This window comes from Rhinolophus ferrumequinum, chromosome 21 (genome assembly GCF_004115265.2).
Source record: "Rhinolophus ferrumequinum isolate MPI-CBG mRhiFer1 chromosome 21, mRhiFer1_v1.p, whole genome shotgun sequence".
NCBI lineage: Eukaryota > Metazoa > Chordata > Mammalia > Chiroptera > Rhinolophidae > Rhinolophus > Rhinolophus ferrumequinum.
Genome location: NC_046304.1, coordinates 4319101 through 4379151, shown reverse-complemented (window position 1 = coordinate 4379151; position 60051 = coordinate 4319101). Strand labels below are relative to the sequence as shown.

At 36.9% G+C, this 60051-nt stretch overlaps 1 protein-coding gene and 1 pseudogene across 1 annotated transcript; one reads left to right on the top strand and one right to left on the bottom strand.

Moving 5' to 3' along the window:
• The first annotated feature begins 15748 nt into the window (after nt 1–15748).
• Nucleotides 15749–42302, top strand: ZNF624 (zinc finger protein 624). Its single transcript, XM_033089080.1, has 6 exons — nt 15749–15819; nt 22734–22825; nt 24902–24967; nt 28088–28214; nt 28957–29052; nt 37046–42302. Exons 2-6 carry the CDS (start codon nt 22772–22774, stop codon nt 39262–39264), a joined length of 2562 nt encoding a protein of 853 aa, XP_032944971.1. The 5' UTR covers nt 15749–15819; nt 22734–22771; the 3' UTR covers nt 39265–42302.
• Nucleotides 20994–21629, bottom strand: LOC117012700 (synaptosomal-associated protein 23-like; annotated as a pseudogene).
• Nucleotides 42303–60051: the final 17749 nt, after the last annotated feature.

Here is a 60051-nt window from a genome sequence, read left to right as displayed (position 1 = left end):
CCAAACTGGAAATAAACCAAGAGTCCTTCAACAGCAGAATTTGTAAATGTGGTTTATTCATACAAAGAATACTGCAGATCAGTGGAAATGAATGGGTTACTCCATGAAACCACATGGATCAATGTCAAAAATACAATGCTAAGGAAAAGAAGCCAGATAACAGAATAATTCTTACTGTATGGTTCTAAATACACAAATTTATAAAAACAGGGAATACTAATCTGTGGTGTTAAAAACTAGATGATTGTTAGCTTTGGCAAGATGGAATTAGGTAGTGGTTGGAGACTATCAGGAGATGAGCTTCTGCATTGATAGTTTTGTTTTATTTTCTTAAATTGTGTTTCAGTTACTAAATGAGTACACTAAGGGTGTACTCACTTTGTGATAAGTCATTGAGTAGTAGAGTTGTGATTTCTGTGCTTTTGGGTGCGTATGTTGTACTTCAATAAATGCATTTGAATACATTTTTGCTGCTAGGACAAATAATGTAAATTATAATAAGACTTTGCAATCTTAATATTATTTCCATTTCATGAAAAGTGGTTACCTAAAGGACTCCAAACTTAAGCATTTCAACTATGGAGCTTATATTTACAAACATATATACTTTTGTAGATCCACACTATTTGATTTAACACATTTATGCTTATAGTCAGCTGAATCTGTAATCTTTTAGGTGAAAGTTGAGCTAGTTATCCACACATATCAATGAAACTGCTTTCACAGAAGAGTCTAATCCATGACAATTGATGGAGACTTCAGAAAAGTAATTTATTCTTCATTATCTATGTAAAACATTAGATTTCTTAGAAGCACAGGCGATCAAATTCTCACTTCAGGGTTTTCTTTCTTGTTTTCTTTGATCTTATTATCAGAAAGTAATTTTTATGTTCCAGTATTGCATAGAGAGAATAACTATGACTATCATGGTCACCATTGTGGCCATCAAGACAAGGCACATGATTCCCAGGATCGCAGCAATGACCCTTCCTGGATGTAATGGGAAATCTGTGTCAGCCAGAAAGTCATGGATCCTCTCCTGGGCGGCCTGGTTACTGTCTGAAAAGAGACCTGCTCTGGGAATTGTGGGGGCTGAGTAACACCTCTGCAAAGCTGTCTCTATGTCCGATGCTTGAAGTCCACAGTCAGTAAACAGGGAGGATCACAAATAGGCTGGGATCCCAGGAGCACAAGCTAGGACCTCATACAGATGGACTGAAACCCTAAGTCCATTCTTGATGCCTCTGACCTTGGTGACTGAGATGTCCTGCTGAAGCCAGGATCCTTTGTCATGGAGTTAAACATGCTATAACCCAGGAATCAGAGCAACTAAAGGAAAAACCCAGGGGAAGGCAAAGCAACTGTAGGTCCAGCTTCTGCTTCATGTCAGTAAGATGAGTCAACAGATCAACAATGTGTGTTTGTGTGTGTTGTGTGCTCGAGGTAAAAAATACAATTAATTCAATTTATTATCAGTTCTAGGTCTTAAAGTTAACTGAAGTCCTTTGGAAATTAGGTAGAAGCTAACTACAAAGCAACACAATTGTTGATAACAAAAAGTTTGTCACAAGTATAATTCAATGCAATTAAACACACAATGTTAAATTTTCATAATCCTAAACATATGGAAGTAATATAATTTAGCTGATAAATAAAACCAGGAGTTTAGATTAACTAAGCCCCCACCTAAGGCTGGGGGCTGGTTGCCTGGAGAACTGACCATGTGTTCAGAGGGCTGGAATATTCAGTCCAGCTCTTCTGTCTTCAGGGAGGGGAGAGGGGCTGGAGGGTGAATCAATACCAATGACCAATCATTTAATCTATCGTGCTATGTAATGAAGATTCCATAAAAAAAACACACACACAAAAGGATGGGGTTTACGGAGCTTCCAGGTTGGTGAACACGTGGAAATTTGGAGAAAGTGGTGTACTTGGAGTGGGCATGGAAGCTCCACACCCTTTCCTCACAGCATGCTCTACACATTTCTTCCATCTAGCTATTCCTGAGTTACATACATCGCTTTAAAATAAAAGGGTGACCTAGTAAATAAAATGTTTCTCTAAGTTATGTGAGCCTCTATAGCAAATTAATCAAACCGGAGGTGGCTAGGGGGTGTTGGAACCTCTGATCTATAGCCAGTGGGTCAGAAGCACAGCTGACAACCTGGACTTGCAATTGTCATTTGAAATGGTGGGGGTGGGGACAGTCTTGTAGTACTGAGCCCTTAACCTGTGGGATCTGATGCTATCTCTGGGTAAATAGTATCAGAATTGAATTAAATTGTAGGACACCCAGCTGGTGGTTCACAATTGCTTGGATGTATGGGGGTGACAGGGGCACATTGGAATTGGTGATCAGAAACATACCAAGTCTTACAAAAAATAGAATGCATGCTTGTAGTATATTCCATACTGATAAAACTCAGGAAGAAACGTGTGGCTTTTTTTAAACCAAAATTATCAAGCCAGGCTAATTTGTTCACTGATCCATATTGATTACAGACACTTGTATCCTTATATAACAAACCCCTCTTAACTAGTGTTTCTATGGCTAGTTTTAGTTTTCTTTCCTTAAAAGGCTACATTCAGAGTATTAGAAGTTGAGTTTCTTCTCTGGGAATCCTAGAGTTTCCTTATATTAGATGTATTAAAATCCTTATTATTCTTTATAAATTAATCAGAATTCCTTTACCTTAAGAGTCCTTATAACCTAATTTATTAATCCCTTCCAACTTTAGAAAAATATTTGAAACACATTCAATGAGGTAAATGTAAATGTGTCTCATTTACAGACACAGTTAGTTCGCAGCTTCATTTCACCAAGCTTAACCACAGGTCAAAAGTAAACATACAAAATCTCACATGTGCAGGTTTATAGGACTCTTTTCCTTTTTGTTGGATATGAGACATTTCTTGGAGTTGTATGAAGTCACATACAAACAAACCAGTTTCTGACTTCTGTCACACATCAGAGAATAGGTTGATCGCCCATCATCTCCCCAACAGAGATCTGATCTGAGCAAATTTCTAAAGCAGAAAAAAACTTAGGGGACAAGAATACCAAAACTTATAAATAATGCTATGAGTATCCCATTTTCTGGAAAAATCCTAGAAACATGAACTTCTTAAGCAGACAGCAAGACAACAAGAGGAGTCATCTGATATAGAGTCCAATTTCTTACAAGATACCTCAAAGTAGGGGGTTTCAGTCAAGATGGCAGGATACGTAAATGCTGTGCTTGCCTCCTCCCTGACCACATTAAAATTACAACTAAATTATAGAACAATCAACCTGGGAAACCAACTGAAGTCTAGCTGAACAGAAGTCCTATAACTAAGGATATAAAGAAGAAGCCATATCAAGACTGGTAGGAGAGGCAAAGACACAAAACAGGTTTGCCCCACACCGACATGTGGCAGGTGATAATCAAAAGGCATATCTCATCCACAGAGGTCCCCCCTGAAAAGTGAAGGGTAACAGGCCTATACCGGGCTCCCCAGCCTGCAGCACTGGTACTGGGAAGAGGAGCCCCCACAATATCTGGCTGTGGAAATCAGCGGGGATTCTGTCCATCTGGGTGAGACAGAAGGCTACAGGAAACCCAAGCGTCCTCTTAAATGGCTGGTGCACAGACTCACTCGCTCCCAGGTACCACCCTGGGCTTTGACAGAGGGACAACAGCTTCGGAGGCACCAGAGACATACAGGAAGAGAATGAGTTGTGTGACTTCAGGGTGAGCGCTGGAGGAACAGCCACCATTGTCCATGTGTTGGGCCCTTCTCCCATGCAGCCAGTGGGTGGGTGCCAACTTTCTTGTGTTGAAGAAGCATAAGCACACACAGCATAATCTGAATCTGCATTAGCCTGGTGCACACCACTTGCCCTACCCTGCTGACTCCCTGAGACCCTGCCTCACCCAATTCACATACCACCGGATGTTCTTTCAGCAGTTAATCCTTATAGGCAGTGGCAGGCCTCAGGGTGCCCTAGGCTTGTTGCTTAAATGCCCTAGAACCAGTAGTGGTGGCAGCCAGCCTTGGTTCACAGTGTGACCTCTCCCAGTGCGACCTCTCCCGGTTCCTCCAGGTTAAGCACAGGCAACCACCAACCATGGATAGCCTTAGAGCTCCTTAACAGGTAGCCCCAAGCAGGTCACAGGCAGCAGCTGACTTTACCCTGCACAGGAACCCCTCCCCAGAGGCCCCAGAACCAGTACACATAGAGACTGACTTCAGAGCACCACTTGATTAGCCCCACAAGTGGCATATCCAAAAGGCTGTCTCAGCAGACACCAAAGCCCACTGGCGCAAATCCCACTCCATGGGGTCAGCCTCCACACAGCAGCTTATATGCTGTGGTCATGGCCAATCCTCACACCCAGAGAGCATGAGAGTCAATCACACACATTGATGTGTCAGCATCAATCAAGGCTCAACTACACAAGCAGGGCACACACAACCCACACGAGGAACACTTCTGGAGCACCTGGATAAGGTGATCAGGGAGACTTAGACACTGGGCCCCACATGAAACTTACTACATAAAGCCACCCTGCCAAGACTGGGAGACATAGCAGATCTACCTAACACATTTAAGCAAACACAGAGAGGCAGCCAAAGTGAGGAGACAAAAGAACAGGAGAAAATTCCAGAAAAAGAACTAAATGAAAGGGAGTCAAGCAATTTATCAGAGACAGAGTTCAAAAATGGGTTATAAGGATGCTCAAGGAATTTATTGAGAACTTCAGCAAAGAGATAGTGAGCATTAAAAAGCACCTAGCAACCATAATAAAGAACCAGTTAGAAATACAGAATACAATAACCGAAATAAAGACTACGCTAGAATGAATCAGCAGCAGATTAGATGAAGAAGAGGATCAAATCAGTGGTATGGAAGACAAGGTAGCATAAAACATTCAGTCAGAACAGAAAAAAGAATTTAAAAAATGAGGATAGTTTAAGGGACCTTTGGGACAAAGTCAAGCATACCAGCAATCACATCATAGGGGTACCAGAAGGAGAAAATGAGCAAGGAACTGAGAACCTAGCCAAAGAAATAATGATGGAAAACTTCCCTAAACTGGCTAAGAAAATAGGCATACAAGTGCAGAGAGTGCTGAGTCCCACATGGATGAACTCAAAGAGGCCCACACCAAGACATATCATAATGAAAATGCCAAAAGTTAAAGACAAAAACAGAATCTTAAAAACAGCAAGAGAAAAGCAGTTGGTTGCCTATAAGGCATCTCCAATAAGACTGTCAGCTGATTTCTCAACAGAAACTTTGCAGGCCAGAAGATTTGGCACAAAATATTCAATGTGATGAAAAGCAAGGATCTACGATCAAGACTACTCTACCCAGCAATGTTATCATTTAGAATCGAAGGAGAGATAAAGAGCTGTGCAGAGCTTTCCGGTCAAGATTGCGGAGGAGGTAAATGTGGGTCTTACCTCCTCTCAGGACCACATCAATTGCAATTAAACCACAGAACAACCATTATTGAGAATCACCTGAAGTCTAGCTGAACTAAAGCTCTACAACTACGGACATGTAGAGAAAGCTACCTGGAGACTGGTAGGAGAGGCAGAGGCAAGCAATGGGATGATCCCATACCCACATGTGACCATTAAAAATCAGGAGGGATATCTCAGCTGCAGAGGAACGAGGGGGTCCCAATCCCAGACCAGGCTCCCCAGCCCAGGATTCTAGTGCCAGGGAAAGAAGTCCCCATGACTTCTGGCTGTAAAAACCAGTGGAAAGTGTGGCTGAGTGAGATAATAACAGCTGCAGTCTTAAGTGCTCCTCTTAAGGGGCCTGCACACGGACTTATTCCTGACTGGACTCACTCGCTCTGAGCTCAAGCACTGGGCCAGCAACTGGAAAGGCACCAGGAACTTACAGGGAGGAACTGAATTGTCTAGCTTCAGGGTGGGGGCTGGAGGGGCAGCTTTCTCCCAGATGAAGGAGCTGAAGGAAACCATTGTTTCTTTGTTGAGTCCTCCCCGTCCCTGCATGCAGAAGCAGGCAGACACTGTATCTGCGTCTCCATCAAACTGGCTATCACTTTTCATCTGCCCCACCCTACTTATTCCCTGAGACCCTACTCCACCTAATTTTGGGGCACCCCCATGCTGCCTCCAGTGGCTTTTCTGTATATGCAGCCTGCCTTGCCTCATGCTGTGGACTTTCCTAAAATCTCTGAAAGGTTCACAAAACCCAAATAAGCAGCATCTGCCTTTGGCATGTCATGTACCGCTGGCTGAGCAGCCCTACGCCTGACACTGGTGACAACCAGTCTTGATTCACGGCTTGGCCTCTCAAGGCACCTCAAAGCACAGCGTGGGTGGTGGCCATCTCTGGATTGCTTTGTGGCTCATGCCAGTTTGCCCTGGGCAGGGCACAGACTGCAGCTCAACTTGGCCTGCAGCAGGTCCCCTCCCAGGAGGCCCCAGGGCTGGCAAGCCGAGTGGCCAGCTTCAGACTGAGTGGGAGCATCAACCAGCCATGTCCAAGGATGACACAGCCAAAGGGAAGATTGGGAAGGCACCAGAGCCCTACTAATGCAAACCCTGCTCTGTAGGTCAGCCTTTGCACCACAGCTCCTCCACTGTAGTCACAGCCAGTCCTCCTAACCAATCAGCCCGAGGGTCAATCTCTCCCATTGATGTGCAAACAGCAGCCAAGGCTCAACTACAAAAGGAGGGCACACACAACCCACACAAGGGACACACATATGCAATAACTAGGTATAGTGACAGGGGATCACTTCTTAAATTATAGAAATGTCTAACTACTATGCTGTACACTTGAAATTAATATGAAATATTAGTGAATCTCAACTGTAATTGAAAAATTAAAAAGGGGGTAAGGTGAAGAGGAACAAGGTTCAAATTTCCAGGTATAAAACAAATAAGTCATGGGCCTGTAATACACAGCATATGGAATAGTCAATAATATTGTGATAGTGTTGTATGGTGTCAGATGGTTACTGGACTTATCATGGTGATCACTTCTTTAGGTGTATAAATGTTGAATAACTATTGTGTACACTTGAAACTAACAATATTGTATGTTAGTTATATTTTAATAAAAATCTTCTAAAAAATAAAGAGCTTTGTAGACAAGGAAGGGTTAAACAAGTTCATCACCACCAAACCAGCATTACAAGAAATTAATGTCAGAGAGATTTCTTTAGGAAGAAAAAAAAATAAAAAATATTAATAACAAAATGGCAATAACTATATACATATCACTAATTACTTTAAATGTAAATGGATTAAATACTCCAATCAAAAGACATAGGGTGGCTGAATGGATAAGAAAACAAGAGCCATACAGATGCTACCTACAAGAGATCCACTTCAATATAACATTCATTTATGATAAAAACTCTTAGCAAAGTGGGAATAGAGGGATCATATCTCAACATAATCAAGGCCATATACAATAAACCCACAGCTAACATCATACTCAATAGGGAAAAGCTAAAACCATTCCTCTTAAGATCAGGAACAAGACAAGGATGCCCACATTCACCACTTTTATTTAACATAGTACTGGAAGTTCTAGCCACAGCAATCAGGCAAGAAAAAGAAATAAAAGGCATCCAAATTGGAAAGGAGGAAGTAAAATTGTCATATGCAGATGACTGATGCTATATATAGTGAGAATCCCAAAGATCCCACCAAAAAACTATTAGAACTGATAAGTGAATTTAGTAAAGTAGCAGGATACAAAATTAATATTCAGAAATTAGTTGTATTTATATACATCAATAACAAACTATCAGAAGGAAAAATTTTTTAAAAAATCCCATTTACAATTTCAATAAAACACTTAGGAATAAATTTAACCAAGGAAGTAAAAGACCTATACTCAGAAAATCATAAGACATTGAAGAGAGAAATTAAAGAAGATACAAATAAATGGATACATATACCATGCTCATGGATAGGAAGAATTATTATAGTTAAAATGTCCATATTACCTAAGGCAATATATAAATTCAATGCAATCCCTATCAAATTGCCAATGACATTTTTCACAGAACTAGAACAAATAATCCTAAAATTTATATGGAACTATAAAAGACCCCAAATAGCCACGGCAATCTTGAGAAATAAAAGCAAAGTGGGAGGTATCATGCGACCTGACATCAAATCATACTACAAGGCTATCTATAGTAATCAAAACAGCATGGTATTGGTATAAAAACAGACACATAAATCAATGGAACAGAATAGAGAGCCCAGAAATAAATCCATACCTATATAATCATTTAATCTATGACCATGGAAGCAAGAATTTACATTAGTGTAAAGACAGTCTATTTAATAAATGGTAAATAGACTGAGACAACTGGACAGATACATGCAAAAAAAAAAAAAATGAAACCAGACCACCTTCTTATGCCATATACAAGAATAAATTCAAAATGGATTAAAGACTTAAATTAAGACTCAAAACCATAAAACTCCTAGAAGAAAATATAGGAAGTAAATTCACAGACATTACCCTTAGTAATATTTTTACTGATATATGACATCAGGCAAGGGAAGCAAAAGAAAAAATAAACATGTGGGACTACATCAAACTAAAAAGTTTTTTCACAGCAAAGGAAACCATCAATAAAACAGAAAGGCATCCTACCAAGTGGGAGAAGATATTTGCCAATAATACATCTGTCAAGTGGTTAATATCCAAAATTTATTTAAAAAAAAAAAAACTCATACAACTCAATACCCAAAAAACAAACAACCCTATTACAAAATGGGCAGAGGACATGAAGAGACATTTCTCTAAAGAGGACATACAGATGGCCAACAGACATATGAAAAAATGCTCGATGTCACTAATCATTAGAGAAATGCAAATAAAAACCACAATGTGATACCACCTCACTTCTGTCAGAATGGCAATCATCAATAAATCAACAAACAAGTGTTGGCGAGAATGTGGAGAAGAGGGAACCCTCATGCACTGTTAGTGGGATTGCAGGTTGGTGCATTCACTATGGAAAACAGTATGGAAGTACCTCAAAAAATTGAAAATGGAACGACCTTATGATCCAGCAATTCCACTCCTGGATATCTGTCCAAAGAAATCCAAAACACTAGTTTGAAAAAATATATGCACCCCTATGTTTATTGCAGTGCTATTCACAATAGCCAAGATTTGGAAACAACCAAAATGCCCATCGATAGACAATTGGATAAAGAAACTGTGGTACATTTATACAATGGATTATTACTTAGCCATAAAAAAGAATGAAATCTAACCATTTGCAACATGGATGAACCTTGAAAATATTATGCTAAGTGAAATACTCAGACTGAGAAGACAAATACCATGTGGAATCTAAAGAACAGAATAAATGAGCAAACAAAACAGAAACAGAGTCAGAGATATAGAAAAAAAAGCTGTTGGTTGCTAGATGGGACGGGGAAGGGGATGGAAGAAGGTGAAGGGATTAGAAAGCGCAAATTAGTAGACACAATATAGTCATGAGGATATGAAATATACTATGGGGAATATAATCAATAATGTTGTAAAGATTATGTAAGGTGCCAGACGGGCACTAGACTTATCAAGGGGATCACTTCATAGACTGTGTAGATGCCTGACCACTGTGCTGTACAACTGAAGCTAAAGTAGAATAATATTGTATGTCAGAAGGGTAGTCGGGAAGGGAGGTTATACTTTGTGAGTAGTGTAAATATCTAACTTATATGTTGAGAGAGAGGTCCACTTCAGATTGAAAGACACACAGAGACTGTAAGAAAAGGGACGATAAAAGATATTTCATGAAAATGGAAACAAACATACAAACAAAAAGCTGGAGTAGCAATATTTATACCAGACAAAATAGACTTTAAAACAAAGACTATAACAAGAGACAAAGGGGGACATAGTAATCCCACTTCTGGGTATTTATTTGAACAAACCCAAAATGCTACTTTGTAAGGACATGTGCATCCATATGTTCATTGTAGTATTATTTACATAATCCAAGTTATGAAGGCAACCTGGGTGTGCATGAATGGATGAATGGATAAAGAAGAGGTGGTAACATGTATACGATGGAATATTACTCAGCCGTAAAAAAGAATGAAATCTTGCCTTCTGCAACAACATGGTTGGACTTAGAGGGTATTGTGATGAGTGTAGTAAGTCAGACAGTGAAAGACAAATTTCATGGGATTTCACTTAAAAGTGGAATCTAAAGAACAAAATAAACACATGAAACAGAAACAAACTCATGGATACAGAAAATGTATTGATGGTTGCCAGATGGGAGGAGCAGTTGGGCATAAGGATTAAGATGTACAAATTGGGTGTTACACAGAGGGGATGTATTATATAGCATAAGGAATATAATTAATAATAATGTAATAACAGATGGGCACTAGATCTATCAGAGTATTAAATGGGAGGGGGGTTGGGGGCAGGGTGAAAAATGTGAGGGGATTGAGGAATACAAATTGGTAGTTACAAAATAGTCATGGGGATGTAAAGTATAGGGAATATAATCAATAATATGGTAATAACTATATATAGTGCCAGATGGGTACTAGTCAGGGGGATCACTTTCTGATCATTTATATAATTTATATATAAATGTCTAATCACTATGCTGTACATCTGAAATTAATATAAAATAATATTGAATGCAACTCTAATTGAAAAATTTTAAAGGAGGGAAAAGATAAAGAAGAATAAGAGGTTCAAATTTCCAGATATAAAACAAGTCTGGGGATGTAATATATAGCATAGAACTATAGTCAATAATATTGTGATTGTGTGGTACAGTTGGGGGACTGGGTGAAAAAGGGGAAAGGGATTAAGATGTGCAAATTGCCGGTTATAAAAACAATCATGGGGAAGTAATGTACAGCATAGGGAATATAGTCAATAATATTATAATAACTATTCATGGTGTCAGATGGATACTAGACTTATTAGGGTGATCACTTTGTAAGTTATATAAATGTCTAATCACTACTTGTGTTGTACACCTGAAGCTAATATAATATTGTATATCAACTGTAATTGAAAATTTTAAAATTACTTAATAAATATTATTTCTGAGTTAATTCTTTAAATTTGTTTATTATCCTGTTGAATATTTTGCTTCATTCTAGTTTTTCAGTAATGGATAGCATGGATTCATTAAATATTAATAGATAGCTTTGTGCTTATACATCTTACTATGTTTTGGTCATTTTCATCCATTGTTTACTTAAAGTAGGGACTCACAAATAAAAATAACTGTTAAACATGTGATTTTTATGACATAGTTAAACCTGTCTTTCAAAATAGTTGCACCACCTTACACTGCCACTATAAAAATATGAAGATACTATTTCCACTAAACTCTCAACCTACCAGAATGTCAGCTCCTCTCTCTTTAGTGTAACATAGAAAGTTCTATTGAAGGTCACCGAGAGTAGGTTTGAAGGACACTAGGTGACTGCATTGATGTCCCAGGTTTTTGTTTTTGTTGTCAGTTGTTGAACTCCCACCTTCTTAAATGGCTTATATAAGTAGATAATGTTAAAGAGGAAATATTGAATGAGGACAGCAGAGCCTTCTTTCCTGATGAAATTTCGGGCGGGAAGTTATTTTATTTGGGAGGAAGAAAAAGTAAAAGCAGCTTCCTGAGAGGGACAACTTCTGGAGAAACTATACTAAAGCCAGTTTTTCAGATGTTTCAGTATTTGATGTAACCCCTTTCCCAAGAGTACTTAAATAAACATATAAAATGATCATCCATGTTTTGGAGATATATTTAGTTGTTTGTGTTAACCTAAAAATAAAAAGCCAAAATGATAGGCAACAAGTGTTCATTTGGGATCAAAAAGGAATTGCAATCTGGTGGGCATAGATTCAGGCAGAAACCCAAATTATGTTCCAGCTATGGGGTGAAAGCAAGGGGTTTATGAGAAAAGGGAAATAATTAAATGAATGAAAGGAAATTTATATTGATGCTAACAAGGCAGTTTACTCCTTAACTATACACGATTGGTTACTGATTCTAAAGAATGTCCATAATCATCAGCCTTGTGGTGAGGATTTCTGTTGCCATTGTAATCAGAAAGCACTTGACTATACACTGACATATACACTTGACATACTAAGGATTCATATATATATGAATATTTAATATATATAGGATTAATTATATATAGGATTAATAATTATATACATAGGATTAATAATAATAAATATAGGATTAATAATTATATATATAGGATTCATATATATATGAATATTTAATATATATATATTTTTTTTTTTGGCTAGATCATATATTTTAATGCATACTGCTTCTTGTTTTTTCACTTTTGGCTTCTCTTACAGTTTTCCTGCTTTACATTATTGAATGTTGTCATCAAATAGTTTTGGTTCATCTCCAGGGAGAATTTTAGCACAATTCATATAAGCAATGTATTTTCTTGTTCCAATGTATCTTTAAATTACAGTACAAAGGCAGAGACATTACAGGAAGAATTTTTGCTGCATTGTTATTGATAAAACTCATAACCTGGGTTGACAGTCACTTTCTTTCACAACTTGAAAAATGTTGTCCCACCTCCTGGCCTCCATGGTTTCTGATGAGAAATCCACCATCATTTGAATTGTTTTTCTTTTACTGGTTTGGTCTCCTTTCTCTCTTCCTGCTTCCAGGATTCTTCATCTTTAGTTCTCAGGAGTTTGATTATCTGTCTTAAACTGGATTTCTTGGCATTTTCTTTGCTGCTTCAATCTGCAGATTTATATCTTTTGCCAAACTTAGAAACACTTTGAGAATTATCTTATGGTACTCTTGACTTTTATTTAAATTTTATGTTTTAGCAGGCCTTCTCTGACACCACTCTGATGAGAACAGGAAGGTCACTACCACCTAGTTATTGTTTGGTGGGGACAGAGTCCAGGTTACTCAGCCTTTATTGACAGCTCTGGGGAGGACAATTTCTTGTTACTCCTGGGCAGGGGTAGAATTTCAGCTCCCCACTAGACCACCACCACTGACAATACTTTGTCAGGAGGGGAGAGGCATTCTATTGCTTCTTCCAAATGGCTGCCACTGACGTTGTGTTTGGGGAGGCTTAATAATACCAGATGTGAATGAAAGTCCCAGCTCCCTACACAGCCTTCTCTGACACCACCCCTGTAGGGACAGAGGGGCACCTCATTATAGTCAGATAAGGGCGGAAGTCTACGTTCCTTACTCAGACTTTGCTGATGGGGATGAAGTGGGACCAGTTTTGTCTGTAGTGTTTGGCTAAAGTAGTTATTTTCTTTAGATTTTTCTGTTGTACTAGGCTGCCTTTTTCTTGGTCCTTTGGTTGGAGAGAGCAGGCTTTTCTTGAGGCTTTTAAAAAATCTGCACTGATTAACATTTTTTCGGGTTGCCAGCTTCTCCAGCACCCAGGCCAGGGTATTATGAGGACAAAGAAACCCGAGGCAACTCACCACTATATCTTTCCTCAAGTAGCAAGGTCCCTACCTGGATTGTCTTCTGTCCAATTTTCAGTCTTCTTATACTTGTTTTATATGTAATATTGAGGGGTTTAGCTGTACTTAGTAGCAAGCATAGGGAAAATTGTATTTACTCCATCTTATCCCGTTACAAGTTCACCTTCATTTATAAAAATATTTTGAATGGTATAAATTTCTGGTCTAATAGTTTTTTTTTTTTCTTTCAGTACTTTAAAAATGTTGCTCCATTGTCTTCTGGCTTACTTTTTTTATTTTCTATAAGAAGCAATTATCTTTGTTCCCCAGTATATACATTTTCTTTGATCCTCTGTTTTTTAAGATTGTTCTTTATTGCTGATTTGTATCAGTTGATTATGATGTCCCGTGATGTGGTTTTCTTCATGTCTTTTCTTTGCATTTCATTGGATCTGTGGGTTTATAATTTTCATCAAATTTTGAAAATATTTAGTCATTATTTCTTCAAGTATTTTTCTACTCCCTCACTCTCTCCTCTCCTTCTGGAATTCTAACTACACATAGTTAGGTTACTTACTATTGTTCCATACCTCACTGCTGCTCTGTTCATCTCCATCTTTTTTCTTCCTGTTTTATTTTGGACAGCTTCTATCTATTTGTATGAGTAAGTCTCTGACTTGACTAATCTTTTCTTTTTCGGTGTCTAATCTGCTCTTAATCCAATCCAGTATGTTTTTCATTTCAGATATTGTATTTGTTATCTCCAAGAGTTTGACTTTCCACTTGCATTTCCCCTCTGATAGTTCGTAAGTCACTGGGTTATGCCCAAAGTTATCCATTGGCTCTTTGACATCTCAAGAGCCCAGTTTTGCCCTGTGTTCAGTTTCACTGAGCTTTATATTTCCCTGCAGATCCCCATATGGAGGGGCCTGAGCCTGTATGGGCCTCATACACAATCAAAGCAGCAGACAATCCAAGGCACACTGAATAGGAATGGGTTAGAGAGGAAACAGTCTCATTGTTTTGTTTGTTTGTTTGTTTTTTAATTTATTGGGGTGACAATTGTTAGTAAAATGACATAGATTTCAGGTGTACAATTCTGTATTACATCATCTATAAATCCCATTGTGTGTTCAATACCCAGTCAGTTCTCCTTCCATCACCATATATTTGATCCCCCTTACCCTCATCTCCCACCCCCCACCCCCCTTACCTTCTGGTAACCACTAAACTATTGTCTGTGTCTATGAGTTTTTGTTTCTCATTTGTTTGTCTTGTTCTTTCGTTGTTTTTGGTTTATATACCACCTATCAGTGAAATCATATGGTTCTCTGCTTTTTCTGTCTGACTTATTTCACTTAGCATTATAATCTCAAGATCCATCCATGTTGTCACAAATGGTCCTATTTCATCTTTTCTTACCGCTGAATAGTATTCCATTGTGTATGTATACCACAACTTCTTTATCCATTCATCTATCGAAGGATATTTTGGTTGGTTCCATGTCTTGGCCACTGTAAATAAAGTGGAGCACGCGTGTCTTTATGCATAAATGTTAACAGTCTCATTGTTGGGGCAGCTGAGCCCTTGAGCCCTTGAGGAATCTGTCTGACTGACATGGATAATATGGCCTTTGAGCATGAAAGCCATGGAATTGAGGCAAAAGAAAACATGCTTTAAAAATAATAATCATATAAGAATTATATACTAATATTAATAAACATTATTAATATATAATCGATGTTATTATTATATTGTGATATATTCATATTTATTAATTGTATCATATAATACATTAATTACATTGTTTATTAGTGTTACTTGAATAAGCCAAGAAAGCAAGCTCTGGTTCAAAACCCCAGAAACTATAATGAAGGCATTTTTTCAGTCAAGAACTTGAATGAAAGACATGCAAAGGCGTGAACACACACCTACCAACGGTGCGGCGGGCATCTGGGATTTTAACTAAGTTACAGGAGGCCTACCTCTCGATGGCTTTATTTCTTTAGTTAAAGGGAAATATTCCGAGGCAAGGCTTGTGTCATTCTTCTTTGTGACGCTAGTGCCTAGTGTTAGTGCTTTCCACACAGTTGTGGTCTTTCAATACAAGTTTATTCAATTTGAATTTTCAGGTAACCCAAATTGTCGATAAACACAGCCAATTCCCTCATAAATTCAGACAAAGAGAAGAAAAAGAAAAGGCTCAGGCGCGGAGGACTCTGGGCACTGTAGTTCCAACGCCCCGGTTGCGCACGCGTACAGGCGCGCTGGCTGCTGGCCCAGCCGAGCCGGCGCCATTGCTGGAAGCGTTCCCGCCCTGCTCTGCGAGTGCCCTCAGTTGTCCTCAGTTGGGCCGCCAGGTACTCATCCCCGGCGCCAGGTCTTGTTTTCCCGCCGCCCCTCCCTCGGCGCTTGGCTCCCCGCGGCGCCCGGGGCGTGGCCGTTGCCTCCAGAGCCGCAGTCCCTGAGCTGACCCGCCCACCCGAGAGGCGATTGGGGCTGGGTCTCCAGCCTAGTCTACGCAGCCGCCCCCAGGCCGGCCTCTGGAGGCAGTCGGTACCCTACGTGGCAGGCCTCGCCGCGCTGGGCTTGGGGAGCGTCGGGCACGGGGCCTGGGCTGGGGGATCGACCGGACCTTCCCCTTCTTCCCAGTCCCGCGTCTTTGATGGAGGGAGGAGGAGACCCCCCAAGTTGGCAGAGAAGGGCAGTTAGGGAAAGAGGGCGAGGCTGGAGAAAGGCACAGTCTCCATCCTGACTTCTGAACCGGCCATCTGCTAACTTGACAGGTGGACGTTGTCCTGTCTTTGGGTAACCCAGGCGGCTTTTCCTTGCCGGCTCATTTTACCGCATTTCAGATAATCACTTTTAGATCACTCATCTCTTCCTGACATGACAATGGTATCATTGCTTTGTTTGGGAAATGCTTGTCTGGTCCATGGCACTGAAGTTCTCAGCAAGAACATGGTTTAGGAACCACCGCAAGTGAAGTTTTTCCTTAATTCTTCTGCAGTGCTTGGGAAGACGGGTTGGGTAAAGTCACATCACGCAGAAAAAATACCTAAGAAATTATGACTGGGGAAATAATGGCTTAGATATCCTCTGTATAATGTCAAATTTGCAAATGCCTCATTTGCTAATAACAGATTCATTGTACTTCAGTGACTTCCCTATAATCACATTTCTACAGTAGCCAAACCAACATTAGAAGCTGGGGGCTGTGGACAGCCACTCTGGAATTTTATTCCTATAGGAAACTACTATATATATATATATATATATATATATATATACTTCTTATTGTCGGTTTGGAAAGTACAGAAAGGAGAAAAAGGGTAAACATCATAGGCCCAGTTCTCAGAGGTCTCGGTAGTTTGGGCCTACTCACTTGCAGTCTTTTTCTCTGCATTATTTTACACAATTGAGATCAAACTGAATATATTAAATTTTAAATAGCATTTAATGTTTATTCTGATTATAAAATTTTTTTAAAATATTTATTTTAAAGTTTGATTGTTAAACATATTTGTCTAGCATTATCTACATGGCATATTGCCAAGGAGAAATTTATTAATCTTTATAAATTTAAAAAGAAAGGGTGACTCAGATCATTCTTAATAAGTTTTAAAGATGCAGAAAACCATTACTGTATTCCTTGGAATTGAAAAAGTCTTAAATCACTCTGCAGGTCTGCTTTTCTGTTTTGGATAAAAAGGGTTTTTTTATTATTTCTTATAGCCAGCCTTTTTCTTTCCAATCTTACAAAAATGGACTTCTTAATGTGGGGGGGGTCAGTGTTTGGGTTTGGGAGGGGTCAGACTTCAAACTCCCTGAAATAATATGCAGCATCATATCTGCATGTGCATTATTCTGTGGACAAGGTCAGATTTTCAGCTGGATCCCCCAAAAGTTAAGATCCATTGGTGTTGCTATGTAATCATTGTTAATATTTGTTAGAACAGTTTCAGTTATTGTTTTAAATTGTGTTTAAACTTGGCACAAGTACTGTTTCTACACTGGGAGATGAAGAGTAGTTCAAGAAATACCAAGTGTGAAGCAGAAATTCAGCTGAAGGAACTAATGCAGGACCACAGCTTTGCCTGGGCTCTAGAATGCTCTTGGTAAAAATATTTCAGTAGGATTTTCAAGTGTGTAAAGAAGGGTCTTTTTTTTTTTTAATGGTTTATTGCTTATCATTTGATAAACATTGTATTTTCCATAGAAGTTAATTAGGGAAACTCCCAATACTCTGTCACCCCTCAATACACATGAACTCAGGTAAACACCTTTCTATTGAAAATAAGTTTTTGGTTTGTTTGTTTGTTTGTTTTTATTGGGGAATATTGGGGAACTGTGTTTTTTCAGGATCCATCAGCTCCAAGTCAAGTCATTGTTTTCAATCTAGTTGTGGAGGATGCAGCTCACTGGCCCATGTGGGAATCGAACCAGAGACCTTGGTGTTATGAGCACTGCGCTCTAACCAACTGAGCCAACCGGCCACCCCAAGAAAGGTCTTTAATTTGGGGTTCAGAAGTTATCTTAAAACTATTTCTCAAGGTACTTGTTGAAAATGTAGATTTCTGTGCTTCACACCTAAAGGCCCTGATTTAAGTCTTGGATGGAGCCACATAATTTCCTTTTTAAGAAGCATGCCTTGTGAGCGCTTTTGCAACCTCAGATTTGAGACCCTTCTACAGTAGTACCTCGGTTTTCGAACTTCTCCGTTGACGAACATTTGTTTACGAACACCATAAACCCAGAAGTAAATGCTTCAGTTTTCGAAAACGCCTTGGAAGTCAAACATGTCACACGGTTTCCGCTGAGTGCAAGATCCTGAGGCCTATTTGTCGGCTGTTTTCGAAAGTTTCAGAACTCGAACGGTCTTCCGGAAAAGATTACATTCGAAAACCGAGGTACCACTGTAATTATATGTGAGTTTTCTGGGAGAAGAGCCATAATTTTCATTAGATCTGCAAAGGAATCCATGGTCTGAAAAAAGGTAGAGAAACACTGGTATAAAGGAAAAACCTCTTTTATTAATAACCTTGAACCTTCAATATAAGCAATCATCTCAGATTATTTTCTTTATCCAAGCCTTATCTCCACACTACGCTGTGTTTTTCTTCCCTAAACTTATTATTTCTCTTACACCAAAATCTTTTCATTGTGTCTAGTGAAACCCCCCTAGTGTCATGGAATAAACTACTCTACATTGTTAAGATATTCACATTTTTTCTTGATTTAACTAAACCCTGCTTACCTGATACCTTTCATTTATTCTTTCATGACCACTCACTCTTAGTTAGGAAATTAATTTTGCAGCTTTAGCAGAGTCCAAGTGGTTTGAACAAGAAAGAAAATTTCTCGCTCATATAAATAAGTCTGAGTTGGGAGGTGCCGGGCAGTGATGAGGGTGGGTAAGGGTAGGCAACTCTGGTCCATGAGATCGTCTGGAAACCCAGGTTCTATCCATCTTTTTGTTCCACCAGCCCCGAGGGGGTGTTATCCTCCCTGTGATGGAAGCTGGTTCCCTCTCATATTGTGCATTTCAGGCGTTTGTAATGGGAGACAGGGAACAATAAGGCAAACAGCTTCCTTTTAGAGTGTGACCTGGAACTTGCATACCATCTCTTTTATTCAGATCCCATTTGTTGCAGTTTAGTGACATGGACACACCCGCCTGTAAAGAGGTTGGGAAATGTCTCTAGCTGGGTGGCCTTGTGATCAACCTCTGTCAAATAGAAAGGGAGACTGGATGTTGGAAGGCAATTAGCAGTCTGCTGTATTGGCCTACTTAAGTTTTCTGCTGTTTGATTCAGTTTTAGAAAATTTTTAAACAATTATCCTTTGGGAAATTTTATTTTTATTGGCATACAACTTTAAGACGTTTTATCTGTAATAGCCCCTTTCTTATTTCTATTTTTGGTTAATTGGTATTTTCTCTTTTTTGACTGACCTGTGACTTGTATATTTCATTATTTAGAGAATCAGCTCCTGCCTTTCACAGCTGTTTTTGTTTATTTGTTTTCTTATTCATTAGTTTCTCCCTTTGTTATTTCTTCCTTAGGGCTTGCTTGTTAATTATTTTTCTTCTTTATTTGAATGTTTAATATTTTTATTCTTTTTAAATATTTTATTTGAAAGTACTTAAGGGTATAAATTTAATCTCTTTAAAGCTTTGGCTGAAACCCATGCATTTTTAATCTATAATACTCTTATTTTCTAATTTATTGGCAATTATATTTTAGCGTTCTCTCTGCCTTAATAACCACTTAGGAGGGTTTATTTTTTTTCTCTCCCTTCACACTTCCATTTACATTTGTAATTCTACTGCATCATGATTAAAGAATGTAGTATATTCAATTTCTTCTTTTTGATTGAGATTTTCTTTGGTCAGTGGTCAGATTTTCTATGTGGTCTTTGTGGCATATGATTAATTTTAGCAAATGCTCCATGAATGCTTGAAAATAACTTTTTGTTTTCAGTAATCAAAACAAAGGTGTAATTTTCCAAATCACTTTTAGTTAAACAGAATTCTAACTTTTTAAAAGACTAAATCTACATGAAACTCAAAGCAATCTAACAATTTTACTACCTGAGATTGAAATAAGCTTTTTTCCTATCTAAAACATAATTCTTGCATTGAGGTAAATCTGAATTTACGTGATATACTTTGTCAAAATTTTCCAAAAACTGTTCAGCCCTACTTTAGAGAGAAATTCTCATGTTATTTATACATATTTACATTTTTTTCTTCAAAGGCTCATGACAAATTTATGAGGTTAATAGGCCTACAATGGAACCATGATACTAATATGAAAATAAAAAGCTATTCATTTACACAAAGTGTTCCTGTATGGTGCAGTATGAAATGCCATCACAGAATCTGTTTACATACATGAATCACCAAGAGTTCAGGAATTAAGCTCACTTTAAGAAAACTCTTTCTATTTGTTTTTGAAGCGTAGGTTGCAAAGTTATGATGTATAGCAAAAATATTATGTATAAAAGCTCCAAAACCAAGTATTAGCCTAAATTGTGATGTATAGCAAAAACTGCAACTTAAATTAAAAACTAAACCCAACTGAATCTTTACTGTGGCTATGCAACTTTTTGCTTTGTGGCCTGCAAGTTTTACTGAGGTAACAACCTCTTACCTCTTGCTTCTCCTTCTTGTACTCCCCAACCCATGCTCCCAGCTTCCTTTTTTATGGCTGTCTTTGGCAGTGCTTCCAAATCTTGAAAGCAGAAGAACCTGCTACAGTAAATGAGGGTGAAAAAACAACACTACATATGATGTATGGAGACCAATCTAAGAGTATAAACTGAGAAAGAAAATACTAGAAGCCTGAGCAGCAGCCTACCTCGAGGGAAAGAGAGAAAATAAAAAAATAGGGGGACTGTTACTCCTCACCCTTCTTCCACATTATCTCCTGATTAGAAGACTGCGGAACCAAAATTTCAAACTCTGAAAAGGCAATGACTTTGAAGGAAGAGCTAGGCAAGTGAATACATGGTGAAGAAGTACAGCAGTACTTTAGCTATCAATGAGTTTCTCTGCTCTGCCATTGGCTTGTCAATACAATCTTTGTTGGTGTCTGCCTTTTCTGTGATCCTCTCTATTTGTCAATTTTAAGCCTCAATTCCATTGCCCATATCCAGGGCCGTATTTTTTAGATTTCCTAGGATATTTCCTACTTGAATCAGGTTCTCTTCCATTTCATCTTCTCTGGCATCATTAGTTGTACAGTTAATGCATCTGCCGCTGGCTGCTCCTGTGGTTGCTTGCTGAGGCGGACCATTTGTCACTCGGCCCAGCTGCTTAGATACTACATTGCTAGAAGAGTTGTCTCCACCATCTCCCCATATTGCCTTATAGGCCTTACCAGCCTCAAAGTTCTTTGTCGTATTACATGGGCAGACACAAAGGCCACAGCACTTGTTGAGTTCTGTTAACGTCTTCTCTGTCTCTTTTATGTCTTTATTTATTTAGTCCATGCCTTCTTCTATGCAGTTTAGTTGTTCCCCTTGTTCATCCAGCATAGTAAATAGTCTTGATTCCTGCATCCTGAGACTCAGTAGCTAAACCCAAGATTCTCCTTGTACTTTGTAAAGACTCATCAGTAGCCTGGTGAGCTCTCAACTGAATTTCTTCTGATGATAGGTTATCCATGATGAATTAGAACTCTTGATAGGCACAGAAGCTGAAATGTGGATGTTCAAGCAGTTCCGGCCACTCCTCTCCGGCCGCTGCAGCTCGGACACCACCAGACCAGACTAGGAGCGGTGCCCTTCTTGAAAATAACTTTCAATAAAGTTAAGTTTTAGTACACTCATATCTATTTAAATCATGTGTCTCTAATGTTCTTTGAATTTATAATAGCCTTGCTTTACATAATTCTTGTTTTTCAGAAGATAGTAGTTCATTACTGCAAATATTTCAGATGAGCTACTGATTGACAGTCTGTAAGATTAGATTAAATTCTGCTATGTTTATCGAGCAAAAACTCAATACTGAATCTTATGGGAAGCAAGGTGCTGGTTCAAGGCAGGAGCAGATTCACCATGTTTAAGCATAACAAAGTCCCTAATTGAGGGGCCATGCAACTCCTGGTAACAAGCTGAGTTACTTTTTAGCTATACGTGGCTGGTTACTGATTCTAAAGAACATCCATAGTCATCAGTTCTTGTGTTCAGGATGTCCACTTTTCCTGTTAGTTTCACAAATAAGTATTTATAAGACAATGTTGATATGGTCCAGCCAAAGGTTATTTTACCCAGTTCAAACATTCCAAAGGCTCAAGGAGCAAGATGTACAAGGCATTTCCTCTGGAATGGCTGCTCTGGTTCCATTTTAAAATAGCTCCACTTATATCAACTTTTCACAACATCAAAAGCAAGTTAATTCAGTGGAAAAGGTATGGGCATTGGAATTAGGCAGATTCGGAGTCATGCGTGGCCTTGGATAAGTAATTTTTCTAATCCTCAAGTTCCTTATCTATATATATAATTCTCATTGGGTCGATATGAAGATCAAATTAGAAAGCATTTTAAAAGCTCCTTGTACAATGTCTGGTCTGCTAGCTGTGAGTACATTTAATACTATTAAAATTTTCACAATCTCTGGGAGCAAGAATTTTTTTTTCTCTCACTGATCTTGGGGGTTCCTCTTGTGTTCTTAGGGAAGTCACGCACACTTGTATGTTAAGATTCCTACTTGGTGAGTCTGAGATTTCCACGGCAGGATTGATTTTCATGGTTTATTTCTCTTTCTCAGCTATGTCTTTGTGGTAGGACTCCACTCCTTCTACAGAGATGAACAAAGAGGAACAGATAATGGCTGCTGTGGTTTCTTCAGTTGGACCTCTGGTAAGTTGGGGTTTCCTTTATTTCTGACCTGTTGGCTTGGTTTGAGGACATGTCTTTTCCTGAAGTCTTCTCTTCAGGGTGACTTCAGGTAATGACTTCTCTACCTCACCCATACTCCTCTGGTAACTGAATCAAGTTGTTTGATTTGTGAGTAAAGGCTATAATCTATAGGAAAATTCACTATTTTTGGTTCACATATTGAACCAAATTTCAAGACATAGGATCTTTCAAAAAATATCTGGTCTATCTTTAGATATGATAGGCACTCTGGGAAATTTACTTTTGATTAGTATTTTAAAATTTGTATTGTTCCCAGGAAATTTCGGTTATTTATGGGGTAGTAAACTGGAATATTTTTCAACTAGAAAATTTCATTTAGGAAAATTGGGGGGGAAAAATATGTATACACACACGCACACACACGCGCGCACACACTCATACTCTTTAATTCATAGGGACCGTTCCCCTTGTGCCCACTCTCAGTGATCTCCTCTTTTCTACCCGTTAAGAAGTGATCAAGCTTAATAGATGACATGGAGAGAAGAAGATGTTTAAGACACAGTGCTTGGCTGTAGGGAGCTTACAGTCTCATTGAGGTAAGGCATGTAAAAGAAATAGTTACATAATTTATTTAGGTGGATGATAGTTGCTTAGCAATATGACAGATGGTGAGTGCTATGTAAGGAAAGAAACGGGATATTAGTATGGGCTAAGGTGGTCATGGAAAGCTTAAGAGGGTAGTTAGATGTAAGCTAGCACCCAATTACAAAAGGGATTTAAATTGTCAGAGTATTTGTGAAGGTTCTTCAGGTGAGAAAGGAGTTTAGGCACAGAACAGTGGGTGAGCTAGTGATTCAAGATGGAAAATTGTGAAAGATAGGACTGGAAATTAGATATTCAAGCTGAATCTTTTAATGTTTCCCTGAAGACATTTAAGTGTATATATGCATGTGTGCATGTGTGTTTGAGATGGGTATTAATGTGATAAGAGTTGTGTTTAAGCAGTGATTTTTTTAAATAAATTCAGAAAAAAGGTAATGCCAACAGACAGAATTAATTACATTAGGTTGGTGCAAAAGTAATTGCGGTTTAAAAGATTAAAAATAATTGCAAAAACCACAATTACTTTTGCACCAACTTTTGCACCAACCTAATAGTAATGATCCATAATAAGCTGTAGTAGTGATCTTTTATTCTTTGTAGCCAGGATGTGTAACATGTAAATAATCCTTAAACTATACCCTGGAAAAGATAAAAACCAAAATATTACACTTGATTAGTAGATCCGAAGTATCTGTCTAGTATTGGCCTGATCAAACCCATCCCTGATTATCAGAGGTTGAGGTTCAAATCATCATAAGTTCTCTGGAAGGTGAATATTTATTTTTTTTAGATAAGAACTTGGGATGAGAAAACTAAGATAACATTTTCCTCAATGAAATTTAAGTAAATAGTTTTATTATCCATATTTTTTTTAAATGGCACAGAATCTGAAGTTGGTAAGTACTACTAGACGGTATAGTAAAAATTTCATTTCGTTTATAAAATCAGACCGTTGTAGGGATATACAAGTAGTTTCTAAGGTTTGGAAGAAAACAATGTTATGAGAGGACCCTGAAAATATTTCCTGAGTAGCTACTGAGACATGTAGCTACATTGTAATGACTCATCTGTAGAAAACTGATGGTGTTAGTAGGTTTTTAATATTTTCTTGAGCAAGATAGAACCTATCTGAGAAATAGATTTCATCCCCATATGAAAAAGAAGAATTATATAGCATTTGAAGTCCCCTTATTATAGTTGATTTTGTTTTTATAGGTTCTTTGTTAAATGCCTCCTTTAAAAACTATTCAGCTGTGTCTTTCTCAGTCTTGTGTGAGTTTGTTATTATTCCAAACAAGGGGAAAGGAGATCATGATCGGATGTTACTATGGGACCTTAATTTCAGGCCTAAATAACAGAGTAAAAGAGGTCATCCCATATACACCACATCCACAGCGGACTGCTGGTGCTGGTTGCGGCTCTGCGGTAGGGCATAGGCAGTCTATGACTGAGTGATTTTATCCTGTCCCTCAGAGTCCTGAAGTTTCCCAGCCAGATGAAGATCTTCATCTCCGGGTAGAAGAACCAGAATTGGTAAAGGTAATACCTACCATTGTATATAAGGGGAAGAAAGAGAATGCTCCTTTCTTACTACTTCTAATTCTTAAGCTCCCAGTTCATTGCAAGTTCACAATGAGTACCATCGTGCTTGATAGCTCTGGTAACCCCAGGGCTGGTAGCATCAATTTGACACATTTCATTTCTCAGTGGTGGCATCCCTAATATATCACATAGTCTGATTCTTGCTTCACACTGTAAGACCCCATACCATTAAAAATACCAAGAATACATCAACATCAGTGGGAATATTAAGATGAGTTTAATTTGTTTAGATCTTTTTATTTCATCATATTTGTTAAGCTCACTTACTTATTTGTGAACACAGAATCCACCTGATTTTCCCAAAAAAATATCAAAATAAAAATGTATGAATTGTGTTAAGAAAAATTATACAAAAGTTAGAAATAAGGCAAAAGATATGCCCTTTCAGTGTCATATTAGACCGTTGCCTGATCGGCCTCAGGATCATATGACATAGCAGGGAAAGTTATGTTGTTTGATTTAGTATTTACTATTGATTAATATCCAGACCCTCGAAGTTAGATGTTAACTGGTAGAAGACTGAAAAAAACAAATTTCTACTAGGAGAAAGATAATCGCAAAAGTTACAATTTTATTGTCCTGTAGGACATTCACCAGGTTTCTATCTACTTTTGCAATCTTATTCCAGCATTCTTTTTCCACTATCTATATGTATGTTTCTTATATCTCTTTGAACCATTTTGTCAAGCTGTTTATCTCTCATTAATGACTTAAGTAAATATTTGACATGTGTTGATTATACTTTTAGGAGAATTGTGGTTTGTTTGTTTGTTTTAATTTTTATGTAGGAGAAGTTCATCCCCTTGGGTTTTTTTTTCAGAATTTTGTTTTTAAGTTTTTGAAAATTATACTTTGAAAGTTGGTTTTATTCTAAAAATGTTTTGTATAAAACTGGATTTTTCTTTTTGTTTTTCTGAGAAAATAACATTCTGAGAGTCAGTCTAATACATACATTTTTTTTGAGATTTATTACTGGACCAACGATTCTTAAAATTGTCCTTTAACATTTGACAGTTTAGGGGCTGGCCCGGTGGCTCAGGCGGTTAGAGCTCCATGCTCCTAACTCCAAAGGCTGCAGGTTCGATTCCCACATGGGCCAGTGGGCTCTCAACCATAGGTTGCCAGTTCAATTCCTCGAGTCCCGCAAGGGATGGTGGGCTCCGCCCCCTGCAACTAAGATTGAACACGGCACCTTGAGCTGAGCTGCCTCCTGGATGGCTCAGTTGGTTGGAGTGTGTCCTCTCAATCACAAGGTTGCCAGTTCGATTCCTCGACTCCCGCAAGGGATAGTGGGCTGCGCCCCCCTGCAACTAGCAATGGCAACTGGACCTGGAGCTGAGCTGCGCCCTCCACAACTAAGACTGAAAGGACAACTTGAAGCTGAACGGCACCCTCCACAACTAAGATTGAAAGGACAACCACTTGACTTGGAAAAAAAAGTCCTGGAAGGACACACTGTTCCCCAATAAAGTCCTGTTCCCCTTCCCCAATAAAATCTTTAAAAAAAAAAAAATTTGACAGTTTAGACTTTAATATAAAATATTCATGATTTCAGACTTTGAATCATGAACCTTAGAAAATACCACAGTTTTAGACATGGCGAATAAATCATATGGTTTATTTTTGTGATTCTGACAGAGGGAGTCTCTGGCAAAAGATTAATTCTCTCTGGCTCTTCCTTAAACTCTGCATCCTGTTTATAAGTATTGGACGTCATTTAATTTTAATTTGAATAGAACCAATATTTCAATAATTACTTTTAACGCTGCTATTTCTGCAAAAAAAGGCAGATGGAATTTTTATAGGGCTTATGTTGAATCTATTGATCAATTTGGGGAATATTGCTATCTTAACAATATTAAGTTTTCCAAGAAAAAGAATCTTGGAATATTCCCATTTTTTTAAGTATTCTTTAGTTTCTTTCAGTGATGTTTTGTAGTTTCCAGTATATAAGTCTTACACATTTTTTGGTTAATTTATTGCTATATTTATTTGGGCAAGGTGCTATTTTAAATGGACTTTTTTCTTAATTTCTTTCTGGAATGTTCATTGCTAGTATGTAGAAATAATTGACATATGTACGAGGTCCGACAATTAAGTTCACGAACTTGTTGCAAAGATGTTGCTAACCTTTTTTGATATCAGAGGGATTATTCATTATGAATTTGTACCAACTGGAAAAACAGTTAACCAAATTTACTATTTGGAAGTACCGAAAAGGCTGAGTGAAAAAGTTAGACGACCTGAACTTTTTGCCAACAATTCATGGCTCTTGCATCACAACAATGCACCAGCTTACACGGCACTGTCTGTGAGTGAGTTTTTAGCCAGTAAACAAATAACTGTATTGGAACACCCTCCCTGCTCACCTGATCTGGCCCCCAGTGACTTTTTTCTTTACCCGAAGATAGAGGAAATATTGAAAGGAAGACATTTTGATGACATTCAGGACTTCAAGAGTAATACGATGACAACTCTCATGGCCATTCCAGAAAAAGAGTTCCAAAATTGCTTTGAAGGGTGGACTAGGCACTGGTGTCAGTGCATAGCTTCCCAAGGGGAGTACTTCAAAGGTGACCGTAGTGATACTCAGCAATGAGGTACGTAGCATTTTTTCTAGGATGAGTTCACGAACTTCATTGTCCGACCTCATATATATAGGCCAGGGTTTTGAGGGAGAAAAGATGATTTGGGTGGAAACTACTAGCTGTTATCAAATATTTTAAAGACTTTCTAGAGAAGGAGAAAGCCATGCTGTTTGACTCCATAGTATCATAGGACCAATATTTATAAGTTATAGAAAGCCAGATTTGAATTAGTATTAAAAATATGTCCTGCTGTTATGTCAAACTCTAAAAATGGAATGGGCTTCCTCTTATGGTTTTAAGTTCTTGTCACTGGGGAGATTCATACGTCCTTTAAAGGTTTGAACTGGGTGACTTCCACAGTCATTGGGTGATTCTGATTTCTGGAGTATTCCCCCCGTTTTGTGTAAATTCTTCAGCCTAGTAGATCTAACTGTATAGTCCCTGGGTGATCACAGTCTATTTATTTTAGGAATCAGTGACATTTAAAGATGTGGCTGTAGATTTCACGTTGGAAGAGTGGAGGTTGATGGACCCTCCACAGAGGGACCTGCACAAGGATGTGATGCTAGAGAACTACAGGAATCTTGTCTCCCTGGGTAAGGATAGCTTCTGTGTTCATGTGTCTGCCCATGTGACCAGGTTGGCTGGAGATAGAGGGCCTCATGGGTAGTCAACTGAATTTTGGGTTTGAGTTTAGGCATTAAAATCTCATAATCTTAGCATATTGTTGGGAGTTATGCTATTCCTCACTCTTAACTAAATGGTCTACCTATTGTACAGTAAGAAATACATATTTCATTGGAATCTTGGAGATTATTTACAGTCCCTCAGATTTAGGACGAACGTTTTTTTCCTAGTGATTTCCATAAATGAGAGTTATCAGTATCTCTAAAAAGAAAGTAACAGATATGTTCCTTTTCTTTCTAAACTCAGATTATTCCCATGATCTGTTATCCCAGCAAACTTGGGGTCATAGTGTTGAGCTTCATGGAGATGCCTTTGTAATTCTCTATGACACCACTGTACAATAGAATGTTCTGCTGTGATGGAAATGTTCTATGTCTGTGCTGTCCCATATGGTAAGCACTAGCCACTTGTGGTTATTGAGCACTTGAAATCTGGCTAGTCCAATTGAAGAACTGAATTTTAAATTTTACATAATTTTAACTAAATTCAAATTTAAATACCACATGTGGCCATTGGCAACTATCTTGAATCGTGCATCTCTAGAACTTCCTGTACTGCTACTCTGCACAGGAGATTAAGACATGAGACTGAATTTGGCAGTAGTTCTTGCCCATAGGCACAATCAAATCCCATTCATTTTTCTCTAAACAGGGCTTGCAGTTTCCAAACCAGACATGATAGCTCATTTGGAGGATGGAAAAGGACCATGGGTGGTAGTGAGAGAAATTTCAAGAATCCCCTATCCAGGTGAGTTAATAACCAGGAGGATGGGATTTATTCCGTGGATGAAGCAGAATATCTAAAATATTTGGCAGGAAGGATTATCTTTGCTCAAAGCTATCTCAAAGGAAAAGATTCTTCCGTATACCTCCTTCTCTCTCTCTTTCCTTCCCTCTCTCTCCCTCCATTTCCCTCTCTTTTTCCCTCTCCCCCTCTCTCTGTCCTCTACTTTTGGTTCCCATTCCATCCTATTTTGCTTTCGTGGGTTCATGATTTTCATAATTGTTCCTTTATTCCTTTTTCATTTCAAACATGCATAAAAAATCCCCTTCAGTTCTATTCTCTCCAGTTAAATGTGTATTTTTCCTTTGTTTAACCATTTGTGTAAGTTCTTCATTATCTGACATCTCTTTTCTTCATTAATTTTCTTGAAAATGTTTTCTTGAGAATCTGCTCTGATTTCTTTTAAGCTAAACCTACTTATTCATTATTTAACTTCATTTATAAGCCTGCTGTAACTTTGAGGGAACCCTCTTCCCCTCCTACAGGTTCTTAACTAATTGAGAACACAAACAAGAGATCAGTTGTGAATCAAAATACTGTACTTATTTAATCAATATGTATTGACATCTGTATACTGTGAACTGGGTTAGTGTTTCCTAAAAAGGCGGTGTATGGAAAACAGCCCCCAAATGTGAAAGAATCCAAGAGGCCAAAGAACAAAGCAGACAAGTACAGCTGGTTGGTTTAAAGAGTTTTAATAGGAAACTTACTTATAGAAACACAGTCCTGGGTGGCAACAGGACAAAATGGATCCCTGCTCCATTCACCCACGAGACCAGCATTTTATACCCACCTAAGAAGTGGACCTAGGACTCTGGAAGGAACGCAGGGTGCTCAAGGGGAAAGGGACCAGATACTGGGGACTCTGGCAGAGGGGTGAGATAACATTGAGGGCACCTTGCCCTGGAGGAAGGATTCACGATTAACCCAGAGTCAATGTACACATTCTATACTCCACCCGGAGGGAAAGGGGAGAGGGGTCAGGGGTTCAGGCGGATTAGTTTTAAAATGGAGTCAGCTATATATGCAGTTAAATACTAGGTTTCCAGTAAGTAAGATGGATGGACCAGGTCCCTGCCCTCATGAAGATTAAATTTTGAGAAATCGATAAATAACAAGTAAATAAACAAAAACAAGCTAAATAGTGGTTGTAATAACTTTTAGCTATGAGATAAACTGGAGGATATGAAAGGGTAATTGGGATGGAGAATGAGGGTGCCTCCTTCAGATAGTGTGCTCAGAGAGGGCTTCTGAGGACGTGACATTTAAGCTGCAACTTGACCAATCAGAAGAAGCCAGCCATTGGAAGAGCAAAAGAGAGCATTCCAGGTAAATAACTTGATACAGAAAAGAATGCAATGTATTGTAGAAATCGAAGGAAGCTGCTCTGACTGCAGCATAAATGAGAGGGAGACTGGTATAGAATAAGACTAGAGAATTAGACAGGAGACTGCCTCTTCAGGGATTTGTAAACTGTGGTAAGGAGTTTGGATTTTAATCAAAGTGAGTGTGAAGGCACTGAAAGACTTTAATCAAGGAATTTGAGGAAATAACTCATAACTCTGTTTATGGAAATTGAATTTAAGGGCATAAGTCAGGTAATCAATTAAGAATAGCCTAGGCAAGAGAAAGTAGTAACTTTGATTAGAGTGATAGTGGAGATGGAAAAAAATAAGTGGATTCTAGTTCATTTGAGTATTCATTTTATTATGATGCCATCCATAACTTGCATGTGTGTTATATGTATTATTTTTATATACCAAATATCATATATTTTTTAAAGAGTGAATGAAAAGTAGACATTGGAGATAGGTTTAGATGACTCTTCAGAGAAGGGTTCCCTCCCTGCCGTGAAGAGGGAAATAGAAATTGAGCAGTGGCTAGAGGAAAGTACGGGATTAAGAAAAAACTCTTTTGTTATATTTTTGAGATGGGAGTTCTTATGACATGTTTGAGTGCTGATGGGAATGATGCCCCAAAGGAGAGGGAGAAATTGATGTAACAAGACAATGATAGGATCACTGAAGATCTAAAGTGTGTGAGAAGGTGAAAGGGGATTAAAATCTAGAATGGGAATGGAGGGATTTACATTTGATAGGCAGGGAAGCCACCTCCTCTATGATAACATTAGGAAAGATGGAGAAGTTGGGTGCAGGCAGATATAGGTTGACTGGTGATGGGAAGATAGAGGCATTTTATTATGATAGTTTCTGTATTCTCAGTAAAATATTAGGCAAAGCAAGGCCATGAGCTTATTGTGAGGACAATAAAAAATTGTAAGAGAAGAGAGAAATTTATATATTTTCTAGTACATAGAGTTCACCAGGGAAGCCATGTTGACCTGAAGTTTTTATTGTGGAAGGTGTTTAATTACAGCTTCTATTCCTTTTGTAGTTATAGAACTATTTGTATTTCCTATTTCTTTGTGTTTCAGTTTAGTAAATCATGTGTATCTAGGAATTGATCCATTTAACCTAAAATTTAAATTTTTTGGCATGCTATCCTCTATCTTTTAAATGTCTATGTGATTCTGAAGTGATATCTCCCTTTTCATTTCTGATATTAATTTTTTGTCTTGTCTCTTTTAATCAGTCTTGCTAGGGTTTATCAGTCTTATTTGGCTTTTAAAAAATAATTTGTATCATTTCTATTGTGTGTTTGATTTATTTCATTGCTTTCTTATTTCATTATTTTTTACCTTCTTAGGGTTTAATTTGCTGATCTTTTCTAACTTCTTAAGTTGGATACTTATATCATTGATTTTCAGCCATTCTTTTTTTCTAATGTATTTAAAGCTATCAAGACTATGTCACCCTTTTTTTATGCAGTACCTTCATAATTATTGAGTTCAAAGTATTTGATAATTTCTATTGTGATGTCTTTGGCCCTCAGGTTATTGAGAAGCATTTTTCTCTTCTTTTTTTTTTGTTAGTTTAAGGTGTACAAAACAATGTAATAGTTACACATTTACACCCCTCACAAAGTGATAACCCCCCCTTCCCCAATCTACTACCCCTCTGACACCATATATAGCTGTTACAATTCCATTGACTCTATTCCCTATGCTGTACTCCACATCCTGTGACTATATATATATAAACTATATAAATGTGACTATATAAAATGCTTCTCTAATGAATGTCAACTATAATTTAATATATATATTTATATATATATATTTAATATATATATTTAATATATATATTTAATATATAATTTATATATATATTTATATATATTTATATATATTAAATTATAGTTGACATTCATTAGAGAAGCATTTTTTAAAATTTTTTACCATATGGGAGTTTTCTAGTAATCTTGTTACATTTTAAATGCTACTGTAGTCAGAAAAAACATTCTGTATGATTTCAGTCTTTGCAAATTTCTTAAAATGTGCTTTACCACATGGCCAATTTTCATAAACATTTTGTGTGCACTTGGAAAAATGTGTGATCTATAGATACTGAGTGCAGTTCTAGATGTCATTTGTTAATTATGTTGCTAAAATCTGTGTACTTACTAATTGTCAGCTAATTCTATCACTTATTGAGAAAAAAAAATTTGAGTCCCCCAGTATGGCTGTAGATTTGTTTGTTATTTTAGTTCCTTTAATTTTTTCCTTTATGTGTTTTGAAACTGCATTATTAAGTAAATACAAAGTTAAAACTATTATATCTTTTTGATAAATTCGACCTTTTATCATTATGAAGTGTCTTTTTTAATCTCTGTAAATGGTTTTTGCTGTAAAGTCTCTTTTGCCTGATATTAATATTACTATAGCGTCACTCTTTTAGTTATTGTATATATGGTATATCTTTTTTCATCTGTTCACTGTAATCTTTTATATGTATTCGTATTTTGTATTTCTCTTGTAAGAAGCATATTGTTAGGTTTTTGTTTTGACTGATCTGACAGTTTGTATCTTTTAGGATATTTAGTCCATTTGTACATAATACAGTTATGTAATATTTAAATCTACCATCTAACTGTGAAAATGTTTTGCCTGTTCTGTATTCTTTTCCTCCCCATGCATGTCTTCCTTTAGATTTATCATTTATTTTATTTCCCTCTCTAATCACTTGATAATTATAAATTTTAAACTATTTTAGTGGTTAACAAACAAATAATATAGATTTTCCCTCTTTCTAATCAATACAAGGATCTTAGAACAGCTTATTTCATTTAACTTCATTTCATTTATATGTTACTGAAGTTGTATATTTTAATTCCATTTATATATGTCAAATCTCATCAGACGTTATTATTAATGTTATGTGCAGTCAATATTCATTAAGATTTACCTGTATTTTTACCTTAACTTTCTCTTCATTTTTTTCCCCCCTGCTTTTCTGGGCTTCTACCTAGAATTATTTTTTTTCTGCTTAAAGAATGCCCTTTAATGTTTTCTTTTATTGCAATCTGCTTGTGTTATATTCTGTCCATTTTTCTTTTTGCCTAAATATGTCTTTATTTAACCTCATTCTTTTAACTTGTTGTGTTCTAAAATTGAAATAATTTTTGTCAAGATATATTTGCTTTAGACATTTCATCATTAGTCAGTGTTCTTGACTTTGACCAGGAATATCTTACTAGTATGACCCATGGCACTTATTTTATGGTAACTTCTAGTGCCACTATAAATTAATAGAATATTGGTGCTTGTGGCATGGGCTCCATATCCAGAAGAGCAAATGGAAGACACTGGATGACTTCTCTGAGGACAAGGTTTCCCAAAGTTTATTCTGTGTGTTATGTGGTATATTAGTAATTTTAAAGTAAATTTACTAAAGAATATCTCAATACCTTTAATATGCTTGTATTTCTCATCTCTCAAGGAGGCATGACAAAGCACATTGGCCAAGGGACACTTATTTTTCCCCGAATAACTTGGGTCCATACATTAAGAAAATTATATTGTAACAATGATAATAACAGTCACAATTTATTAGACATCTGTTACTGGCATTCTTCTAGGAAATTTACTTATACAATCTCATTGAATGTGACCTTTAAAATAACTCTATATAGTAGACATGTACCTCTGTTTAACAGCAAGAAACTGAAGCTCAAAGCAGTAAAATGCTTACAATTATTGTCACAACTGGTATTTGGAAATTAATATGTATAACTAAGTCTGTGTTCTTGTCACTATGCTTCAGAGAAAAGGAGACGGGACCACAACCTGGAAATAAGTTGAAAGAGGGGTAATTCCAAGGGCACAGGCCTCATAGGTATCTGGAACCTCAGGCCTCAGGAAAATCCAGTAAGAACAGAATGTCTGCCTCTGAGAGTCTGACATAACAGTGAAGTTCTACAAGGCAAGATATCTGAGTAGGTGGTATATTTCAAACCATTGAGCTGTGTTTGGAGGCAAAAGGCCCATCTCTAAAAGGAAAAGAGATAGGAAAACTGAATAAGAACCTTCAGCACGTGGGAAGTTAAGTGAGGAAGGCTGGAGACTATTAAGAAACTGGATTCTAGCCACCAGAACTAAAGAAATAAGAGGCCTGGTGAGCATAGGTATCTGGAACCATGGTGATACTCAATTATGGCAGAAGGATTGTAATGAGGGTAGAGTTCTCACTTTTAACACCTGGATTCAAACCTGGATCTGTCATTTATCAGCTTTAGTTAGCCATGTTGAACTTCAGTTTATGAATCAGAATGAGATGGTTGTTGTTAATAATGGAGATACGTTTATAAATGTGTTGACTATGGGATATTTAGCCTTCATTTTTGAATAATATTTTTGGTAAATTTAGAATTTTAGGTTGGCAGTTATATTCTTTCAGCATTTTGGTGGTATCATTTCATTGTTTTCTGTCTTATTACATAGAATCTGTTGAAAAGTCAACCATCTCTCTGATTTAGGAGTTAGCAAACCTTTTGTGTAAAAGTGGGTATTTTAGGCTTTGTGGGACCTTAATGTCTCTGTAGCAGCGACTCAATTCTGCCATTATAGTACAAAAGCATCCATGGACAATATTTTAAACAAAGAATATGGCTGTGTTTTGCTAAACCTTCATTTATGGACACTGAAATTTTTAGTTTCATATAGTTTTACTGTGTCACAATACATTATTCTTTTGGTATATTTTTCACCCATTTTAAAATACAAAAACTATTCTTCCTGGCCATACAAAAACATGCAGTGGGCCAGATTTGGCTGTAATTTGTAACCTCTGATCTGTCACTCCTTGAAGGAAATGTCTTTTTTTGCCCCCGCTGGCTGAAAATTAAAAGATTTTAATTTTCAACAGTTTTACCACTGTGTGCCTTAGTATAGTTTTCTTTGTATTACTCCTACATAGAATTCATTTGGTTTGTAGAACATGTAACTTGATATTTTTTTAATCTGTTTTGAAAAATTCTTGGGCATTATTTCTTTGAATTTGCTTGCATCCCATCCTCTCTTCTCTTTCTAGCCTTCTAGGGCTTTTTTTTACACCTGTGATAGACTTTTTTATTCTATCCTGTGTGTCTCACATGCTTTTTAAAATAATGTTTTCAAGTTTTTCATCATTCTGTGCTTCAGTGTAGATATATTCTACTGACCTATTTCCCATTTTGCTAACACTCTCACATGCCTTATCTGCTTTTAGCCTATCCTTAGTTCTTAATTTGTTTATTTTCCAAAATTACCATTTTGTTCTTATTTTATACTTTCCAATTATTTGGTGAAATTATTATTCTTGTCTTGTTTTCTTCAATATATTAATCATGGTTATTGTAAAAGTTCATGTCTAAGACCTCAATTATTGGATCCCTTTTAGATCTGTTTTTATTATGTTTTGTTCTTGAGTTTTTTTCTCATATTATTTTTATGTCTTTGTATGCCTGTTATTTTTCATTGTCAGGCATGGAATGTGAAAACCTATAACAATAATTTGAGGTTCTGGATTATGTAATCTCTTTACATAGAGGATTAATGTTTGTTTTTTGGTGAGCTGCTAGGATATGAGGTACTAACAATCTTTAGTCACCTTGATTCAACTAGGCATTTAAATGAGCTGGGTTTTAGTGCTTGTGTTATAGGGTTTTCTTCTTTGTTGGCCCTGAATTCAAGTCTTTGACCAGCTTTATGAGTCCATACCATAAGTTTTAAAGTCATAAAACCATTCTACTATCCACAGAAGATTTTGATCTAATTTGTTTTAAAATATTTAGGTACAATTACCTATAAATGAATTAGAAATATAAAAGCGTAAAAAGTTTTAAAAAGTGAAATATTAAGTTGCATATGCAAAAAATGAATTTTGACAAACTGTCAGAAAGGTTCTCAAGACATAAAAAGGTTATAAAACTATTTCTAATAATTATCACTATTTGAAATATCAATAACCACAAAAATTAATTTTGACTAGTTTGTAGTTCAGCCTGCTTTCTGAAAGGTTATAGTGTCCTTTTCCCTAAAAGTTTTTTAAAAGTTATGTAACAAAGACTTGAATAAGCTACTATGACAGGGACATTTGAGAATGCCCTCACTCCCCCCTCCCCCCCCAAAAAAAGAACAAAAAATTTAAAAAGAAAGAAAAATTAGCTAGTCAGCAAAGAATGAGAATAAATAGAAAGATAGAAAGTATGGTTGGGGGCAAATATCTGGTTTGTGGAGTAAATGAGAAGCAAGGTAGTCTTAACTTATGAAGAATGCTCTCTAAACAAGTTGACTCTAAACGGAATGAAAAAAGAAATATTTGAGAGACTTAGATTCTAGGAGCTTTACCATGAAAGATTTTTTTTTTTCCATAGAGGAGAAACTCCTTGAATTTACTACTTTCGTTCTTTGCTCTAGCAGCCTCCCTTAACTCTACCTCTTCCTAGAAAACAAAGCCAGTTTGCAAGCAGTTAAAACCACATATTTATTATCAACCCAAGTTTCCCTTTTTATTATTCAGTTTAGTGAGAGCTCCCCAACTTAGGACATGGGCTCATTTGACTTTTCTTTTCCCCCCAGAGTTGGAGACCAAACCTGCAACCAAGAATGCAATAGTAATAGAGGATATCTCTGAAGATTTATTACAGGAGACTATAGTAGAGAAACTCACAGAGAATGGTCTATGGAACTCCAGAATGGGAGGATTATGGAAATGGAATGGCAAGATATCAAGACTGCAAAATAGTCAGGAGAGTCAGAGCCAGAGAATAGTTATACACAAGAAAATTGCCACTGGTCAAAGAGGCTTTAGATTTGGGTCTATCGTTTTTCCAGAACCAGGAGTTATCACAGAAGAGCCCCATAGAAAATGCCATACACATGAGGAAAATTTCACAGAGAATTTAGATTTGAATACAGATACCCATTTGGAGAAGAAAAATTGCAAGGATACAGAAGGCAGCAAAGCTGTAAGGCCTACTTCAGAACTTACTTTAGGGGAAAAAAACAGTAATAAAGAAAAACGCTATAAATGTAGTACCTGTGAAAAGGCCTTTCGTTATAGGTCATTACTCATTCAACATCAGAGAACTCACACTAAAGAAAAACCTTATGAATGTAATGAATGTGGGAAAATGTTCAGTCAGCCTTCATATCTTAGTCAACATAAAAAAATTCACACTGGAGAAAAACCCTATAAATGTAACGAATGTGGAAAGACCTTTATTGCTTCTTCATCACTTATGGTACATCAGAGAATTCATACTAAGGAGAAACCTTATCAGTGTAATGTCTGTGGAAAATCTTTTAGCCAGTGTGCCCGCCTTAATCAGCACCAGAGAATTCAAACTGGAGAGAAGCCCTATAAGTGTAGTGAATGTGGGAAAGCTTTTAGTGATAAATCAAAACTTGCACGACATCAAGAAACTCACAATGGAGAGAAACCCTACAAATGTAATGATTGTGGAAAAGCCTTCAGGAATAAATCATACCTTAGTGTACATCAGAAGACCCATACTGAGGAGAAACCATATAAATGCAATGAGTGTGGGAAATCCTTCAAGAATACCACAATTTTTAACGTTCATCAGAGAATTCATACTGGAGAGAAACCCTTTAGATGTAATGAATGTGGAAAAGCCTATAGAAGCAATTCAAGCCTTATTGTGCATATAAGAACTCATACTGGGGAAAAACCCTATGAATGTAATGAATGTGGGAAAGCATTCAATCGTATAGCAAATTTCACAGAACATCAGAGAATTCACACAGGAGAAAAACCCTATAAATGTAATGAATGTGGGAAAGCATTCATTAATTATTCATGCCTTACTGTACACCACAGAATGCATACAGGAGAGAAACCTTATAAATGTAATGAATGTGGAAAGGCCTTCATGCGTTCCTCATCTCTAATTATACATCAACGAATTCATACTGAAGAGAAACCTTATCTATGTAATGAATGTGGGGAATCTTTCAGAATAAAATCACACTTAACTGTACATCAAAGGATTCATACTGGAGAGAAACCATATAAATGTACTGACTGTGAGAGAGCATTCACCAAAATGGTAAATCTCAAGGAGCATCAGAAAATTCATACTGGAGTGAAACCCTATAAGTGCTGTGATTGTGGAAAATCCTTCAGGACTAAGTCATACCTTATTGTACATCAAAGGACCCATACTGGAGAAAAACCATATAAATGTAATGAATGTGAGAAAGCTTTCACTAATACATCACAGCTTACTGTGCATCAAAGAAGGCATACTGGAGAAAAACCCTATAAATGTAATGAATGTGGGAAAGTTTTCACAAGTAACTCAGGATTTAATACCCATCAGAGAACACATACTGGAGAGAAACCATTTAAATGTAATGACTGTGGGAAAGCATTTAGCCAGATGGTACATGTTACAGAACATCAGAAAATCCATAGTGGAGAGAAACCCTATAAATGTGATGTCTGTGGAAAAGCCTTTAGGAGGGGTTCATACCTTACAGTGCATTGGAGAACACATACTGGAGAAAAACCCTATACATGTAAGGAATGTGGAAAAGGTTGTATTACTCTATCACAGCTAACTCTACATCAGAGAATTCATACTGGGGAGAAGCCCTATAAATGTGAAGAATGTGGAAAAGCCTTCAGAACTAATTCAGACTTTACTGTACATCTGAGGATGCATACTGGAGAAAAGCCCTATAAATGTAATGAATGTGGAAAAGCCTTCAGGAGTAGCTCAAGCCTTACTGTACATCAAAAAATACATCAAAGAGAAACTCAGTTAATGTAGAGAATAATAAATCATTCATCCAGATGTCTACTCCACAAGAAGAATAATAAACTGTATATTTAATGAATGTGGGAAGACTTTCAGAAGAAATTTGCCAAAAAATACACCATAAAAGACACTATAAACATGTATGAGGAAAAGCATTTAGTCATATTAAATCTTAGAAGTTATAAGAAAACTCACGATAGAATGAAATGAACAAATGAAAACTTTCATCCAGATTTCATACATTATTCATTTAACAAATTATTTTCAATGAATTGCCTATATATTTTTTGTCTATTTTTCTATAGATTTGTCTGTCTTATAAATCTGGAGGTGCTCTTTATGTATTTTAGGTATTAATCCTTTGTCAAGTGTGTTGCAGATGTTTTTCTTAATCTAGCATTTGTCTTTATACTTTTTTATATAGTAAAAGAAGTCACCACATTTTTTTAAAAAATTTTATTTTAAAATATACCTTTTTTTTTTTTAATTCTTTATTTACTCTTTTAGTTAAAAGAGTCTCCTTAACCCCTGGTTTATACGTAGTCTCCTAAATCTGTTTCTAAGATTTTGATCATTTTATTTTTTACATTGAAGTCTTTAACCCATCTGGACTGGAGGGCTATTGATAGAAAAGCAACTCCAGATGATCACTAACCTGTGAAAATATTATGAATCTAAATAGAACTCAGGGAAATGCAAATTAAAACATCCAATCAGATCTCACTTTCACTTCATGAAGTTAGCAAATTTAGAGATCTTTTGTTAGTGGGGTTTGAGAAACCATGTACTCTTACCAAAAGGTTATATCAACTTTTATTTCCACCAGCAGTCCAGAAATACACATTTAATTCTTTTAAAATTTTTTAAATAAAACTTTTAAAATGCTTTGACCCAGAAGTCTCACTTTTGGGAATCTGTCCTACATAATTAACAGCATCAATGCAAAGAATACACAGAAATAAGGATGTTTATTGAAGTATTGTTTGTAGAGGCAAAGAAGAAACCCAACTGGAGACAAAATAAATGGCCATTAATAGGTGAATGGTTGGATGAATTGTGATATACCCTGGTATATGGAATAGTATAAGAGTAATTTTTTAAATGAATTGTATCTACACTAGTTGATTTTAAGGTTTTTCCACAATTTATGACAAGTAATTGCTTTATTACAAATAGGTATATGTACAATATTTCATTTTTGTTAAATGATTAACCCATTTATGTATTTATGTGTATTATGTTATTAGATGAGCACAGAAACAAATATGGAAGAATATACACCATACTGTTAATATTGGTTAATTTGGAGGGAGGAGAAGAGAAGTTGGGAGATAAGTAGGGGAAAAGACTGGGAAAAAATAAAAATGTAAGTGCAGCATGTATGGTATAAAACTATATGTAAAACTATATATTTGTGTGAACTTTTGAGACCCATGAATGAAAATAGTCTCCAAAGCATTAACGATGGTTACTTCAGAGTTGGTGAAGTATTAGATATTTTTTGTTTCTTTGACTTTTCTGCGCTTTTCCTATACTTTTAAGTTTTTCTTTCTAATAAGCATGTAATATTTACATAAACAGGAAAAAGCTAATTTATTGGACACCTGTTATATACCAGGAATCACCCTAGGCACTGGATGTACATTGATGGGGAAGGGTGGTCATGGATCTAAGAACTTGGGAATTAGTTTTGATGCTGCCTTGATTCCAAAGAAGTTACCCAGCACCTTACTCCTCCCACCCTGTTTCATTTGGAAAAGATAATAGAAATTTCGTATAGCTGGAAAACGTGTCCAAGAATATCTAGACTTGTATCCAGGTTATAGAGAAGACCACAAGCCTCAGAGAGAAGTTCCACTTTCAAGATGGCGCAAAAGTAAAGGTCGTGGTAAAAAGTTCTGTGTATAGCCTCACAGAACATCGTGGAGTATAGAGAGGGGAAATAGCCAAGAACTCCCAAGTCCACAATGAAAGCGTGGAAATTCTGGGAAAACTAAGAGAGTCCTAGAATCAGTGTGGGAATCCAGAGGCTGTGGACCTGATACCAGAAAGCTCTAACAGACCGTGGACCTGATACCCAAAAAGGACAAGGCATGATGAGCTATGCTTCAATGGAGACTGAAGGAAAGAAAATCAAATACCCCTCTTACAGTGTATACAATAGACAAATATCTATTTAATATTGGGAAGGAGATGTTGCATGAATGACATGAGCTATCCCATTATAAATGAATAATTTGACATTGTTGTTGAAATGACCATTTCTGATTGAATTTTAATAGTGAAATTTATTAACTTAACCAAGAGACTCGTCTTTTTTGGATACAATGTACTACTTCCTGATCAGAAAGTTTGAGGGTTAGACCTTGAAATACTACCCTTAAAAAACCCTGCTGTTGTTACAAAATAGTCACAGGGATATAAAGTACAGTATAGAAAATATAGTTAATAATATTGTTACAGTTATGTATCTGTCATGTGGGTACTAAATTTATTGGGATCACCTAGTAACTTATATAGTCATCTAACCTCTATGCTGTACATCGGAAACATGAATGTCAACTGTAATTGGAAAAAAAATTAAACCCTGCTGCTGTCAAACAGTTGACTTGACGATGTCAACTCTATTGGCTACTCCTTTCTACCTCCTAACTCTCACCACACCTAAACCCTGCCTCCGATCCCTGTCTCAGAGCCAAGCATTTCAAGAAGAGGAGCATGATCAGTAGGTTCAAATGACTTAAAAACTGAAAAATGTCCATTGAAGATACAGGCCACCTTTAACTACAGCAGTTTCAATAGAGTGGTAAGGTGCAAAAGCCTGGTTCTAGTGTGTAATTGCTATCTCAGTATAGGTATAATTTCCATTTCCTTAGGGACTAATAATGTTTAGACCCCTTTTAGGTGTTTATCAGCTTTTTCAATATCCCCTTGAGAATTGCATGTGCAAGACTTTTGCCCATATTTTTATTGGAAACTCTTTTGTTCGTTTGTAGGTTTCCTTAATATTCTGTGTACAAGGTGTTTTTCAGATACTTGCATTACAACTATCTCCCTATCTGCAGCTTGCCTTTTATCTCTAAATAAATCCTTTGATGAATTGAAGTCTTTAATTTTGATGAAGAGTAATTAGTCATTTGTTTTATGATAAGTGCTTTATGTGCCCAGTTTAAGAAATCTTTTCCTAACCCAAGGTCATAAAGATTTTGCCTTACATTTTATTCTGCATATCTACTGTTTTTACTTTTAGGTCTACAATCTGAAATTAATTTTTATGTATGGTGTGGGGTAAAGGTCAAAATATTTTCCATTCACATACAGAATTTATTCAACACCATTTAATGAACAGACCATCTTCTCCCATCCCTCTTGGGTTGCAGTGGTACTCTTATGCTGTATCAGATAATCATATTATGTCAGGGTGTATTTCTAGATTATCCTGTTTCATTGTTCTATTGAACACAAAAGGTTCTTAGTGAAAACAGACTTGTAGTACTATAATATAATACCGGGTCTTATATTAATCTTTGCTCTATATTAAAAGACGCATTAGAGCCGATTGTCCAGCTAGGTCTTATTTTTGGGGAAACATGGTAAGTCTTAGCATCTGGCAGTACACGTCTTCTAATTTTGTTCTTGATCAAAATTGTCACTGCAATTCTAGGTCGTTAACGTCTTCATATATTTTTTGAATGATTTTTTTCAACTACTGTATGCCAAAAATTTGGGATTTTCATGGGCATTGCATCAGCTATATAATTTTGGGAGAATGGGCACCTTAATATTGAGATATCCAATCTATGAGTATGCTACACTTTTCATTTATATCTTATAATTTCAGCAATTTTTGTATTTTTCCAGTGTAGAAGTTTTGAACATTTTTATTAGGTTAGTCCCATGTGTTTCATATTTAGATGTTATTATAAATATTATCATCTTTTATGATTTTTGATACGTATAGCATATTGTTACATTATATATAACATAACATTATAATATGTATAATATATATTATATGTAATAGATTTTTTTAAACTGACCTTATATCCAGTGACCTTGCTAAATTCACTTGTTAATTTTAATAATGTGTTCATTCTTTTGGACTTTCTCTGTACACATCTGCAATAACATCTTTTTACTTCATTCTTTCTAATCGTTATCTCATTTTTTAAAACTTGGTTATGCTGCCTAGGACCTCCATGTGTAGTGATTATGGACATCTTGGCCTTTTTCACTAAATCAAAAGGAAAACCTTAAATATTTTACCATTAGGTGTGAAATGAGATATAAATTTGTTTATAGATAATTTCTATCAGCTCAATGAAATTCCCCTCAAATCCTAATTTGCTGAGATATGTTTTCATGGACATTTTTTCATGGAATTTCATCAAATACATATTTTTGCAACTATTGAGATGACCATATGGTCTGTTAATATGGTTGATTTATATGGATAGATTTTTTTTTTAATTTTAAAAATTGTGATAAAATGCACTTAACATAAAATTTACCATCTTAACCATTTTTAAGTGTACAGTTCAGTGTTATGAGTACATTCATATTGTTGTGCAACCATCACCACCATCCATATCCAAAACTCTTCTCATCTTTCTAAGTTGAAACTCAATACCCCTTAAACAATAACTCTCCATACCCCCTGGAAACTACCATTCTACTTCTTGTCTCTATGAGTTTGACTACTTTAGGTATCTCATATAAATATTCATTTGTTGGGACTGGCTTATTTCATTTAGCATAATGTCCCCAAAGTTCATCTGTATGGATTGATTTTTGAATGTTAAGGCAACTTTGTATTCCTGGAATAGATTCCACTTGCTCATTATATAGTACCTTTTAACTATATTGTTGAATTAAATTTTCAAACTTTTCTGTAGGAGTTTATGTCTGTGTCCATATTATCTTGTATGTTTCTTTCCTAAAATGTAGTTGTTTTGTCAAGGTTTAGTATTAGAATAATGCTGGGCTCATAAAATGAATTGAGAATTACTTCCTTTTTTTGTCCTCTGGAAGAGTTTGTGTAAGATTGGTATTCCTGGTGTTAGTATTGTTTTTCATAAATGTTTTCTGTAAGAATCACCAGTAAAGCTATCTGAGCCAGGAATTTTCTTTGTAGGAAAGTTTTAAATTATAGATTTAATTACTTTGATAAATATAAGACTATTTTTTCTATCTCTTGTGTAAGTTTTTAATTTCTATCACTAGATTTTCTATCTCTTGTGTCAGTAAGTTTTTAATTTGTCCATATCATATCATTGAAATATTTAATTATTGTCTTAAATAATTCATACTATCTGCTCTTTAAATTTTAATATCTGTAGGATCTAAAGTGATGTTCCCTTTTCAATCTTGGCATTGGTAATTTGTGTGTTCTCTCTCTGTTTTCTTGATTGGGCTTTCTAGTAATTTAATACTTTATTAATCTTTTAAAAATACCACCTCAACTATTATATAGCTAATTTCTTTTTCATTGATTCATGCTCTTTTATTTCCTTCTTTTCACTTTATTTGAATATGATTCACTGATGTTGTTTTATTCCTACATTCTTGAAATCTTAGATAATTAACTTTCAACCTTTCTTTTTGGCTTATATTTGTATTTAACATTCTGAATTCCTCTATAAGTACCTATTTAGTTTTAACCAATAGAGGTTTTTGTCACCTTTATTGAAACAATAACAAATTGTACCAAATTTAACTTTACATTTTAATAAACTTTGGCAAATTTACATATCTGTATAACCACCACTAAAATCAGATAAGGAATATTTTCATCACCCAAAACATTTCTTGTACCCTTTCCCAGAAAATTCTCACCACCTCGGACTCCAAGAAACAATCTGCTTTCTGTCACTATGTATTAAATATTATTTTCTACATTTTCATGTAAATGGAATTATATACTGTTTTGTATCTACCTTCTTTTACTCAACATCAATTCTGAGATCATTCATGTGTGTATTACCTAGTACTTCATTCCCTTTTATTGATGGTTGACTTCCCATGTATCAATGTACCACAATTTATTCATTCACCCATTGATGGACGTTTGGATTGTTTCCAGTTTGGTGCTATTATGAATAAACTTGCTGTTAACATTCATGAACAAATTTTTGTGCAGACATATTTTCATTTATAAATACCTAAGTTTGGAATTTCTGGGTCATATAGTTAACCTATAACTTTAGAAACTGCCAAGTTGTTTTCCAAAGTGTTTGTACTATTTTGCAACCCACCAACAATGTATGAGTTTTCCTCCTAGGCTTGCCAACTCGTGATATTATCAGTCGTTAATTTTAGTTTTTCTAAAGTGTATAGTAGTATTTCATAGTTTTAGTTTTCATTTCTCTGAAGATGAATGGTGTTGAACATTTTCATGTGTTTAATGACCATTTATATCTTTCTTTTGTGAAGTATCTGTTTAAATTTTTTGCCCATTTAAATTAGGTTATTGTTATCATAATCATCATCACCATCATCATTAGAGACAAGTCCTTTGTCAGATATATGTGTTGCAAATATTTTCTTCCTGCCTTTGGCTTTCCTTTCAACTTTCTTAGTGGTGTCTTTTGAAGAGAAGATGTTTTTATTTTAAAGGATATCAGTTTAACATTTCTTTTTTATGGGGCACGTTTTTTGGGTCCTAAGAAATCTTCACTTACCCTAGGGTCCTTAAGTTTTTTCTTCTATGTTTTCTTTTAGAATTTATATGATTTTAGATTTTATATGTAGGTCCGTGATCCATTTTTTAGTTAATTTTTTTCACAGATTTTAATATGTTTTAATATCATTCAATTAAAAATATTTTCTAAGCTCCACTGTCATTTCTACCTTGACCCTTGATTTATTTATAAATGTTTTGCTTAATTTCAAACAATATGTGGTTTTTCTCTTTATTTATTACAGTTTTTTAGTTTAAAAATTCCACTGTGATCAAAGAACAAACTGTATTATTTCAATCATTAGAAATTTGTTGATACTTTATGGCCCAGCATTTCGGTAAATACTTAATGTTCACATGAAAATTGTGTGGAAATAAGAATTTCCACTCAAAATTTCTGCAGTGAGATGTTATAGTCTATAAATATTAATCAGATCACGTTAATAGCATTCTTCAAATCTTCTGTATTCTTAGTGATTTATTTTTCTACTTGTTCTACCAGCTACTAAGAATGGGGTCTTCAAATCTCCAACTTGTATGATTGTGGATTTACCTTTTTCTTCTTTTTCCAGCATTGTTTGATTTAAATATTTTGAAATATATTATTCAATGCTTATAAATTTAGGATTGTTATATCTATATCTTGAGTTGACTATTAATATTAAGTATTCTTCTCTATCTTTAGTAATGTTTTTTGTTACAAATTCTAATTTTCTGATATTAATATAGCCCAAGCAATTTTCTTTTGGTTAGTGTGTGTGCATGGTGTTTAGGCAGAATTCTTAAATGGGCCCTGGATTCTCAGCCCTTGGTATGCAAGAAGTTCCCAGTTATTCCATCAAACACTAATCTAGCTGCTTTTGTGAAGGGATTTTACAGATGTAATTAAGGTCCCAAATCACCTCAAAGATAAGGAAATTTCCCTCAGTGGGCCTCACCTAATTGAGTGAGACCTTTAAAAGTATGGAGTTCTTCCGGGTCAAAGAGACTTGACATATTGAGGGGATTCAGTGTGAGTGACATTCTTCATTGCTAGCTTTGAAGATATAGGGGCTATGTAACAAAGAATGTGGGCATCAGTTAGGAACTGAGAGCACTTTGTGGCTGACAGCCAGCAAAGAAACAGGGACCTCAGTCCTATAACTTCAAGGAACTGAATTTTGCTAACAGATTGCGTGAACTCAAAACCAGATTCTTCTCCAGTCTCCAGATAACCCAGCTGACTCCTCGATGTTTGAAACCCAAGCAGAGATTCAGCAATGACATGCTTGGACTTCTGATCTACAGAGCAGTACACTAATAAGTAGTTGTTTTAAGCTACTACTTGCATTAATATGTTATGCAGCAGTAGAAAACAAATATACATGGTATAACTTTTTTCCATTCTTTTTATTTTAAACCTGTGTCCATGTATTTAAAGTGTGTCTCTGGTAAGCAGTACATATTTGGGACTTATTTTTATCTAGTCTGATAATCTTTGTATTTTAATTGGAGTGTTTAATCTATTTATATTTAATATAATTACTAATATGTTTGGGTGTAAGTCTGTCATTTTGTTATTTATTTTCTATTTGTTTTATCTGTTTCTTTTATTTCTCTGTTTTTCTTTGGATTCATCAGACATTTTTCATTATCTCATTTTCTACTCTATTCAATTATATATTCATGTATTATTTCAGTGGTTACCCTAGAGCAGTGGTTCTCAAAACAATTTTCATAATAGTTCTAAAACATTATTTACCCTTTCACTCTCATTTTTCTCATGAGAGTAGATTGATATTTTTCAGAAACTATATGACGTGATGTTGCAAAAAACTGAATGAAGGAGATCTGAGAATTCAGCTATATTCTATTCAGACATTGTTATTGACTGAATTGTGTTTTCCCCACATTTATATGTTGAAGCCCTAATTGCCAGTACCCCAAAATATGACTCTGGTGATAGGGCCTTTAGAGTGGTGATAAGTTCAAATGAGACTGTTAGCATGGGCTCTAATCCAATCTGACTGGTATCCTTATCAGAAGAAGAGATTTGGATGCACAGAGACACCAAAGGTGCACATATAAAGAGACAACAATGTGAAGAGGCAGCAAGAGGGTGGCTACCAGCAAGCCAAGGAGAGAGGCCTCAGGAGAAATCAACGCTGCAGTCACCTAGATCTTGGGCTTCTGACCTCCAGGACTGTGAGAAGTAAGTTTATGTTGTTTAAGCCACCTAGTCTGTGGTATTTTGTTATGGCAGCCCCAGCAAACTAATATAGTCAGACATTAAAGAGATTTGCAAAAATTTAATACTATTTGCACTGATTTTTTGTTTTGAAAATATTTTTATCAAAAATATTTTTTCAATAGCATGTAGTTCATTGTTTTTTAAGATAAATATTTTAGTTTTTTGCATTTTAATTTTAAATATAGTAAATTCAATAGCTATAACCTACCTAAATAAAGCTCTATGGTTTCCTCAGTAATTTTTAAAATTGTAAGCGTTTCCTGAAACTAAAATGTTTGAAAATCATTGCCCTTAAAATTCTTTGTGAATCTTTGGTTCGTTGCTGTACTCTTGAAATTAACATTTCAATATTTCAAAGCAATGAAATAACTAACAATTTAATTCCATATATTCCTTAACTTTTGTTCCATTGTCATATACAGAGGGTGCCAAAAAAATGTATGCACATTGTGAGAAAGAAAAAAAACTATTAAAATTGTAATACTCAATATATACCAATAACAAAAGATGAATATAATCATGTTTGACATTTGCAATTACAAGAGGTGCTCGAAGTGGTTATCATCAGTGACCAGACACTTCTGATTATGGCGAACTACTGCTTGAGCAACATTGACCAAAGTGTCCACTTGTATTGCTACGCATAGTGTTTCGATTTCTTCCCGAAGTACCACCACTGTAGCCGGTTTTCTATGGTACACCACATCCTTTAATGTTCCCCATAGGTAGAAGTCAAGGGGTGTTAAGTTGGAGGTTCTGTTGCATACTCACGCCTCCATTGTTGTAGTACTTCCACAATGTTCTTGAATTTCAAATACCACTTCAAAATGGTCTTGCGCTCCTCTAATGACAATCCAAATGACAACTGCGCTCCCACCATTTTCTTTGTCCTGCCTGTTGCTTGGTGACACTAGCATTCATTTGATTAATGCCACCTTTTAAGCAAACGTCATACTACACATTGCTACCGTAATTCAATTCAACTTCGAAAAGTCATACATAGATAACATCTCTTTAAATGTGTATACATTTTTTGGCTCCCCCAGTATTTGATTTCTACATAAGTTTTAAACTCCAAAAGATATTATATCTATTATTGTTTTAAGCTATGTTTATTTATATTTATTAACATATTTGTCTATCGTAGTGTTCTCATTCTTTCCTGAAGTTCCTTGTTCCAGCGAGAATCATTTTCCTTCTGCCTGGTTAATTCATTTTGGCATTTATTGTAGTATTCCAGGGGATTATGTCAGATTTTGTCTGAAATATCTTTATTTTGCATTAATTTAGGAAGGATATTTTCTTTTAGGAGGGATATTTTCACTTGGATCAGGATTCTAGGCTGGTCTTTTGGGTTTTCTTGTTGTTACTTTCTTTCATCACCTAAAATAACATTCCATTGTCTTCTGGATTTCAGAGTTTCTATTAAAAAGTCAAGTATGATTCTCTTCTTGTTTTTATTTTCTTCTACCTGCTTTTAAGATTTTTATTTTTGCTCTTGGTTTTCAAAGTTTTCAAAGTTTCAAAGTTTTAATGTGATGTGCCTAGGTGTGGAGGATTTTTCTGTTTGTTTTTAAATCATTTTTATAATTTGTAGAGCTTCTTCAGACTGTGTTATGATGTCTTTCATCAGTGTGGAGAAATTCTCAGTCAGTGAAATTCTCAGCTATATTCTTTAAATATTGCTTCTGTCCCGTTTTCTCCTTCATTCTAGGATTCCAATTATATATAAATTAGACCTTTCACCATGTTCCAGATATTGCTTAATATTTTCTGTATTTTCCATGCTTTTTATCCTCTTTGTGTATCAAATTGGATACGTTCTACTAGTATCTGTTGACCAATATCTATTCTGCTGTTTTTAATCTGCTGTTAAACCCACCTTTTAAACTCTTAATTGTAGTCAGATTTTTTTATTTCTGGAATTTTTGTCCCATCTTTATGTGGATTCTAGGTGTCTGCTGAAATTCTCCATTCTTTTTCTTTTCTCTTGAATTTATTAGTATTTATTTTTAAATTATTGACTGTTAACCTCAATAGCTGAATCACTTCTGAGTCTGTTTCTATGTTTGTTATTTTTCTTGCTATTGGGTCAGCTGATCCTTTTTTTTTTTTTTTAGCTTGCCTTCTAATATCATGAACAACATTATAGATGAAAAGAATTCTAGAGATACCTGATATAGCTTCTTCTAAAGAAGGGAGGGTCAAGATTTATTTTTGCAGACAGTGAAAATACTAGTGGATCACTCTGGTCCCATTTATGATTGGCTTTAGACTGTTAAAGTTGGTCTATTTCAGTTTTGCCCTTACTTCTAGAGCATGGTTCTTTTGCACTCTCAACGGAAAGTTGTTTACCAAAGTGTTTACCAAGCCCCTCTAACTTGGTAGGGCTTGGTCTTAAAACTATAATCTGTTTTTACAGTACTAGGCAGCTGCTGAAAATCTTTGCTCATCTATTTAGCCTCTTAGGTGCTGGTTTTTACAAGTCTTCTCTTATTTTCACCATGCACAGCTTAGGAATAAGCTAAATATTTGAGGGAAATTTTTGTGCATACTTTAGGGCTGTTTCCTCTAGGATATTTATTTCCTCTTATCTAAACTCTGATACTATGACTGTTATTCTCTGCCCAAGCTTCATAATCTGGAAATTGCTTGCAGAAGAAAAGCCAAGTAAATGTGAAGTTTACCTTTTACACTTCATTTCTATGAAAAAAATCTTACTTGATGTCAGTCAGCTTCTGTCATTCATCACCCAGTGCTGACATGATAGAAACATGAATGAAGTAGACCTGGTGGCAGAGCTATGCATACAAGTTCTGACAATTAAGTTCACGAACTCATCCTAGAAAAAGTGCTACATACCTCATTGCTGATATTCCTACGGTCACCTTCGAAGTATTCCCCTTGGGAAGCTATGCACCATCACCAGCACCTAGTCCACCCTTCAAAGCAATTTCGGAACTCTATTTCTGGAATAGCCATCAGAGCTGTTGTTGTATTACCTCTCATGTCCTGAATGTCATCAAAATGTCTTCCTTTCAATATTTCCTGTATCTTTGGGTAAAGAAAGAAGACATTGGGGGCCAGATCAGGTGAATAGGGAGGGTGTTCCAATACAGTTATTTGTTTACTGGCTAAAAACTCCCTCACAGACAATGCGAGTAGGTGCATTGTCGTGATGCAAGGGCCATGAATTGGCAAAAAGTTCAGGTCGTTTTCATCCAACTTTTTCATGCAGCCTTTTCAGCACTTCCAAATAGTAAACTAGGTTAACTGTTTGTCCAGTTAGTACAAATTCATAATGAATAATCCTTCTGATATCAAAAAAGGTTAACAACATCGTTTTGACTCTTGATTTGGACTGACGGAACTTTTGAGGTCGTGGCTGACTTCCATTGTGCACTTTGATACTTTGTTTCAGGGTTGTATTGATACGCCCATGTTTCATCACCAGTGATAACATGGCCCCAAACATCATCTTGCCTCTCCAAACAGTCTTGGCAAACTTCCATTCTCCTTTGCTTTTGTTCATCACTGAGCAGCTTCGGGACCATTTCTGCACACACCTTTTTCACGCCAAGATTTGCAGTTAAGATTTTTCTAACTGTATCTCTATCAATGTTTGCTTGGTCTGCTATGCTTCTCACAGTCAGCCAATGATTTTGACATACAACTGGAAAAATTTTTGCAATGTTTTCATCAGTTCTGCTCATTACTGGCCTCCCTGACCTCTCTTCATCAGTGACATTTTCTCGCTCCTCAGAAAGACGTTTAATCCATTTGTACGCTGCCATTTTCTTTATGGTATTATCCCCATAAAGTTGGACTAACATGTTCCTGATTTCACTTCCCCTTTTGCCAAGTTTAACAAGAGATTTAATGTTTGTTCATTGCTCTAATTCAAGCTCAGGCATTCTCGCAATAACACACAAAAACATGCAACAATAATAATGAACGCCACTCAGCAAGACATTGCCACACATCTACACAAACACAGCTGTGAGACACTGATATACCAAGGTTATGAAACCTTACTGAACTGTTTGTACAGTGCTGTCAATGTAAGTGTATGGTGTCAAGCTTGTGAACCTAATTGTCAGACTTCGTAAGACAGATTAACAGGAGGAAAGCATACAAATGTATTTAAGTTTTACATGACACTTGAACTCTCATAAGGAAATTAAGACCCAAAGAAGTGGCAAAACCTATATGCTGTTTTAGTAGGCTGAAAAAAAAGCAGAAATTGTGGAAAAGGAACTAAATGTATGGGGAGGCTATAAGACAATAAGAATTATTTTAACAAGGTCTGTTTGCACAGAATTCTCTCAGTCTTGATTCCCTGTCTCTGCTGACAAAAAAAATGATTCTTTCCTCCTTGTATGGAGAGGAGTTCTTTTACATTGGAGTTTTATCTCCTGCTTTTAGGAAGAAACAGGAGGGGGCATCAGAGTGCCCGTCTTGAACCTGCTATTGTTCAAGAGACTTTAGGTAAAATATGCCAAAATGGCATATTTTGGTGACATATTCTGCCACCCTTCACCTCCAATTGTCTAACCCTTAAAACAACATAGAATCATCCATGTCATCTTTCAATTGAAAACGAATAAATTGGATCTAATTATGAGCTACATGAGATAAATCTAAACTCTGCAATCTTTCTTTAAATGGGGGAAGAAGGATATGTTTTATTAAAATATGCCCATGTCATCATTGACACAGAAAAGCTGTAGAAATACTCTAGACTAAAGAAAGTAAAAGATACTTGGTAATTAAAAGTAGACTAGATCTGTACTGTAGAGAGGGGGAAAAGGATATTTTAAGTCATTTGACAAAATTATAGTATGGACAGTAGGATATATAAAACTATTGTATCAATGTCAAATATAGGGTTCACATACCCATTGACCTCACATATTTACCTTTTTTGTGAGAACACTTGAGTTCTGCTCTTAGCATTTCAGTTATACAATACAGCCTTATCAATACAGTCACCATATTATGCATTACAGTTTTCAGACTTTCTTCATATTATAACTGAAAATTCATACCCTTTTATCAGCCTCTCCCTATTTTTCCCACTCCTTAGCCCCAGGCAACCACCATTCTATTCTCTGTGTCTATTAGTTTAATTGTTATTTCTAAATGATTATACATATAAGTGATAACATGCAATATATCGTTTTCTGTTTGCCTATTTCACTTAGAATAGTCCCTCAAGGTTCATCCATGTTGTCACAAATGATAGGATTTCCTTCTTTTTTAGACTGAACAATATTCCGTTGTATGCACATATCATATTTTGTTTATCCATTCACCTGTCAATGGATACTTGGGTTGTTTCCATATCTGAGTTATTTTGAATGAACAAGTGGGACTACATCAAACTAAAAAACTTGCGCACAGCAAAGGAAACAATCAAGAGAGTGAAAAGGCAGCCTATGAAATGGGAGAAAATATTTGCAAACCGTTTATCTGAGAAGGGATTAGTATCCAAAATATTTTTTAAAAAAACTCCTATAACTCAATAGCAAAAAGAAACCAAATAACCCCATTTTAAAGGGCAAAGGACTTGAATAGATATTTCTCAAAAAAAGACATACAGTGGCCACCAGTACATGAAAAAATGCTCAACATTACTAATCACCAGGGAAATGCAAATCAAAACCACAATAAGATATCACCTCACACCTGTCAGGGTAGATATTGACAAAAAAAAAGGTAAAAGTGTTGACAAGGATGTAGAGAAACTAGAACCCTTGTGCACTGTTGGAGGGAATGGAAAATGGTGCAGCCATTGTGCAAAACAGTATGGCGGTTCCTCAAAAAATTAAAAATAGAATTACCATACGATCCAGCTAACCCACTTCTGGGCATACATCCAAAAGAATTTAAATCAAGATCTTGAAGAGATATCTGCACTCCCATTTTCATTGCAGCATTATTCACAATAGCTAAGGAAATTTTTATCTTTTTTTATTTTGAAAAGTTCATAAAAATCAAGTACATTCTATTAAAACTAATAAATTTAAAATTGGTAAAATAATTCACCATTGCCCTCTCTGCCTGCACCCTAGAGACTCACTGCTGTCCTCTCTCGTGCTCCCCTTGACTCTGAAGAGGACTCACCCCAGCCGGCACCTGACATTGGGTTGATTGATGCACCTGCTGAGAGGTCACCTCTCCAACCAGACCTTGAGCTTCCTCTCACTCACCCCTATCTCCTGTGTGCACCAGATTCCTAAGCCCATTGTGTCCACTAACTTGGTTACTTAGTTAAACTTGGATCTGGGGGGAAAAGACAACACTCTTAACATTTCCTCTGTTCAAAACAGCCCTAGTAGAGCTTGGAACAACTCAGAGTAAATGTTGGGAAGGAGACTACTTTTTGCAATTTGTGACCCACTATGTGTCAGAGAGTCCTGAGGAAACTTACCTGGACCTGAAATGCTTGAACACCTCTGTGAACCACTTCGAAAGTCAAGAGGAGAAATGTGCCCTTCTTCCACAACAGAAATGTCATTTTAGGAGAAAGAACAGGTCTCTACAGACCTAGGGATTCACTGTCAGGAACTCGACCACCACCTGTCTTCCTGTATTCTCACTCAAAGACAGTCTGAGCACGAAGCTGGCAAAGCTGAGCAAGGAGAAATGAGCCATCAGACCTTGTCTACAATTCCCAGACACACCAGTCAGGAATCCCCAAACCTTCACCTAGGGGAGCCGTCCCCCTTTCTAGGGTCAACATTCAGAAGGCTTTGGCTACTGCTGCTCATAAAAAACATATTAATATCCTCATTTTGCAGATATGAAAATCATAGTTTCATGCTTGAATTTGCCCTATTGTGCAGAGGTAATATTCCAAACCCTCCTTGACCTTAAATTCTAGGAAACAGTGACATATGTCACATATAGATTCTGGTCTCCAGATCCAAGAAACCATTCTCGAGTTTCTCAGGTTTAACTATTCCTGGTTTGGCGCACTAGCATGGGCCCTGTAACATCCACCCCAGTACTCAGGAGTCTCACACCTCCCCACTCTGCTGCTCCGGTCCTCTGAGAGTAACTGACACCAATCATCTTGGCTCCTCCACATGAGGCAATCAGACAATGTGAGTCCCTCAGTCCTGACCCACAGCTTTGCCCCCCATGAATTCAGATTTCTGCCCAAGCAATGGTGGAATCTATTTCAGAATGAGGTGAGATAATTCAGGGACTCCCATAATGCAAGCCTAGCTCTAGAATCCCAGGAAAGCAGCAGGTGTGCCAGACCATTGTGTTACTGCTGTGGTCCAGAACCTCCAAAGAACAACAAGCTCATAAAATGCAGAGTGAAGAAGGGCTTCAGGGTACATTAAGGTGGCACCATCTGACACCGTAGTGAACAGTAGATAAAAACCTGCCCCCATATCCATTATCAGCAGTAACATCCTGCATTTCATAGCTTATATATGTGAGAATTTGTAAACTAGAGTCCTTCCTAATACGCGGTTAAGAATTACATATACTGCATCAGCAAATGATGACAATGTGCCATAATAAGAAGCAGGATTAACTGAACCCTTTGAACCTGAGGTGCACCAAAGAGGAGTAAAATCCCTGAAAATTGTATTCAATCAAACTATGTTCATGGGGATTTTATACATTTGTTCATCTAATCCTCAAAGTAAACCTGCTGGTTAGGGATTAGCTGCCCATTTACAAATAAGGGGAACTATGGTTCAGAGAAGATTAGCAATATAACAGAATTATACGGCTAAACTAGGACATGGCTAGAATTAGAATCTTACTCTGCCTTTCTCTGAAGTTCAAATTCCTACACATTTGTCTCAGGGGTACACATCAGACTATATTACCCAGATTTTTACCTATCAGACCAGTTATTTTGGGAACCCTCCCTCTTAACATCACCTTCTTCCAGCTTATTCACACATTCACTCCCATGCCTGATTCTCTTACCACATGGGAACTCCCAGTATACTGAATCTATTTCTCATGTGTGAGACCTCATCCCTCCTCATTTTTCCTGCCCAGTTGAATTCACAGTTACTAGTTTTAACATACACAGTGGTCCCCCTTTATCCACAAGAGACACCTGCCAAGAGCCCCAGTGGATGCCTGAAACCAAGGATAGTACTGAACCCTATTTATATTATGTTTTTTCCCTATGCATCATACTTATGATAAAGTTTAATTTATAAATTAGGTACAGTAAGAGATTAACAATACCTAATAATAAAATAGATTAATTATAACAATGTACTATAATAAAAGTTACACGAGGCCGGCCCAGTGGCTCAGGCGGTTGGAGCGCCATGCTCCTAATGCCGAGGTTGCCAGTTCAATTATCAAATGGGCCAGTGAGCAGCGCCCTCTACAGCTAAGATTGTGAACAACAGCTCTCCCTGGATCTGGGCTGCTGTGAGCAGCTGACCAACTACTGGTGACTGAGAGTAACGCAAGGCTCATAATACCAGCATGGGCCAGGGAGCTGTGTCCTACACAACTAGACTCAGAAACAACGGCTTGAGGACGTCACAGGAATGGCGGCAACGGGGCGCACTTTCTGAGTTCTCCTCCGGATCTTATTACAAATGGGACCTATAACCCATCAAAGAACTCTTTGCTCATCACACAGAACAGCTAAGAGACTCGTGGATTACTTGAAGCTAAGGATTACTTGAAGGTGCACTAATTGGGCGAGCAGGGGAAGGAAGGAAGGGAGCGGAGTGAAAACTCGTGGCCCGCGGCAGCATCCCGGCCTGCTGCGGGGTCCCAGCCAGCGGCAGCGGCGAAAACCACGGTGGCACCCGCAGTTCCGGGCACGCACGGGATCCCAGGGCGGAATGGAGAGCACAGATACCAGGAGGTGGGCTCTTTCCCTGCGTCCCACGGCTGATTTCTCCCGCCGGGAGGGCGGCCAGTGGGCCCTGGGGCAGACAAAGAACACAGACTCCATACCTGGGCCCCCCCCCTTCCAATCCTACCCCCACCCTTCCAGAGACTTAAACCGGCCCCTGAACTGAGGAGTAGTGTCAGATTACAGAGGAGCCGTAGTAGTGCTCAGGCTCTGGGAAGCCTGACAGGCAGCCCTGACCCAGGAAAGAGGCTAGGAAGGGTGTGATTTTGGCTGGGCTAGGAGAGAAGAGACTCCTCCACCCCCAGCCACCACCTTTTCTGGCCTGCGGGAAGAGGGTGATGCGCGGCTGGGCTGGGAGAGAGAAGACCCCTCCATCCCCAGCCCCCACCCTTTCTGGCCTGCCTAGGGCGGGGCAAGTGCAACTGCAGAGACACTCCCAGGGATCAGCAGTAAGGCAGACGCAGCTCTGGGCTTTCAGCAGCTCAGAAATCCCCCGCCCGCACCCCCCCATACACACACACACTGAAGAAGTGCCCTAAGACTCAGGAGTACTGGACACGGGGCTGGTGGTGCTACTCTCAGTGTGCATATGTGCAGGCAAGGGCACAAACTGCACTGACTTTGTAAAAACTATCATCCAGACCCCTCAGGCCCACGCATTTAAATCTACAGTCCCAAAGTCACTCTGGGCACCAGGTGACTGGCTCTGCCTGCGTAATAAGCAGGGGGCTCTTTGGTACAGCAGAGGACAACCTGGACATTACTTGGTGGGCGTAAGCCAAGACTGGCACTGCTTTTTGTTTTGCTTTGTTTTGTTTTGTTTTGCTATGTCTTTACATCTTTGATATCTTTGCCTGTGTCGAGTGGGGGTTATCGGGTGTTTTTTACATGTGAATGTATTTGATTTTTTTCTTTGTTGTTGTTGTTGCTGTTGTGCTTGGTGATTTGCTTTGTTCTGAAACTGCCCTACCAGGGCCCAGCTTAAGAGGCATAAGATTCAACATATCCAGAGGCCAACTCCAGACCAAACCAGAGTACTACCGGGTTTGACCTACAAGTCATACACCCAGAGGGAATTCTCTGCAGGCACTAGAGCCCTTAGAGGCCAAACCACATTTAAGTGGTCAACCCTCACGCAGCAGAATGCCCTGTGGGGGGTAGAGCCAAGTCTCACAACGAGTCAGCCTAGGAGTTAACCCCACCTACTCACAAGCAAAAAGCAATTAAAGATCTTCCTGAACAGGACAATATACACAACACAAGAGTCACCTTTGGAGCACACGCAGAGGAGAAGAACGACATAGTGCAAGTCAAATATAAAGGACACATACTACATAAGATAACCTAGCAAGAACTAAGAACTCTAGGGGATCTACCTAATACATCAAAACAAACACAGAGAGTCAGCCAGAATGGGGAAACAAAGATACACGTCCCAAATAAAAGAACAGAAGAAACCTCCACAACTGGAACCAAATGAAGCAGAGGTAACCAACCTTTCAGAGACAGAGTTCAGAACACTGGTGATAAGAATGTTTAAGGAGCTTAGAGAAGACATAAAGAAGGATGTAGAAATCATAACGAACAACCAGTTAGAACTAAAGAACACAATTACCGAAATTAAGAACTCACTTGAAGGAATTACCAGCAGGTTAGATGAAGCAGAGGATCGAATCAGCGACTTAGAAGACAAGGTAGCAGAGATCACCCAAACGGAACAACAGAAAGAAAAAAGAATAAGAAACAATGAGGATGGCTTAAGAGACCTCTGGGATAACATCAAGTGCAACAACATGCGCATCATAGGAATACCAGAAGGTGAAGAGAGGAAGCAAGGGATTGAGAACATATTTGAAGTAATAATGTCCGAAAACTTCCTCAACCTGATGAAGGAAACCAACATACAAGCCCAGGAAGTGCAGAGAGTTCCAACCAGGATAAACCCAAACAGGTCCACACCAAGACACATTATAGTTAAAATGGCAAAGCTTAAAGACAAAGAGAGAATCCTAAAAGCAGCAAGAGAAAGACAGAGGGTTACATACAAGGGAACTCCCATAAGACTATCAAATGGTTTTTCTACAGAAACATTGAAGGCCAGGAGGGAGTGGCAAGAGATACTCAAAGTGATGGAAAAAAGAGGCCTACAACCTAGATTGCTTTATCCAGCAAGGCTGTCATTTAAAGTTGATGGAGAGATAAAGAGCTTTCCAGAAAAAAATAAACTAAAGGAATTTATTACCACCAAGCCAGCATTGCAAGAAATATTAAAAGGACTTCTGTAAATAGAAGAAAGATCAAAACAACCTAACTACAAATTTAAAAATGGCAATGTACTATGTACCTATCAATAATCACTTTAAATGTAAATGGATTAAATGCTCCAATCAAGAGACATAGGGTGGCTGACTGGATAAGAAAGCAAGACCTTTGTATATGCTGTATACAAGAGACTCACCTCAGAACAAAAGACACACACAGGCTGAAAGTGAAGGGTTGGAGTAAGATATTTCATGCAAATGGAAATGAGAAAAAAGCTGGAGTTGCAATACTTATATCTGACAAAATAGACTTTAAAATGAAGAACATATTAAAAGATAAAGATGGGCACTATATAATAATAAAGGGATCGATCCGACAAGAGGACATAACCCTAGTAAACATCTATGCACCCAACATAGGAGCACCTAAATATATAAAACAGGTACTGACTGACATAAAGACAGAGATCAACAGTAACACTATCATAGTAGGGGACTTCAACACACCTCTGACAACAAGGGACAGGTCTTCCAGACAGAAAATCAATATGGAAACAACAGCCTTAAATGATACATTGGACCACTTGGATTTAATCGATATTTTCAGAACATTTCACTCCAATGCTGCAAAATACACGTTTTTCTCAAGCGCACATGGAACATTTTCCAAGATAGACCATATGTTAGGCCACAAAACAAGTCTTGATAAATTTAAGAAAATTGAAATCATACCAATTGTCTTCTCTGATCACAATGCTATGAAATTAGCAAT

Bases quoted from the DNA above. Each gene is read 5' to 3' on its own strand.
- ZNF624 (XM_033089080.1), top strand. From the start codon at position 22,772: ATGAACAAAGAGGAACAGATAATGGCTGCTGTGGTTTCTTCAGTTGGA. The intron at 24,968-28,087 runs GTAATACCTACC...TATTTATTTTAG, and splicing joins AAGAACCAGAATTGGTAAAG to GAATCAGTGACATTTAAAGA. The intron at 28,215-28,956 runs GTAAGGATAGCT...TTCTCTAAACAG, and splicing joins CAGGAATCTTGTCTCCCTGG to GGCTTGCAGTTTCCAAACCA.